This window comes from Protobothrops mucrosquamatus, unplaced genomic scaffold, assembly GCF_001527695.2.
Source record: "Protobothrops mucrosquamatus isolate PMUCROS unplaced genomic scaffold, P.Mucros_1.0 scaffold1613, whole genome shotgun sequence".
Taxonomy (NCBI): domain Eukaryota; kingdom Metazoa; phylum Chordata; class Lepidosauria; order Squamata; family Viperidae; genus Protobothrops; species Protobothrops mucrosquamatus.
Window position 1 is genome coordinate 5,788 of NW_015387775.1, and position 72,089 is coordinate 77,876.

The following is a 72,089-nucleotide window of genomic DNA, read 5'->3' on the forward strand; positions in this document are numbered from 1 at the left end:
AAGTGCCCCCCAAGGCACAGCTGAGCAAGACACCTGCCTGCCCACCCGGCGGCGCTCTTCCTCCTGTCCAAAGTTTTCATTGTTGTGAGCATTTCTGTTGAGGATTGGCAGCAGGGGTGGGGTGGGGGGTGTTTGGTTTTTATTCCTCCCATCTGCTGGGTGGTTGCAGAAGGTTTTGGTCACTTCACATGACCCTGGGACACTGTGACCGTCATAAATATGAATCAGTTGCCAAGCATCTGAATGTAAATCACAAGACCCTGGAGATGCTGCAACATTCCAGCTGATTGGTGCTTCTTCTGGGCTTAGCAGAAGTGCCAGGATCAGCGCAGAGCTCCAGCTGGAGCCTGGCGCTGATCCTGGTGCTTCCACTGAGCCCTGACAGCCCCGAAGAAACGCTGATCCTGGTGCTTCTGCTGAGCCCTGACAGCCCTGCAGCTCCAGCCATCTCTCGCTCAGGCTTGTGTGGAGCTGCCACCGGTTCAGCTCATTCCCCTCCCCCGCTACCACTTTTCTAGGATGGTCGCGTACCACCTGCCAGGTGCAATGTACCACAGGTGGTACCCATACCACTGGTTGAAAAGCCCTGCCCTAGAAAGCTATTATCTTGTTTCAGAAGATAGAAATTATTTGATAATGTTCTTTACAGTTTTGCTTGATTTTCAGAGACTGAGAACAGAAAACAGACTGTCAAAACAGCGAATTGAAACACTAGAAAAAGTAAGTGTCCAAGAAACTGAAGCTTGAATTATGCCAGTTCTAAAATTTTTGTTAATAACAGACTAGCTGCATGAAGATTAATAATGTGGTATTATTCCAGTTCTTTGTATTGATGGACTTTCATCATAAGATTTGATTGTTTAAAGTTTATATATAGTTGTCATTTTGTTTGAAAACATAAATGTGGGTATCATGGAATTTCAGTGGGACAAGGGAATTAAAAGTATATTTATAATGGACAATAATCGAAAGTTGGCATCTTAAATTCTTTAAGAAAAGAATTCTTTGCATTTGTGTAATAGGTCTTCCAACATTTTAGATACCTTGTTTTTTAAAGCCTTCTCCTCTGAACACAGATGCAGGGTAAAAAAAACTGGAGATGAATGACTCAAAATTTGAAAGAGGTGATGCAAAGAACTAATATTCAATTTCATTTTTTTGAAATTCTGGATTTCTCTATGAAAATACACCCTTGAACTCAAAACTGAGGTGTTCAGGAAAGGAGTAAGAGAAGATTGAGCATTGTTGCAATTATGGAGCCACACATTTATGGAAGAGAAAAATGATGGAACATCCAGCTTTATAGTTTTTTTATCTTACTGAAGAACAGCTGGGTCAATAATAGCTAGCTAGCTAGCTAGCTAGCTAAACAAATAAATAAATAATAAAAGATTTCTTCTAGCTTCATTTCCAACACATTGTATTAAAACACTCAAGCTTTTGTGAACTACTGTTCACTTCATCAAATTCATTAAGAATGAATACAAATATGATAATGACTCAAAAGAAGGACAAAGTAATATCAGAACATCTCAATCTCCCTAATGATTTATTGCAGATCTCAAACTGACAATTTTGGAAAAAAAATGGGACTTTAACAGCACTACTGGTGGAGAGTGAGCCTGAAATCTTTGATGCGAGCACTTTCAGCAGCCTGATGAATCCCCATCCTCCACCTGAATTTCAATCCTGTATTAGTCAAGCCAGTCTGCCTACCTGGTAAAGTGAGCTGCAGATCCCAGAAAGCTTATGCCTTGTAAAAAAAATCTCAGAAGGAAATATTAGTCAGATTCTTTACTGGAAAGAGAAATGAGACAGGGAGGGAAAAGGGAAAGGCAAAACGTGGGCTGAGGAGGTGGTTTAGGGAATCCATGAAATAGATGGGTTAACTGGAGACAGTTTTAGTCTATGAATAAATAATTCATCAATATATAGGCAGGTCTTCTTTAAGGGAAAAACGGTTCTTGTGTAGCCTTTCACATTTCTGGCCTGTTGTGTTTCTCCTAAGAGCAGTGGTTCTCAACCTTTTTAATGCCGCGACCCCCAACCAGTCGTAAGTCGAGGACTAAACCAGTCGTAAGTCGAGGACTAAACCGGTCGTAAGTCAAGGACTAAACTGGTCGTTAAGTTGAGGACTACCCAACCGGTCGTAAGTCGAGGTCTTTCCCTGCCCGGGAGCGCCGCGCATGCGTGGTTCCGCCCCCTGCGCCAGCCGAGGCGTAGCTGGCAAGCGGCAGAGATGGAGCAGGCTGACCACCAGCTGGCCCAGCTCAAGGGAGGTAAGGCACCCGCCGGAAAAGGTGAAAAAAATGGCGGACAGCCTTGCTTGGCGACCCCCGTGAAATGGTCGATCGACCCCAAATGGGGTCGCGACCCATAGGTTGAGAACCGCTGCCTAAGAGGTTTGCTGGTAAGGAAAAATGATGGTCTGTGAGCTCAGTCTTACTTTCCCCCTCTCTTAATCGTAAAATGAACTTAGGCAGGCCAATGAAGACTCAATATTTAAAGCTTGAAGGGATAACTATATTGACAAATATGAAATAAAACAGGTGCCCATGTCTTTGCAGCAATGCTTCTCAACCTCGGCAATTTTAAGACGTGTGGATCTTAACTAACAGAATCATGCTAGCTGGGGAATTCTGGAAGTTGAAATCAACACATGTTAAAAATTGCTGAGGTTGAGAAACACTGGCCTAGAAATAGGGACACTCCCATGACACTGCATCTCTGGCTTTAAAGTATTCCTCTTTAATTTACAAACAGTTCCTTGATACACTGTCAGCCTTTGCAACACACTCTTCCACTGACAGTTTTATTAAAAAGCTATGCTAATGGAGAGCTATTATCTTTGTTCTTACAGGTCTCAAATTGCCTGAATAAGCTTACCGTTTGAACACGCTCGGGATTTTCTGTGGCAATGAAAAAGAATGTTGATTTATTATTAACAACCCTGTAGGCAAATCTCACATTTTTCATTCATAACCCTTCTGTTGCACAATCTGGACTCTGCAAGACAGGTTTACTAGAAAAACCAGACTCATGCAAGGTTGTTTTAAAAACCAAGATACCCTGTTGGAGATGTTGGGGAAGACTATAATATGCAAAGGCTACTCATTCAAAAAGCAAGATAGCAGCCAGTGTTGACAAGTGAGAAAGGGAAACAATTATTAGAGTTCTTTATGTGTTCTTCAAGGCTCTCACCCAGGGAAGAATGAATGGGAAAGATGCTTTCGTTAACATGGCCTATTGCTTTTGCAACAGCTCATTCAAGTTAATACAAGTTCCTTTTTTGACATTTGAAGAAACCACTAAATGATAAGCACTTCCATCGAACTGTATAAAAGAACTTTTCTATTATCCCACTAAGGATATTTCACACTTTTTATGTTACCTGGTTTATATTTTTAAGGGCAATTTTTTTTTCACTGTCTTTCCTAAACATTATATTTAGGAATTGCAACTGGTTCTTTGAGCTACTTATGAGCCACCAACAAAATTATGGGATATATATTTTGCTGCTTTATGAACATATATCTAAACTATGTGCATTATCTCTCAGTTTAATACAAGGGTAGGCAACCTTGGCTCTTTTATGACTCGTGGACTTCAATTCCCAGAATTTATGAGCCAGCCACACTGAGGGGAAAGGAAGAGGTTTCCAAGCTGAGCCATGCTGGCTCAGGAATTCTGGGAGTTGAAGTCCACGAGTCATAAAAGAGTCAAGGTTGCCTACTCCTGGTTTAGTACTATCCTTAATCTATTATTTACACTCTGTTCCATTGATCTTGCAACTAAAAGATTATATTGATCAATTTGGGGGTCCAGTTTGTTCCACCTGATATCGTCCTCTCCCATAATCATGACTTTATTGACATTAGCAATGTATCATAACAACTCAGACTTGGCATCAGTTGAAGCAGCAAGTCTTGCATAACTTGTTTAAGCAATTGGTGACACCATCGACCAGATGAATGAGACAGAGTGCCCAGAAATTTCATTTGTCTTGGAAATTACGTATGTGATGAGAAATTACAGAATAGGTCCTCACATAAGAACTTTCTACATTGGTGTATTTTTCGTAACACAACATTTAGTGTACTGTTGGGAAATTACAAGATGCTTGCCGAGGTTAAGCAGTTGTTGTACTAAAATATGAATAACATGCCTGATATTGTTAAAGATAACCTGGAAAATTTTATTCACGAGAAATTTAATCCTTCATAATTGACAGTGTGGCACCATTCTTTAAACCCAATTTAAATGTTAACACTCTCTCCCCAATCCTATACTAAGCAACAATAAAGGCAAGTATAATCTTTTTTCCAATTATCATTTTATTTAAGAGGATGTTGTAATTCATAGTTTATTATGAACAGTCTCCACACAGTCTGCTGCTTTCTATAGTTAGTATTCTTGAGTAGCTAGGCAAAGATCCAAACTATCACCAGCCTGCTATCTCACTGATGCAAAATATGTTTTGTTAGAAACAGCATTCTCACATTTCAAAATCACTATTCTGTCAGATAACTGAATTCCTTTTAAACCAAACGTGAGAATCCATGTATTGTAGTTATATTGTTTCTACTTGATTTAGAATAACCTTCCTAATCTGATGTCTTCCAGATATATTGACTATGACCAATATCAAGCTTTTATTATGTACATATTGTTCTAGTCTTGGTATAAATGCCCAGTTTGGTTTAAAGATGAGTGGCTATAAAAATGTTTTATATAAAATAAATCATCCCAATTGAACCATTGCCTATACTGGTTAGGGCATAATGAGAACTGTAATCAAACGTATCTGGAGGCACCAATTTTGGAAAATGGTCATTATAGAATGCAATGGGCAGTCATGTCTCATTCTGTAAGATGGGAATATTCCCTGGCAAAATATTTCTGGCAGGGATGTGTCTACGATGTAAGCAAACAAATATAAATTTATAAAACGCAATTGTTCTTTAAATATAAAGCACAACTATTTTCTCAAAAGCCATTTTACAACTTATTTTATTGGTAAAACAGATCACATGTGAACTTCTGAAAATAATGAACATTACAAAAGGTGTATTAAAACATACCCAGACCTAAAAAACCTCCATTTTCTTCTGTAGAAAAAAGAGCATGCAATGTCCTGAATTATATACACAGTATATTTTTATATTAGTCTATTATACATGATAAATCTGTTTTGGAGACATTGCTATACCTGTGGTTCTGTAATTTACAACACTTAAAAAGAAACATATAGATACAATCTATTCTTAAATTTAATGAAATAAAATTTTCATGTGCTTATGCACACTTGTACAAATGTTATTGTACTTGTGCTTTCTTCCATTTAATCACATGCTGAAGGTTGAAATATTATGCATATACACTGTATATATACAGAAGCTGCTACTGCATATTAGAAATGATTTTCTAATTAACACAGGGATGCTCATAGTTGTTATTGTAAGCATTAGCTGACAGTAATGATCATGGAAAAACTGACCATCAGAGAACTAGAAATGTGTAGTTTTGAAATAGGCACTTCTTACTTCTTTTGAATAATAAAACTGGGATTTTAATTTCTATGTGGCTTTAGGACAATTATCCCTGCAGTACTTTTTCAGGAATGCAGACACTTGTATTGATTGTAAATAGTCAAGGAAAAATCAATTTTAAAAAAAACAACATTCCAGAGTGACATTTAAAGATACCTCACCCATTGAATGTAAAGAATGATTGAAATATTAGAAACTGACTTTACACTGAAAAGAATAAGGGATAACCCTCTCTTTTTTTTAATCTCTTCATATCATCTTTCCAGTGAGCCAACACCCATAATGTTGAAGTATGGGGAAAGAACATCATGTCTTCACTAAAGGCTTACTCAGTGCTCCTTTACACGGAAGTATGAGATCGAACCCAGAACCTTATGACTCTTACTCCCTTGTCTGCTCATTTTATTAGACTGAATTGCCACATCAAGAAGTAGCTTCTGCTAAGATGGAAGTCAGACTTATATGTGAAGTTTAAGCAGATACTCATGCTATGGTCATCATTAGCCTGTCCCATATGTATTAGAAAGCAAACACCTATCTCTGGCTGAGCAGTGTGATAATAGTGTTGCTCCCGTTTTGTTTAGCCAACTGCAATGGGGTCTGAAATGCAAAGTTCTGCATATTGATACAGGCACCATGGTTTAACAGAACTTCAGCTGTTTGTGTGTGTCCACCTTTTGCAGCAAGATGCAGAGCCACCAACCCTTCCTCATCTGAATCATTTATATTTTCTAGGTTTGCAAGGACCTCTACCACCTCGTCATGTCCATTTTCAGCAGCAAGATGCAGTGCTGTCCTGTTTAAAGGACCCCTTGCCAGGATATTGGCACCTTCTTCGATCAACAGCTTGGTTGTGGATAAATGGCCATTACGGGCTGCTAGGTGAAGGGCAGTACAGCCTTCTGCTGTTGTTGCTTCTATATTTGCTCCACGGTTAAGAAGCAGCCTGGAAGTGCTAGTGTGGCCAGTTTCAGCAGCTACATGAAGGGCAGTGTGAAAAAACACATTTCTTATATTGACATCTGACTGGAGTTCTACTAGTATTCGAGCAACTCTGTAATGTCCTCTCTGGGCTGCCAAATGAAGAGGGGTCCTTCCATCTACAGTCTGTGCATTCACATGGACTCCAGGCTGCTTGGCCAGAAGCTTCACAATGGGTAAGTGGCCTTGCCATGCAGCGTAATGTAAAGGCACCCAATGATCTTTTCCTCTGACATCAACATAAACCCCTTTTCTCAGAAAGATGCGCACTATAGTCTCTTGACCATGCTGGCAAGCAACATGGATTGGTGCTCTTCCTTCAAAGTCCACTTCATTCAGCAAGGCATTCTTTTCAAGCAACATTCTTGTGATCAGTTCATCCCCATTTTGGCCGGCAAAATGAAGAGCTGTCCACTGGTCCTCATCTTTGGCATTCACATTAATTTTCTTTGTAAGAAGCAGCTCAACAATGCTTTTGTTCTTCTTCTCTACCGCAATATGGAGGGGTGTAGAATTTTTCCTATTCGTCAGATTGGGATTGGCATTGTTCAGTAGTAGCCACTTAACACATTCTTCCTGGCCTGATTCAATAGCCAAATGGAGAAGGCCACCGTTCCCATCCAAAATGAGGTCTACATCTTGAGGCTGAAGAATTTTCATCAGTTTACCAGTGTCTCCAGATGTGATTGCCTCAGTCAGTTTTCTTTTCTGGATATCTGTGGTACCAATGTCTGGAGAAGCAAAAAACAAATTGTTCTATTTCAGTCTGATTTTCACAGAAACACAAAGGGGCCAAGAGTTCCATTAGATAAAATAGGATAGTTTCCCTCCTGATACTTGGGAAATTCTGAACTCTTCCACACACTTTTTTGACCTCTGGGAAAATTTTCCATGTTTTTATCTCACTATTCATACTTTGGTATCTGACTATTAGTATTTATTATTCATTCATTGATCTTTTGGCTTGTTGACTTACATATACTCAAATTAGTTTGCACATGGAAAAAGGCACATGCTCATCCACAGAACTAAAGTTAGTTTAGCTTTTTGACACATTCTTAAATATTTAAGTATAAGTAATATTCTAATATTCAATATTTTTCATTCAGTTGTATCCAATTCTCAGCAACTACTGGGACAAGTCACAACAGTTTTCTTGGCAAGGTTTTTCAGAAGAGGTTTGCCCTTGCTTTCTTCCTAGGGCTTAGAGAAAGTGACTAACCCAAAGTCACCCAGCTGGCTTTGTGCCTAAAGTGGAACTAGAATTCACCATCTCTAGCCTGATGTCTTAACCACTACACCAAAATGGCTCTCAATATTTAATATAGGTAGACATTTAATCAGAGTTATGTGTTCTCCAGTGTTTGGTGCTTCAACTGTCCTTTTATAGACTTAGCTGTAAATTCCATATATTACATTGATCTTGAACATTGCTGTCAAAAACTAAAAAAGGAACCACACGTTGGTATTCCCATATATACAAGTTCAAATATCTCATATATATAAATTAAGTAATTCAGGTAGCAAATTTTAGTAAATACCTCTATTTTCTTAAAAGTATGGAAAGCTAATTCAGAGATGTTTGACTTAAATCAGTATAGCTTCTCCTTGCATAAAAACAGTTTCCCTATAATCCTTTGGCAATTGCAAATGGAATGACATCCAGACAGCCTATTTAGCTAATTAATTGCCACGATCATAGTCCATAACATGCCTGGAAATGCATTTAGGAATTCATACGCAACATGTCATGCAATTCATACAGCTAACTCTCATGCAAAAAAGAAAAGACCAGAGAGTGCTTTGCGCTGCTTCGATCACATCAGTTACCATCTCTTTCTGAACTATTTTGCCCCTACCCCAAACATATACATTTGACTACACCTTGCCCAACAAAACTTACCACTTCCAGAATTCTCTCTCTCAAACGACAGTGACAGGGAACCTCGTGAAGAAAAGGCGGAATCTACAGAGGACACTCCTGACAGTCTCTTGTCACTGGTGGCAAGCCTAGATTCAGAGGCACTGCGACTGAGTTCCTCGGGCTGTTCTGTGTGTGAAATTCCTGAGTCCAGTTGGGACAATAATTCAGAGAGGCTGTAATCCTTAACTGACGCAGGATCAGGTTCTTGTTTTAGCTGGGAAATACTAGACATCTCCTGGAAAATAGGGGGGGTGAGGAAAAGAAACATTTCAAATTAAAATATGAGCTGAGTGAAAGATAAGAGAACATATTAAAATTCACCCAATTTTCCATATATTGCTGTAATGAATACCTTAGGATAGATCTGTGAAGCCTTTGCATCCTCGACTGACATTTCCTTATTCTCATACTCTGGTTTTTCACAGAGCTCTTCTGTTTCAGAAGTAATTTCTAAAAAAAAAAAAAGATACAATTTATTTTCTTCACACTTGCTATAGACCTCCCTTTTCACTAAAGGGATATTTTACAGATAATTCAGATAATGCTTAGTTGTTTTGCCTTGCCTAGTAGCTTGGTTAACTCCTCCAATAAACTAAACTAAACACAAAAGAGTAGCCATTTTCACCAGCTCAATATACACCTTTCCACCATTTTTTTAAAAAATTCCTCTTAACACACAACCATGAAGAACTTCTGCACTATCAATAGAATACAATGTGATCCCAATTGATTCAACTGAAGCAAAATACTGAATGCCAGTTCCACATTTTAAAAAGGTATGTACAGCCATATTTTAATCTGTTCCACAAACTGGGGAACAGGGAAGATTGGTAACTGCAGAAGGGTCAAAGTTGATTTCAACTTTAAACATTTTTAAAAAGAGCTGCCAATGCTTCTGTGGCTCTTGTTCCCGCTCCCCCCCGCCCCCCAAAAAAAGATATTTGCAAGATAACTGCAATGGTAGCTTTCTGTCGTCCCAAGACTAACAACAGAATGAGACTGTTGCCCTGAGCAGCAGATGCTGCATGTTATGGAGGAGGCAATTCAGCAGCTCCCTACTTCTCCTTTTAATTGGAAATTAAGTACGTGAACTGGAGGGTGAGAATCTCACCTGAGGTTTGGTTGCCTATGCAATGGAATCTGAATGCTTTTTAAACATCCAGAACGAATTTGAACCACTGAAGCCAGAATCAAAAATGAGGCTTCTGATATGTTTGCTTTGTGTTGAATATATTGTAGCAAAGCTAATTCAGATTAGAAAGTTCCACCCTAAGCAGCAATTTGGGGAGTTAACTAGATTGGTATACATTTGGGGAGTTAACTAGATTGGTATACATCTGATGCCTAAATCAACTGTTCATGTTTAGACAAGTTCTCCTGTAATCCTCTTCCTGTAATAGGATGTTCCCTGACTATTGCCAGCACAATAATGCATTGTGTATATTTTGTATTCATCATTTTTAACAAGATTTTGGTGGGGCTCCACTGGGGATTAATGCAGGCTTTTACCCTGAAATGACTCATTATTTTACCAAGGAATTTGATTAGAAGCAAAGTTCACCTTTAAACGTTGGCCTCTTGCTAGGGTCATCTTGCCAGCATTTTTGCATCAGTTTGATCAAGTTATTATAGGCACGAGGTCTGGATTTGGAAACAGGTGGCAGTTCTGGGCGATGACCATTAACCACTTTTACCATAATGTGCAGAATGTTATTTTCTTCTACAGATGGAAAGCAGAAAATACATATCAGGTAGATGCTTCCTTCTTAGTGCCAGACAGACATTTTTCCACCACTAAGATTCTTTTTCTTAACATCTAATCCTTCAATATCTAGTAACATGCTATACATGTGACACTATCTATACATGGACTGTTCTGGATAGTTTTCTTACTCTATTTGAACAGGATGAAACAAAAAGATGAACGGTATACATCACTATATTAAAGGAATCAGTGTTGGAGGTGGAGCATGGAAAATACACCCAATGCATTTCCTTTCAATAGCTGTAAATCATAATCCTCAAAGTAGTAACATCTAGAGCTAATACTGGTGACAGAAGTCACTCATTTGACTTTTTTACATGCTATCCCACATTATAAGCAACTCCATATAATTCAACTACTATTTCTTTAGAGACTTCATCCCATATACCTCCATGACTAACATGAATGGCAAATGCAATATTCTTTTTTGGAATTTCTCACATCTGATAGCTCCCCAGATAGCTTTTAAGAGAGAAATGATAGCAGGAAAGCCATCCTCATATGATACGGACAATATTTTAGTAGTTGGGATGGACGAATGCAATCAGTTATTATGGCTGGATATTTTGAAGGGTAACCATATATCAATAAACACATTTTGTCCAGGGAGGAATTCTGTTTGACATAGTCATTTACAGTATGATTCACAAGAAGATATTGCTTGCTTACCTGAAAAAGGCTTCTTCTGTGTCAGAACTCCCCAGATAACAATGGAAAAGCTGCAAAAGACATAATTAATACCTTTATAAAAACCATTAATGCATATAGTATGTTGTGTTTACAGCTACGTCTTGCAATGCTAATTACATCTGATTATCAGATCCGAAATGGCAACACTTGTCAAGATTTCAAGAACATTAAAAATTCTCTTGCAATAGTCTGTATGGTAGTCTTTCAGGTTCAAAGAAGACATGCTGATGTGCAGTTCACTTGTGGAAACAGACAATCCCAGTCTGCAAGTGCAGAGTCTATTACAATGGAGACACTGGAAATTCACTGCTGCAGTAACTGTGGGTCTTATTCTGTGATTCCAGTCACAGTTTTTTATCAGTTTTCAGTAGCACCTGTCTTCAAAGCTGGTGAAGGCTTCATAGCACAGGGCTTGCCACAGATTCAATTATCCCCCAGTCTATCCAGCACAGTTATATTTAAGGCAGCTAGGCTGGGGCTAGCAACTACCAATGAGAAATAGATACAACAAGGAAAGAAAAGAAGAAAAACAGAATAGACACTTACCTATATATATCATGCTTTGTATCAAAGTATCTATTCTTCTCTTTAATTCGTTCTGGTGGCAGATATGCAATAGTGCCACAAAGTCCATCCATGCTGAGATCATGAGAATGAGAAAGCCCATTGCACTTGGCCAATCCAAAGTCTGAAATCTGATAAAAATGAGAGGTTCAATTTTTTTCCAAATATTTCATCTTCCTATTTTGCAGTCCTAGACTACTGTATAAAACTGGAAAGCAAAAATGTGAACCTAACCAACCAAGCAACCAACTAAAGTAGATGACTAATAGCAGAAATAGCCTATTCAAATAATTATCAAACCAATGCTTTCAAAAGAATAAAATTTTGGTTACTTCCTAGTGTGTTCACTTCTTTAATTCTTCTGATAATCATAGGAAATGTTGTAATTCTCATCTTATTACAAGGAAACGTCCTATGAATATATCCCAATATACAAGCATACAGCCCTAACACTAACACAACATGTGTAGAAAGCTGAACTTGTAGAGATACACATGTATTCAAGTCTAAAAACACAGTATGCCCAGTTGTTTATCATCAATGCATTTTTGCCTTCCACATAAGACAAAAAGGCAGAGATACTAATCTCCCATTAAAAATGAAAATATCCCTCCCTCAAGTGAAGAACACTAAAACTTCTGGACTGCTGCTATTCTTAAGTAAAGGAACCCCAAACAGAAATTTCAAGTGAGCTATAATTTCTCAAACAGGGACAAAGGTTGTGTGTGCATTTTATTATGTAAGGTTACATGAATTAATGAGCTCATCAACGCAAGCATGCACGTTTCTGATTTCAAAGTACAATGGTTTTGTGAAAGGCACCTATCATTGCCTTCTGCATTTCATTTTCCACACTTCCAGTTTGTTCCATGTGTATATTGTACATATCTGTTATTCAATGTAGCTTTTCAAGTAGCTGACAAATTAGATTTTAATCCAAAGAGACCATTATACAATTTGTCCTTGTGATGCTAAAAATGCTCTCCCCCCCCTTTATCACAACAAGCACATCTTGTCCAGTACAAGTCCAGCCAAAATTATTTTTTTAAACCCTACAGTTTTTTTGAAAGGAAAAATCAAATGCTGAGATTATTTGGTCTTGAATGCTTTACTCTAGTTTGATTCCCAAGTGCACTCTTCCTCTAAAATTAATGCTGCTTTTCCCTCCAAGCAACAAGCATTTCAAAAATACATGACAGATTTTAACTGGCTGAGTGAATGGTTTGATGAAGAAAAGATCAACTCAGGATGATAAGTTTTGCCTAAATGGCAACGAATATGTTGGTCCAGAAAATAAACAAAAAAGTTTTATTGTAAGGAAAAAAGAAGTTCCCACCCCTCTATAGCCAGCCCAGTGTCAAGGAATTATTTGGTAAAATATGAACAATACTTCTCCAAATTTGTATTTGATTTATTCCCAATACAGAGGATTTTTAAAGGGTGAAAAAGAAACAATTTAGCAGTCTCAAAATAACTGCTGTGAATTGTCCATGCTTCTGTAGCCATTGTGCAGAAGTATTGCCCTTTACATTCTCTATATTCTAAGAATTTGATTACTAAAGCACTCTAAGAATATAATGCCAGCAAATCAATTAATGGTATCTTGTACAATACTATACAGAAGCTTTCCACTTCCTGAGTATATAAAGAAATAAACCCCTTCTTATAAGAATCAACTATAAAGTTAAATATTTAGGATAAAATAATATGCAATAGAAGCCATACCGGGAAAACATGTCCATTCAGAAACCCTGTCAAATTAAATTCAACTGATTTCATATATAGTACAGGTAGTCTTCGACTTAACAGCAGTTCATTTTGTGATCATTCAAAGTTATAATGGCACCGATAAAAGTGACACAATCATTTTTCACACTTATGACCTTTACAGCATCCCCATGGTCACATGATCTAAATTTGTGATGCTTGGTCACTGACTCAAATTTATGATGGATGCAGTGTACCAGGGTCATATGATCACCTTTTGTGCCCTTCTGACAAGCAAACTCAATGGGGAAGCCAGATTCACTTAGCAACCGTTTTACTAACTTAACAAGTGCAGTGATTCACTTAACAACTGTGGCAAGAAAGGTCATAAAATGGAGCAAAATTCACTTCACAATTGTTTCACTTAACAACACAATTTTGGGCTTAATTGTGGTTGTAGGTCAAGTACTACCTGTATATGTATGGACTGCAATCTGAAGGAGATAAAGAGTGAGAGAATTAAAAAACAGAATGTTTTGACAATTACTGATTAAAGACTATTTATTTTGACTTGTAATTTATCATCCCAAAGTTCAGATAGACAATATTATGTATACACTATTGCAAACCACCTACACATGGATTTTTAAAAGTTAGCCAGATGGTGAAGTGCCAATATTAGCTAATGATTAAGTGCTGTTTACAGAGTAAATGGGTTGGGGAACTAAAACACATTTAATTATAAATTGACAACAAGGAAGTAGCAAAAGTGGTGGGAGCAGAAAGGAGGAAAGGAAGAAAGAAAGATATATTCTAACTTCACTGTTTTTGTAAAGAGTTTAGATTATTAAAAAAAACTATGAGAAAAAAAATAGGAAAAAAATCAGGGATATTTAAATTACATTGTGCTTCTGGTTGGGGAAAGAAAAAAAAATGATTTAAAATTATTTTCTTTTTTTCCTGCTTTTGCTAGTCAAGTAGCAAAAAAAAAATCACTTCATCAAAAACACCGTGAAATTTCATTCCTATCAGAACAGAATGCATACCAACCAGTTATAATGATTCATATATTTTGTGAGGCCTGTTGACAAAGTCATTAAGAATCACTGAGCATTTCTGAGTCCACAGTATGAATCTCTATTTTAAAGCACAAGCTTGTAACGTAGGATCTTAAATCACACCCCAAGCTATAGTTGGGTATCCTTATATATCTAGATTCATTGACAAATGAAGCACATGCAGTATTTAGTGTTTTGTAAAATGCTCCCTCACATTAACAAAAAGAGCAATGTTCTAAGACAGAGGTGGGAAACGATGGCTCTTTTATGACTTGTGTACTTCAACTCCCAGAATTCCTGAGTTGAAGTCCACAAGTCATAAAAGGACCATAGTTCCCCATCTCTGTTCTAAGAGCTCTGCAGTTTTAAAATTGGGTGCCTTAAAAAAAAAATTTTAACAGCATATGTAATGTTTGCTCATATATTCCCTGTTAAAATCAAGGGGAATCTCTCTCACACACATACACAGGCAATTTTTAATTAGGCTACAATTGGATAGGGCCAAAAGCAATGATTCAATATTTTGCATTCAACATGAAATATGAGATTTCCAAATTTTACTCAATAGCACAATTCTTTCAAAATGATAGCCTGCTTGAGACCAAAAGATTAATGGAAGAAATATGATGATGCAACTTAGATCATCTACTAGGTACATTATTCATAAACAATGGAAGAAAACCATTGTAAAAAAATCACATAAAACTATATCAGAACAAGAGCATCTGTGTCACCACTAAGCCTTCTGAAAATAACTTTTAAGATTCTTTCTTAATTTATTTAGCTAAGTTATCATAAAAAAGCCTGAGTCAGCTTTCTACAAATGTTACTGAACTACAAATCCCAGCTTCTCTCATTATCTCTGTCACTCAGATAGAGATGATGGAAAATGGACTTCAACCATGCATTAACTGTTCCTTCCCAAGTCAGCCCTTTCTCTCAGTGTGTTGGGGATACCTATCCAATCATAGGAAGTAGTCCGGTAAAAGCAGCACTACACCTCTTATGACATACATATAGCAAATATGACTGTGAACAATTATGGAGACTGTGCCTATCCACGTATTGGATTGCTACAAGAAAAAGAAATCTGAATATCTATTTAGAACCCAAATTCCAGAGCCTGCCTTCAAAAATCATTTCAAAGTAATCTATCTAACGTACTTTAGCAATTCAACTCTTGTGCCTAGAATTCAAGTCGTTCATAACAATGGTAGGAGATAAACTGACTGAAGAAAGATATTGATTGTGATGGATGCAGCAGACTTACAAACTTACTTAAAGAGGAAGTTGTTAACAATTCTAGACATCATCAGCTAGATTGCTGTTGGGAAATACCAGCTACATCTTAATGTTCCTTTATATAGGATTATAATGCAGGAAGTATTGTTTGGCAGATAATAAACTTTGATTAAAAATTAAGCCCTGTTGCTATGACCTCTGTTTATTTAGTTGTCAGATGTAACTATGTAAATGAGAGATAGGGCATAGACTTGGATCCATCTGCTTCCTTTTCTCTTTCAACTTTATTACATTCTTGTAAATGCATACTTCTGATTTTTTACTTGCATTTGTATTCCATTTTGAAATTAGAGTTTTCAGAAGCCCAGGCAGGGCCAGACAAAATGCACACGTGATGAATATAATTTAATAATATAATTTATGAATATAATATAATAATATAATGTATGAATATGCTAAGATCTAGAGGCTATGGGGGTCTGGATGGGGAACAATAGGCATCGACGAAAGTCTTGAGTTGCTGTGGGTGCGGGACTCTTTTCTACGTAGGGCTTTAGCTTTTTTTGGTCCTGGATGGGGTTGCAGTGCCCCACCTGGACCTAGTCCACAATCTGGGGATCCTCCTGGACTCACAACTCCATGTTGTGGGTCAATTGCATCCTTTCTTGGACCGGGAAACCTTTCTCTTAGTCACTCATGCCCTGGTCATCTTCTACATGGATTATTGCAAGATGTTCTACATGGCTACTCTTGAAAAGTTTCCAGAAGCTGCAGCTGGTGCAGATTTGGTGAAATGCGCAGTTATGGGCACCACTAGGACTGCACATGTAATACCTCTGCTGGGTGAACTACTTTGAGTGCTGGTTTGCTTCCAAGTCCAATTTAAGGTGTTGGTTATGACATTTAAAGCCCTTCATGGCATGGGGCCAGATTACTTGAGGAACCATCTCAATGTCCTATGAAACATCTGGCCCTTGAAGGTAAGGTTGGCTCCCACTTTTTTGGTCTTCCAGAAGAACACTAAGAGCTGCCTTAGTGTCAAACTAGCATGGGGATTCAATAGTGGTACACAGTCCTGGGAATGGATGATTTGACAACGCTCTCTCGATTTTTTTTAAATTTGTACATTTTGTAAGGATTTTTATCATCTTTTACTTGTCAGCTGCTCAGAGTCACATACAGTGAGATTTATACTGTATAAATTTGATCAATAAATACAATAAATACATTTTTTAAAAAGGAGTGGTAAGTGAATATACATTTTCTTTGGGATAAATGCTTTCACGAGCAAGGTAAATGACATTCTCTTTTTTCATTCTGATTTCTTTCAATTAATTTGTAAGATAACTGTAGGTGTTCTTAGCCTATTCATCACTTTCTTTAAGTTTGCTACTAAGCTTACAAACAAGTCTTGCATGACAGTTGCAAATTTATGTTAAGTGAATCTTTTCTCTCATCCTGAACCAATTGGTAAAAAATCCCATTGTGAAAGACTTTGACTTACCTTAACATGATAGTGAGCATCAAGCAGGATGTTGGCTGGCTTAAGATCCAGATGAAGTAAAGGTGGGGACATGCAATGAAGGAAGTTCATGCCCACAGCTGTTTCATGGATGATTCGAAAACGTAGTTCCCAGGGAAGTGGTTCAGAGGCCAAGAGCTTCTCCAAAGATCCTGTTTCCATGTATTCCATGACCAACCCTACAGGCTCTTTACAAATGCCATAAACTGGAAGAATGTAACGAAATTTTGCCATTTCCATTTTCTTTGCTTCCTCCAATAGTTCCATACGCTCCCTAGACAGAAAATGTGAAATACATGATTTAGCTTACCAGTGGGGTACTTGACTTTTAGTAGCTTTGATATTCTGAATAAAACATTTTTTTTATTTAATGAAATTTCATTTGCAAAAACTCAGGCGTATTCATTCATGATATTATTTAAAGAGCAGAATATCAAGTTTGGTTGGTAATCCAAATCTAGCTGCATAAATCCATAAATCCATTCACCAATAATACATTCTGCTGAAACATTTGGTCTGTATCTGTGTTTACATTTGGAAGAACTTCTTCCAACTTGAAAAAGAGCAGAAGAAATGTAAGCAAAACGAAGCCTCTCTCAAAGAAGTTCAATATCAATGATTAATTATAGATAATTAAATCAAAATTTGGAGACTACACTTTGGCTGTAAAATAAGTGATCACTTAAAATTAGGTGTACCAAATCTGAGGCTCAAAATCAAGTCCACCATTAAATAGTGGTTGTCTACATTTCTGCAGTGTCCAGATCTGCTAGCTCTATTCAGATATGGCTGAACTGTCTCTTAATTTTCCACACTCTGGATTTCAAGGACTTTTATGTTTTTATCTGACTTTTATTTCAAGGAGCACACAAAGGCAGAAATGGATATCCCATTTTATTCTTACTGCAACCCTATGGAATAATTTATCATGATAAAAGAGCAATATTCAATAAGGTTAGTAAGTAATTTATTGTAGAGATTGGCTAGGAAAATCTCAGCTTCAACCAATTAGAAGCAAAATGCTTGCAATGGTTTCCATATGTCATAATTTGTAAATTATTTCAGAACCTCATGAGGGCAAAGAAAAAAGTAACAGTGAATATAAGTCAATCTGTATTATAATTAATTGTGGAGAGTGAAGTAGAATTCATGTTGTTCACAATCCTTTCTAATCTCATTATCTGTATTTTACCTTCCAGGAATTAATAATCAGCAATTTGCAAAATAAGAAATAGGAATGAAGGGCTTTACAGTGAAAACAATCCAATCATGGTTTCCTAACACGTAACTCTGGAGCGCTGGGTAACACAATTAGCAATCAGCTGCTTACTGTAAGTTACTGTATTTAATTTATGAAAGTAAGAACATAAAATAGACTTGTATGAATGACTGATACAAAAAGATAACATTTCTTTTGAGCAAATTCAACTCCTGATGACTTCATAGACACATCCATGTAGTATTCTTGGGAAGAATACAGAAGTGGTTTCCCATTGCTTTTTCCAGCAGATTTTTTTGATTTCCCAATCTAGCCTGCAGCACTTACAACAGTATAGTTCCTGGTATACAAAACAAAATCAAGCAGAGAATTTGTAACTTTCTTTTTCTGGCACTAATACTAAAAAAATAGTCTTCTCTAATAAAGGGAAGCCAACTCAAAGAGATGAACTTATGAGAAATGTAAAAGCAAATTAATTTCACTTCACCCAGGCAGTATTATTCTCTTTATCAACACAAAGATTCAAGGCAATTTCCTTTGATAAACTACTTCATACTGTCTGGAAGCTTTTGGTGAGAGACTGCTTTGCTTCAATCTTTGTTGAAGTGAAGCATTCCTTTCAAGGTTTGTACTACCCTGGTATACAATAGCAGAAAAACATCCTCACTTCATCTAGCTGAAAGCCTTTAGTTATAGGCACCTGAGCAAGCCAAATAATAAATAAGAAAACAAGGGATAGGATCTTAAAAATAAATATGCAGACTTTTGTATGCAGGGGTCATAATAACCAGTTCTAATAATTCTGGTGGAATTACAGTATACCATGTAAAATAGGGCCATTCAAGAGACAATACTACATCATTCTTGCTATATACAGAATTTGTAGACAAAAAAAATCAATTGGATGGAAAGAATTTCATGGGAAATAAATGAAATCAGCATTAGTCATTCAAATTATGGTACACAGTAATTAACTAACAAGTTCATGTTTCAAAGTAAAATATCTAGTAGAGTGCTGCAGGTTTTTAGTGTTGATTAGTTATATCCTCCTTGATGACTTGATAAACAAGCTTTCTTAAAACTTAGATCCCCATTTTTTTAAAAAAATAAAATTCTCCCACCCTAGTTCTTTAACTGAAGTGTAAGAACAGATGGTGGGTTCTTTTTTTAGTTTTTACAGTGACTGCTTTTTTGCCCCAAGGCAAGTATCCTTTGAGAGAGATACCTTCAAAGAGAAATATTACAGTGCGTTGACATGATGAGAAAGAAGGACGTGTCTCTAAATAAACAGAGGGACAGTCCTTCTGGCACTAATACTTTTAAAAAACTACATTGCTAATTTTCTTTTAATGGAAAATTTGAAATTTCTGATGACAATACTGTGCTGTCTATCGAAGAATCCCTCCCCTGACCTGTATGCACTTGACAGCTTTCTTCCAACATAGGATTCTCAGGACTCAATGCTTTTTCCCATGTAAACCACTGAGGAAGATCATCCATCAGTTCAAAGTAAAGTATAATCAGAATGCTGATACAGATAGTCCTCGGGTTATGACCACAACTGAGCCCAAAATTTATGTTGCTAAGTGAAACATTTGTTAAGGGAGTTTTGCCCCTTTTTACAACCTTTCTTGCCACAATTGTTAAGTGAATCACTGAAATTGTTAAGTTAGTAACCCAGTTGTTAAGTGAAACTGGCTTTCCCGTTGACTTTGCTTGTCAGAAGGTCGCAAAAGTTGAACACATAACTCAGGACCCTGCAATCGTCATAAATATGAACCAGTTGGCAAGTCTCTGAATTTTGATCACGTGACCATGTGGATGCTGAATCAGTCGTAAGTGTGAAAAATGGTCGTAAGTCACTTTTTTCAATGCTATTGTAACTCTGAATGGTCACAATGAACTGTTGCAAGTCAAGGACTACCTGTACTCAGTTACATATTGCCACCCTGGGCTGGGCTGAAGATGCTATAGAACAGCGGTTCTCAACCTATGGGTCGCGACCCCATTTGGGGTCGATCGACCATTTCACGGGGGTCGCCAAGCAAGGCTGCCCGCCATTTTTTTTGTCTGCCATTTTTCCCCCTTTTCCGGCGGGTGCCTTACCTCCCTTGGGCTGGGCCAGCTGGTGGTCGGCCTGCTCCGTCTCTGCCGCTTGCCAGCTACGCCTCGGCCGGCGCAGGGGGCGGAACCACGCATGCGTGGCGCTCCAGGGCAGGGAAAGCCCTCGACTTACGATCAGTTGGGTAGTCCTCGACTTACGACCGGTTTAGTCCTCGACTTACGACCGGTTTAGTTCTTGACTTACGACCGGTTTAGTCCTCGACTTACGACCGGTTTAGTCCTTGACTTACGACCAGTTGGGGGTCGCGGCATTAAAAAGGTTGAGAACCACTGCTATAGAAGTCCTGAAGTGATATCTGGAGGCTGTGAAGACTGGATGAAGTGAAGTGAAACAAGCCCAGAGTAAATCCTACAAGTCTGGAGATATTTCCATTCATAAGCAACAGGGCAATGCAATGATGCAATGACATCATTCCTGTTAGTTGCTCACAGTGGGCTCTTGCTGCCCCTGAAGGAATTGGTCAGTACTTCAGCATCCTCTCATATTCTTGGCTCCTACTATGGTAAAACATCAGGTAGAAACTGTGGTCAAAGGAGGTATCATGTACCGTTGGCTGGTGCACTAGTTACAACTCTACTGGGACCAATGTTTGACCAATATTTGAGTGGCTGTCACAGAGAAGGTCAACCTTTTCTCCAAACCACCTAAGGGCAGGACAAGGAGCAATGAGTGGAAGATTATTAAAGAGAGATCTAACCTAGAATTAAGGAGAAATACCCTGACTGTGAGAAAAATCCAATGGAGCAGCTTGCCTCCAGAAGTTGTGGGTACTCCATCACTGGAGGTTTTCAAGAAGAGACTGGACAGCTGTTTGTCCAAAATGGTATAGAGCTCCTGCTTGAGCAGATAATTGGACTAGAAGATCTCTAAGGTCTCCTTTCCAACCCTATTATTCTATGTTCTATGTTCTTAACTCACATTTCATCACCATTCAGTTGAGCAACTGTACAGCTTATGCAAACGATGACAGCCAGCTTAGTGGCAGAAGTACTCTGCCAGCATAATTTATTTTTATTTTATTTATTAAATTTGTTTGCTGCCCATCTCGCTGTGAGTTGACTCTGAGTGGTTAACAACACTAAAGGCAATAAACCGTGTGTGTGTGTGTATGTGTTTAATCTCTGAACAAGCTATTAAAAAAATATTAAATGATACTCTGAATTAAATATCTATTTAATTAACCCTGAATTTAGATATCTATTTAAACAATTTCCATTGAAAGAGGCCAATTTATCCATGAACACTTCATTTTTATAATACAAAAGTCTATTTAAAGTGGAAACATTATTACCATTTTTTAATATTTGTCTATTTGGCAGGAATGGACAGTGGCCAAATTTCAAACAAAATCTTTCTACTCTGTGCTTTAATTTCTCTTCTATGCTCTAATAATAAACACAAATTCCTCTGTACAATTATTTTACGACACTACTTAATCCAGGTTATCATTTGTTCAATTAGTGAAACATTATAAAAAGTAAAAAAAACACTATAAAAATAGCAGATTCTATATATATATAAAACCACTTTCTGCTCTCTTAAAAAAGGAATAAAGTCAGAATTATAAATGTGGATATGATGGCTTCTTGTGGGGGAGGAAAAGAAAGACTGTTTTCTGATTTAGAAACTTTTATTTTAAACTTGATTTTCCATTATGAGGCTATTAAAATAAATGATCTATGACAGATAATGCAAAATCCTCCATCAATGTCAGTTATTAATTTAGTCAAGCCCAGAAGATACTGTAATACCATACTGTATTCCAGCAGATTCCAGGAAGTAATTAAGGATTCGTGTTGACTAGTCTAAGCATTTATGATGGAGCAATTGTACTGTACATTAACGCCTCTCAGATCACTAATAATCTAATGTTATTATGAAATAATTCAGATCTCACCCAGACAGTGGGCAATGCATGAAAGAGCCCCATGCTATCCTCTTCTTGCCTTTCAGCTACAAAATAAAGGGCTGATCTGTAATTTAAACTTTAGTACATTATAATAATCACCAGCACAAAATTCCTCTCAGCTTGTTATCAGATTTCACAGAGACGGATTTCTAATATAATGTTGTAGTTCAGTGATATGGCCATAGGCTTTCTGTAATAGTCCTTAACATGCTGAATGTCTCTCATGAACACCAAAATGTAGGTTAGCAAGCCATCAGTTCAATTTCTTTTCAAAGAGATTACTGTTTTGCAATCTTTTATTTCAAGAACATTCACTGTCTACTTGCTGGAATGTCATGTTGCAAGGTGATAATTGGTAAGCAGGTAGGTCTGATTCACAAATAGCACTGAATTACAATATGATCAAGTTTGGTTTAGTATGAAATGCAAATCCACCCTAAAAAAAAGGAAATACATTTTTTTTACAAATCACGATTCGGAAACATGGGTTGCTATTCATTAAACACCGCTTTGCCTGAATCCTGCATCTATTTTATTTAATCCTGGTTTATTTTTATGTTTTGCCCAGTTTGTTTCTGGGTACTGGCGGAAAAAAAATGGTAAAAACCAGTACTGATTGAATAAACTATAATTACTTTCCTCATTTGAAAAACTCTAGTCTGTTATTGGTTTATTCAATAAACCATGGCAAAAACAAATCATGGCTTTTGGAGGAGACTTTATACATATTTTATACACAGACAAGCTCTGAGAGTATTCAGCCAGATATTTCTCTACTTTTCATGTAGCCAAAAGGAGTTTTAAAACTTATGCTTCAAATTTAAATATAGCTTACTGTGATGTTGAACTTGAATAATCATTTATCTTAATTGGGTAAAATAAGCCACTTTTAAAGCATATTTTATTAAGCTGATTTACTCCTATTAATCACAACCAATCATTTTTAAGATTCTGGTGCCATTTTTCACAATGTTAAAAGTGCTTTTTAAATTAAAAAGATAAATATTAAAGATGTAGAAAAATTAGATTCAGGTTTCTTATGAGAATGCATGATGCTGTGAGAGTTGGCTAAACTATGAAAACCACACACTGCAATCACAGATGCATTATCAACCTAGATAGTAGCATTTCATTTATTTAAGATTAGAAGCAAGCATGAGTTTTGTTCTTCAAAATATGCATAACATCAGACAAATAAAATTGCTAAGTGGAAAATTGCCATAGCTTCACAGAATCTCACTGTGCAAAATCAAACTTTGGTGTGAAGAGAGGACAAGGGCTATTTTGGATTTCATGGTTGCTTGATCACTATGATCACCACAGGTACCAAGCATCTGCAAGAGCCAGTTTCTTCAGAGTTTGACATTGGAGAGAGATAATGTTTGGATTAAATGCACTGGAGGTATTTTTGAATAGGTCCCATTGCTCTAGAATTCTAATATCTGGCTTCTCTTGGTAAATTGACATGCCATACTTAAATGCCACTACCTGTTTTCAGCTGCAGAAGTTCAAACACCAAAAAGATATATCTTAAAAAATATGGACATTACCAGAACTGAGATTCAGAAGCTAGCTATGCACTACCTTGTCAGAAAAACTTTAATCTTCAAAATAGTTATTTGAAAGTTAGCTTTTAATAAAGACAAATCAAACTGCCTAAAAGAATCTGCTGTTTATCCATGTTATCCTAGAGAGAGAAAATTACCTTTTTTAGATCATGGTTCACCCCTATTTAGCATCTGTTCAATTAGGAATTGTCTAATTATTCCTTGCATTCTTCCTCTACTATTAAAAACAAACACCCCCCTAATAAATAATGGCCCCATAGTTATTTTCATTTCATAGATTACTCAGATGAAAGCCAAAGTACTGTAAAATATTTTCCAAATATTTGGAGTTAGGATTACTCAGGCCCACATACAATACTGCATTCATGATCTGATTAAAACTATAATGTGTTTATTTTCTGGTATATGTAGTGAGTGAAAGGAGACTGTGAACACATTGATTTCTTTTAGGGCAGTAATCCACAGCTGAAATAGTGCTTTCTTGCTATCTTCTGACTGCAACTGTTGCTTGAAACAAGATGCAAAGAGGGGTTCATAGTTTACTTGTGATTCCCTGGTTGATCTGAAGTTTATTTTTATGTCCCATCCAACTCTCTAACCAATGCCACGATGCCAGAAAAAACCAAAACCAATAAAAAAAACAGGAGAGAAAAACTAGGGATTGGACAATTAGCCATGAATTTATATTGCCTGGGATTCCAGCGTGTTCAACAAGCCAGAGCACAACATACTGTGTGTTGTAAAATTTCTTTCTGAGAAAGAAGAGGTTTAAATTCTTTGAATAAAAATATCTGAATGTGAATAAACTTTCTCTGATAATTGAAGTAAACAGTTAGCATGAGTCTGAAGGTGACAGTTAAACAAACTTACAAATGTATATGTCAGTTTCTCCAATTCATGATAAATGTCTTGGAGATATAGTTATATTCTTTTTTGTTAAACAGTCTCATTTATGTTTTAAACCACATTACCACAGTAGGGGAAAACTGGCACTTTTATTTACACCACACAAAATCTAAGTATTCACTAAATCATGAGACTGCTTAAACACTTTTGCATTTAAGGAAAACCTGAAAAAGGTTTGTGCTTGTGGTTTGTACTCTTTTCTTGATTATGACTCAAAGCAAAGAGATCAAAAGGAAGAAAAATAAGACCATATATAGCACCCTCTAAGCTATCTGGTGAAATTGCTCTGGAGAAATGAATGTATTTTTTAAAAAATAAAAACACACAACGAACAAAAAACTGGGATGCGGTCTGGTGTAATGTACTTCTCCAAAATCATACCAATCTATTTTATTTAAATATGCAAGTCACTCATATTTGCTAAATAATACTATATCGGGAGAAACACAAATAGCAAGATTAGCCTATGGAATATAGTCATAGTCATCACAGAGATAAAGACTCTGTAAAAGCTTTATTTTCTGTTACCTGAAAACAGTCACTCTCTATTCCTCTCCCTGGATCTAATTTTTTGTATTGCACTGTGAGCTGCATTAATTTTTTTCACATTTCACTGCATATTGAACATATGCCAACAGATGAAAAATACATGCACTTTGAATTTCTTTATTAAGTATAATACAGTATTTATCTTAGCTATTATAAAGGATTTGGACATCACCATGTGAAGGGTGCTAGAGCAGTCTATTTACTGGCACTTTAAGAAATAGCAACATCTTCTGGATAAAGCAGAATAATATTGTGGTTAATATTTGGGCAAGGAACAAGGGTTATCGTGAGCGCAAGACAAGGCAAAATGGGCGGAGTTCTATGGCACACAAGGTTGAGACTGAGCTTTCCCATTTTTCTATGTTGGGATAAGCACATTTTTATTACCTTTATTGCAGTAAATGCAAAAAAAAGATTCAATTAAGACAGAGAACACATGTTCAAAGTTCACAGGATACAAAATGTCATTGTATGTGAAGCATTATGTTAATTATCCTCACTAGCTTGGATAACAGTCAAGTCAAAGTCAACCAATAGTTTTTATTGTTGATTCAATTACAGGTAGTACTCATCTTACAACCACAATTGAGCCCACAATTTCTGTTGCTAAGTGAGACATTTGTTAAGTGAATTTTGCCCCATTTTGTGACCTTTCTTGCCCTAGTTAAGTGAATCACTGCAGTTGTTAAGCTACTAATTCAGTTGTTAAGTGAATCTGATTTCCCCATTGACTTTCCTCATAAGAAAGTCGCAAAAGGTGATCACATGACCCTAGAATACTGCAACCGTCATAAATACAAATCAGTTGCCAGGCGTCTGAATTTTGATCACATGACCAAAAGGCTGCTGCAATGGTAATAAGCGTGAAAAAGTCACTTTTTTCAGTGCCACTGTGATTTTGAACGGTCACTAAACGAACTGTTGTAAATTGTGGGCTACCTGTATAACAGTTATAACAACACAGCAGATACCCAAATCTTTCTGTTAAAAGATTACTATCGTGAAGGTTTCACTGGCTGTTAGCTCAGCTACAATTTAGTTTATCCCCATTAAAAAGTAAATTCTTCTCTGAATAGGAGTCAACTACTGTTAACCCCATGGCCATACTCATGTTGTTTTTGTGAGAACAAAATGGAATTGATTGGCTATTGCTTCTTCTGAAGTGCTTTTTCAGCTTCATAATCTAATCTACAGTTTCCTGGAGTTTCTGGCTTTCTCCAAGGGCGTACTGGGTGGATGCAACTGAAGCCCCTACCCTATCCCTTTTTACTGCACTGGATTCATATTTTAAAAAAAGATTAGGTTTTGGATTGTGCCACTGCACACCCCACTTTGACCTATCCTTGAGGAATGCCCTGTAGTCTTCCATCTAGCACTAATCTGAACTGACCCTACTTCTCTATCCAACGATTGTCACCAGTTGCTGCAACCTGTAGTGGTTTTATAAGGTTTAAAACACTCCTCTGCTCAGAAGCAAGAGGCATGGTGCTTTAAGAAACAGAAAATCAGTAATACCTTATTCCAAGCACTATACAGTACGAAAGTATAAAGATAAGGAAAGAGCATGGAAAGATGAAATGAAGGGCCATGAATAAAATGCAAAATACTTTTGCTTTATTTGAGGGGGGATACAAACTGAACCATAAAGATTCAATGGGAAGGGAGATATGTGAATAAATGGTACCACAAAACTGATCTGAATAAAAGGTTCTAGTGCATACAGTACTAAAGGTAAAGGTGAAGGTTTCCCTGTCCAGTGGTGTCCAATACTAAAGGAGATTGTATGAATTCAACAAGACATTCTTGAGCAGCTCAGGAGAATAAAACAGGAGTTAGGAATTGGGAATTAAATACCATCTTCTCTTTCCTTGTTGAAAATGTTAATGTTTTTCCTTAGATTTTATTTTCTCACTGCCCACCACAATTCCACTGGGTAATAAAAAGTCTGGAAGTATACAACTGGGAGGGAGAATAGTCACAATAATTACCTCCTAAGGTGCTTTGCTGTATTACTCACTTCTGGAAAATGTGTGCTTATCCAGCAAATAGCCCAAAGTGCAGCCTTGTTCCCTGGGTTGATGCCTAAAAATTCCAATTCACATACTACACAATGTAAGCCAAGTATTTTGGAATTAAGCAGACAACTTTTGAGAGAAATACAAATATTGTGACCCAAGACAATTCTTACAACTCAGCCTAAAATACTAAGCCGAAGAACAGATGCCAGAGACAAATACAGTAGTCTGAGTTACCAATATTAAGAACTCTTAAAAATACTAATTACAGTAATATGATTCTCCTACCCTACCTGGTATTTCTGTCGCCTCCAGATAAATTGCAAACTACTAATTACCTTCAGCAATTTCAGTGAAAGATGGAAGAAATATACTTTGAATCATGTTGAGTTTTTCAGATTCTAAAGAACATACTAAGATAAAATTTGGTTCATAGCAAGCATTTTCTTAAGAAGCCATTCATAAATTAATGATATGGCTGGTTAGGAATGATGGGACTTGATTTTGGAGGTCAGGAAATAGGGAAAGGTTGGTGTTTTACTCTCAATGTTTACTGATCATAAAAAAAATCTCTAGCATGTAGATGTGAACTCTCAGTTGCAAAAGATTGTCAACACATACAGGAACTCTTATAAGAGTTATATTTTACACATTCTCCGCATTTTTTAACAGTAAACTTAGCAGAAAGAAACAAATACAGGCTTTCCCAGAGATAGCAGTAGAATCTATAGATATTTGAATTAAAATACCATCCATGAAAAATCAATTCACAATATGTGGAACTTCCAATACTGTATATATGTTGTTGTTTTTAAAAAAAGACTCTCTTGGATTGGAATATTAGCCATGCAAATTAATGCATTAATTAATTAGTGCAGTAATGATTTGGGATTTTTTCTTCCTAACATTTCCCCACAAGTACAGGGACTGCTTTTTTAATGATTATTCTACCTCAATTCTAACAGTCTTATGTTTCATAACATATAAGGTCTATGCAATAAATATTTCTCCAATATATCTACAGTGTTGAAGCCTTACTACAGGCCTCGAGTAACACAAGTTTTTTTTTAATTACAACAGATCAAAGATGAACTTGCTTATATATTATTTTTTATTTGAATTTCAAAACAAGGTCATTTCCTGCTTCTGGGCTGCATATTTTGACCTCTACAACTGCAGCAGGCACTGTTTGATTAGTAGCACAAACCAACACATAATTGATCATGTGTTGGGAATGGATCCCAGCCAGGAAGATATGCTATTTAACCAAGCAACTGGTGATTTGTAGCTGTCTGGAATGGTTAGTGCTCATAATCAACACCATCAGGCCCACCCAGTATTTGATAAGCAATGGGCAATACTATTAGAATTGCCCTTATTTTTTTTCTGCATTAGGTATTGCACAGGTCATTAGTTGCAAGCAACAGGTTTAACAACAATATTTAGTCACCATTTATGAATGAGGTAGATATTCATCATGGCTAAGGCCCAGACACATACATCATGGTAGGGCTGCATAAAGCTGTTTTGCATAGTTGCCTCAACTCCAATTGCTGGAACAATCCATTCTGAAATGGGGATTGATGTGGAAAAGTGGGATGCCACAGTGCCTCCAGTTGAATGTGGTAAGAAGGATTGCTTAACTTTCCCCATCTACTTCATTGGAAATATTTTCTGGCCCTGGGCAAAAGACCACTGAGGATTAACAGAGCAGCCAATCTGATGTGACATGGCAGCTCTGATGCAGTGCTCAGAAGCAAAACGCTGCTTGGCTTCCTAGAAGCACATTGATGAAGCACATCGATGAAGCTCTGATCAAAGCAAAGCTTCCTTTTGAGTCTTCAGACACGGCATCATTATAATTTTTAATATGCGTTCATTTAGGGGCACGGGTGTCAAACGTGCTGTGTTATGTGACGTGTCGTGACTTTTTTTGCATTGCCGGAGCTGGGGTGGGTGCAGCCTCCGCACAATGCAACCAGCCCACGAGCCGGCAGTTTGACACCCCTGATTTAGGGTATCTCAACGCCTATATTTCTAGTTATAGTTATTCATTTGCAGTAGATCTTGCCTCATTTTGGGAACAGGGAAAAGAATTTTCTAATCCTTCATTTACTGATTTATTCATTACTGAATCAGACTGTTTCATTCCAATCCAAATGGAGCTTAATCTCTGCAACAAGATAATTTTAGAAAGAAAAATACCCATTGTACCTCTTAGAAGTACAAATACTATTACAGAAACAATCACATTCCAAAAAGCTAGTTACCCCAAATTCCTTATTTTTACTTAATGCTTAAATACCCAGATCTGTCTAGACAAAACTATACAAGAAAAGCATATCCTAACTATCTTCATGGAGTGAGCTGATTTTCACGCCATCCTGCAATCTTTACCATCTGAATAATAATAATAATAATAATAATAATAATAATAATAACAACAACAACAACAACAACAACAGTAATAGTAATAGTAATAGTAAAGTTGGAAGGGACTTTGGAGGTCATCTAGTCCAACCCCCTGCTCCGGCAGGAAACCCTATACTATTTTGGACAAATGGCTGTCCAGTCTCTTCTTAAAAACTTCCAGTGTTGGAGCATTCACCGCTTCTGGAGGCAGGTTGTTCCACTGGTTAATTGTTCTAACTGTCAGGAAGTTTCTCCTTAGTTCTAGGTTGCTTCTCTCCTTGATTAGTTTCCACCCATATATTCTTTGAATATGTACAAGAAAAGGCAGAAGATGTTTGTCTTGAAATAGAGCATAGTATAGATCTAGGTACTCTACCTGTTTCCACACATGCACATTCTTCATTTAAAGAAAATGTTCCCCCTTACTTCATGTAATATGTCAAGGGCTTTTGCTTTATATTTATTTAACAACATTTTTATGTCATTAAAAAGACTCTGGGTGATGCACAAGATTAAAAACCTCATAAGACTGATAATAAATTATCAACAATATTACACTCAATTGCGTTACCGTTTTTCTCTACAACTGTTTTCAGGATATTGTTTTAGTTTTTGAACTTCTACCAAAACAGTAGCAACCAATTGTTTTCCTACAAACCAAATTTATAAAAATGGTGAAACATCATGTCACCTCAGAGTAATTTATGTGACCAATTGTTATAGTTATAATTCCCACCATTTTGCAAGTTATTGGATTGGATAAAAGCTGCTTAGAATATTATAGAATACTGTATAGAATATTATACCCAACATACTGCAAGAAACAATATGTAACAGGAGACAAGTGCATGCAGGTAATCCTCGACTTACCAGAGTTCATTTAGTAACCGTTTGAAGTTACAACGGTACTGAAAAAAGTGACTTATGGCCAGTTTTCACACTAATGACCGTTGCAGCATCCCCATGATCACGTGATCACATTTTGTAACCTTCTGACAAGCAAAGTCAACGGGGGAAACCAGATTCACTTAACAACCATGTTACTAACTTAACGACAGCAGTGATTCACTTAACTGTGGCAAGAAAGGTCATAAAATGGGACAAAATTCACTTAATAACTGTCTTACTTAGCAAAAGAAATTTTGGGCTTAATTATGGTCATAAGCTGAGGACTATCAGTACTGGATGTATCTGCTATTATCAGTCTTGTTATTTATTTAGTCTTGCAACTAAATTTCCCAAAATGTGTGGAGGCATTTAAACTGTTTTAGGAAATGATCTCTATATATAAAATGAATAATTTTTGCATACTCTGTTGCATTAAATATATAGTTTAAGTTTAGAAGCTATCTTAGAATCAAATTACAGTTTCACTTAGCATGTGTAGCATGACACAATTTGGATTACGTGGCTCAGCCACAAGAACCAGCAAACAGCCTAAAATAGGCAAAAAGGTGAATGAAGGGCCTCCCAAAATAGGCATTAATCAAATTCTACGAGGACAATTTAAAACTAGATTTGAGAACATACACATTTCTGAAATTTAGCTCCATGTGTTATCACCTGATATTTTCACAGATATAAGCAAATAGCAGTTATTTTAAATCACATACCTTGCAGACAAATTGATTGTACAAGAGCTTTTAACATTTCCTATGTGGATAAATGATATTACATTAAATCCCATTAAGTCTGCAAACTAAAATACCTAAGAAATATACATCTAAGATCAGTATACCTAAAGCAATCTATACGTATATTATTCACCACCTACAGGCCGCAGAGGATATGGAATATATTTGTAAAGTTTATTAAAGGTATGGTAATAGATACATCAAATGCAAAATTATATGTAAATTATATGCAAAATTATATGTAAAATTATATGTAAATTGTCACCACTTTGTTCAGTAGGCTTGGACCCAGAAAGCAGGCATGAAGATATCAATCAAGTTAAACTTTTTATGGCTACAAAGATGCCCTAAGACAGGGGTAGGCAACCTTGGCTCTTTTATGATTGGTGAACTTCAACTCCCAGAATTCCTGAGTCAGCTATGCCTACTATGCTATGCTGACTCAGGAATTCTGGGAGTTGAAGTCCACGAATCATAAAAGAGCCAAGGTTGCCTACCCCTGCCCTAAAAGAATGAGCTGGCCCAGGAGGGAGAATCTCAAATTATAAAGCAAAGTACAAACAGATCCATAAAACAAAAGCCAAAATAGAACATAAAACCCGAGTTGGATCAATCAAATGATTATCTAGCTAAGCATTCTGTTCTCATGTGGCCAACCAGATGCCAAGAGAAAGCCCATAGGCAGCAAATAAGCGCAGTGGCACTTCTGTTTATGTTCACCAGCAATTGCTTCCTATAACATGTGAGATCAAGCAAAGGTTATAGAGACGTTTGCTGGTGATGCTTTAGGGCAGTGCTTCTGGCTAGGGAATTCTGGGAGTTGAAGTCATACATCTTAAAATTGTCAAGTTTGAGAAACAGTTTTAGGGGATTCTTGCACTGAGTGGGCTGTAGTTTTTAATGGTTCTAATCTATTTTTTTTATATATAGCTATCCTGCCTAGAAGCCTCTAATAGTTTTAAATATATATGTTTTTAAGACAAGTATATCCAAACTGATATCATTACTTTTGGGGGTAATGGATCTGTTACTACACAGCCAAATGATCTCCTCTTATCTGTCCTGAATCTTCCCACAATACTTCACAGGGTGACTGATTTCCACTTAATGAGAAAGGCGGTTTTATTCCACGCATAGTTGTTATACATTGTAATTACGTCAGATTCCCAAAATGACTAGGAACACAGGGAGATCTGACCATATTTACATTTATTAAGGTGATTTTTAATTATAGTCTGTGGTTAAAAATACATTGATTTGGGCTCAAAAAGAAAACTATGTAATAGATTGCTTTAAAAAAGGCCTATTCAGAAAACTACAATTACTATATAGTAGCTACGGTAGTTTTCATATATGTTAAATCATAATGGGTGGTTTCACCTATCATGCCAGGTCAACAAGATAAAACAAGTAAATCATGTGGCCTCTTAGGTGTTTAATATTAAGACCTGTTTTGACATTAACAGTAATGTCTACTATGTCTAAGGTCCTTTGGCTGAGCACACACTTTTCTAGCACCAGCTCTGTGATCCTTTTAACCAAAACACATGATCTAACACTCACTGCAATCTAGGGAACAAGTGACACCTTGTGAAGGATAAAAACACTCAATGCTTCTTTGTAAAAATATTTTTATGAGTACTGGTTGGCAACCTCCAAAGGGCAGAACAGAAAATTTGCAGATAATGGAACATAATCCAAGACACTTTGCTAGCCCAAGATGGCACTGACTGAGTTCACAGATCACACTATACCAGTGTAATGGTCATTGTAAAGTCACTATGGTTGAGAAACTCTGCGCTTATACCATGCAGTACCTTGTTTAGCTACAGTTAACAATAATTGACTAGGTTCACATATTATGCTAAGCTATGAATCATAGCTTTCAAATCACACTAGCTGGGTTCAGGTAAGTTAGGCCAAACACAAGCAAACCACGACAAGGACACAATTCAGGGTTTGTCACCCTATTCTCAGAAATTCAAGAACTGCTTTTAGTAAAGCCAGTGAACGCAACCCCACCATCTTACCCAGCTTTATATCAGAAAACCAGGCAGACCTCTCCCTTTTCCTCTTTGCACGCCACCACCCTCTCTCTTTTTGCGGAATAACCACGCAATTCTGAAGCGCGCGCACCCCTCCCCGCGGACGGAAGAGCAGGGCAAGAAGAGCGCAGGCAGCGACTCGCCGATCGCTTCCAGCGTCGCAGGCAGTTCGGAACTCGCTCTGCTTGTACAGCCTCTTTTTATCGGGGTGCTTTAAAAAAAGAAGCCATTAGCGCAACTCTTAGAGGCAAATTCGCCTCAGTGTATAAACGCGTCCTTTGTAATCCTATGTAAAACCGTGTAATGAAAATAATCGTTTTGCACACTGGGAGCAACATCCAGAGGCAGAAAAACTGCACCGAGTAATGTGGGAGTTGCAAAAAAGGAACTGTGGGAAGCTACCATGGGCGCTTTGATACAACCAAACGGTTAAAGAACATGAAGTGGAATTATGGAACTTTTAAATCAAACTGGGATGCAGGTGTCTTCCTGCGCGTCTCGCGTTCCGATCCTTTCCCTGCCTTTCTTCGCGGTTGCTTTGCAAGCCAACATTAATCTTTGCAGCGCACCACGAGAACACGCGCCCCACAAGCCTTTTCACCAGTCTGCCTAGATCAGTGTTTCTCAACCTTGGCAATTTTAAGAGGCATGGACTTCAACTCCCAGAATCTCCTAGTCACCCATGCTGGCTGGGGAATTCTGGGAGTTGAAGTCCCTGCATCTTAAAGTTGCCAAGGTTGAGAAACACTGGCCTAGATGCTCAACGAAGCTTCCTAACAGCGCCAACAAATCGCTATTTTAACTGGTGAGGAACCCTCTAGTGTCTAAAGCTAAGGTGTAACAAGCCCGCAGATTAGCAGAGAAAATCCTTGCGTTAAGACTAATTGCAAGCAGGTTTCAAAACATATATTCCGAATTATGCAAGTAAAGATTAAACAAGAAAAAAAAAAAACACCACAAGAGCTACAGGAATTCCCTACCTAACTAGTCCCAAACTGTTGCAGTGATGTTATTGTAAACGTCTGCTGCTTCCGAAGCGGATTAATTTTTAGAAACATTACAGAATTGCCGGGTTATAAAACTCGACGACAGATATCGACAAGCATTTTGCAATGGGCTAGCCGTTTGACATCTATGGCATTGCACCAGAGTTCAGCGATCCGTTTTTTTTTTCTAGGCGGCGATCGTGTCGCTGTCCTGTTAAAACACTGCAGCGGGTACATTTCTAAGCCCTCCCGTCCCCCCCCCCCCAACTGAACACCAAATCATATCAACCGTGTCCTAACCGCCTACGGTCTCAGCTCGCTTGCAGTGTTGTCACTTTTATCGTCACCGGCAAGTTTGTCCTTTGGGAGCGGGGGGGGGGGGTCTCGGTTCACGCTTCCCTGCAGCGCAGGCTTGGGCTTGGGCGCGCCGGAGCAACTCGGCTCTTCTCCTTGGGACGCAAAGCGGGCACTTACTTCTCATCCACATGCAGGCTGGGCGAACACTTGATGGCGAGGCAGGTTTTCCAGTGGACGTGGCGGGCTTTGTAAACCTGCCCGAAGCCCCCGGAGCCGATCTTCTGCCAGCTCACGAACTCGCTGGAGTCGAAGGTTTTCAGCAGCCCCATGGCCCACGAGGAGCGACCCTCCGTTTCCATGGGGCCCTCGGAGCGCTCCCCAGCGTGGCAGCGTGGGCTCTCTCCCCAGGCACCGAACCCACTGCCCGCCTCGCTTCTCGCCACTGTCTCTTTTCCCCAGGTGACTCAAGGTGTACTCACGCACCCAGCTCTGACGTCACTTCCGGGGTTCGCTGCTCGCCGCTTCGTCGGCAGCGTAAGCTGAGGAGTCCCGGGAGCTAAACTGGCTGTTGTAACAAGGCAGCTGTTGCACAATCGCCTGCTGGAATAAAAGACGGTTTTTCCACTGAAACGCGGGGGCGCCGGGATAGGATTACTTTATGAATGCTTTAGAGAAAATGGCTTTATCTTCTTTTTATCAAAAGAAAAAAAAAGAAAGTGGGGGGGAGGAACTGAGTGAACGGACAAACTTTTTCGATTAAATATTCGTTTCCAGTGTAAAAACGACCGCTTTTTAAAAAAATTCCAGCGTTCTTCAAAAAGATCTGAAATTGTATTGAGTCTCCTGCTTGAATAAGAGGTTGGACTAGAAGACCCCTCCCACAACTTGAATAGGGGCTTGGACTAGAAGACCCTCAACTTGAATAGGGGGTTGAACTAGAACAGGGCTTTTCAACCTTTTCATCCATTGTACCACTTTTAGGCTAGGGCAATATCCGAGTACCATCAGTTGCCTAGCAAGGTGTCAACAACTTGATCACCAAAAAAAAAAAGGAAAAAAGTGATAAAGTACAGGTAGTCCTCGACTTACAACAGTTCGCTTAGTGACTGTTCGAAGTTACAATGGCACTGAAAAAAGTACTCCCCAAGGCACAGCTAAGCAAGACACCTGCCTGCCCACCTGGTGGCGCTCTTCCTCCTGTCCGAAGTTTTCATTGTTGTGAGGATTTCTGTTGAGGATTGGCAGCAGGGGTGGGGTGGGGGGGTGTTTGGTTTTTATTCCCCCCATCTGCTGGGTGGTTGCAGAAGGTTTTGGTCACTTCACATGACCCTGGGACACTGTGACCGTCATAAATATGAATCAGTTGCCAAGCATCTGAATGTAAATCACAAGACCCTGGATAGGCTGCAACATTCCAGTTGATCGGCGCTTCTTCTGGGCTCAGCAGAAGTGCCAGGATCAGCGCCAAGCTCCAGCTGGAGCCTAGCGCTGATCCTGGGGTTTCCACTGAGCCCTGACAGCACCGAAGAAGCGCTGATCCTGGTGCTTCCGCTGAGCCCTGACAGCCCTGCAGCTCCAGCCATCTCTCGCTCAGGCTTGTGTGGTACTGCCACCGGTTCAGCTCATTCCCCTCCCCTGCTACCACTTTTCTAGGATGGTCGCGTACCACCTGCCAGGTGTCAATGTACCACAGGTGGTACCCGTACCACTGGTTGAAAAGCCCTGAATTAGAAGACCCCCAACTGTTATTCTCTTGTTTGTGTGTTTTGACTAGCATTAATTATACTGATAACAATAATATTATAATAGTATTAATGGGCCCATAGTAGTGGGTCATGTGGCTAGGACACTGAGTCAAAAGTCCAATGAGAGATTGACAGCTTGGCAGTTCAAAACCGGACAGCGAGTCCCATCAATTTGCCCTAGCTTCTGCCCATCTAGCAGGTCAAAAGCATGCAAATGCAAGTAGATAAATAGGTACCACTTCAGAGGGAAAATAACAGGGACATCAAAAGAGCAGCTTGGGGAATGGTGATGTCACAAGCTAATCCTTTCTTAACTTGCCACCCCACTGTACCCATGTTTTTCCCCACTTGGTCCTTTCCCTCCCTCCTCTCAGTATATGCCCCTACTGATATCCACACATACTGTCACAAAGAAAGCCACCTAAATGTAGGTTTTTACTCAATGATACCCCGATTGATATATTTTGATCTGTATCAGAATAAAAAGGCCCATTTTGTTTCATTTCCAAATTAAAAGATCGGAAACATGCAGATTGGGAACAGACCATTCAAACTCATTTAGGCATGGGACTTTTAATGCCCAGAACGTTGTGCATACCCTTGTGTCTATCTTATATTCATGCATTGGATTTCTCTTTTATCAGTGAAGAATTTGCATTTATTTCTATTAAATTTCATCCTGTTTTGTTCCATTTCTCCATCAAGATCATCCTGAAATTTATTTCTGTCTTCTGTTTTATTTAACAATAATTCATGGCAGAATGAATTAGCTGAATTCATACAGCACACTAATCTTTAAACCATGATTTATAAAACCATAACGACTCAATTCACATCACATAAGGAATTTAACTGATAAATGTTCACTGGAGAAAAATTAACTTTCTAGATATTTTGTAAAAAATTGCACTATTTAAAATATTTCAAAAAGAAGTATTCAGTGAAGAGAAATGGAAAATAATTAAATCATTTATACAAATAACATTTGGTTTATCTCTCTATATTTATCGTCAGAAGCCACTCGTACTGTCTTTATATTATACACTGATTCATGTATTGCTTTTCTTCTTTAAACTTATTTCAGTCTTCTGGTTGAGGTCTAATGGTGGGCTAGACATCCCCAAAGAGCAGGGGCAGCATTGTGGTAGTCAGACAGTGAATTCTGGTTGGGGGAATGTCTCTAAACAAGGAGAGACTGAGGGATTGCCCACCTGTACTCCAGCCAGCTAAGGAGAATGTAGGAATTGTGTTTTTTGTCATCAGCTTGTGAGCTGAGAGTCAAAGGATTTCAATCATGCTCATTACTGCAAAGCAGCTTGTAATGGACATAAGATTTGCAAAACTCTCACTTTGTTAATCACTATCTGAAATAATCAATTTAAAGTTTAAGAGATATTCCAATCAGCAGGATAAGGGAAAAATCACTTGGTGAGTCAACCTTGGGGGGGTGGGGAGTGAAAGGAAACGGTTTTAAAGAATTTTAAACTACTAGCAAATGGCTTAACAAGGATTTGATGTAAGAAAGTATAAATGGATAACGGGAGAGTAATTTTCAAAAATTATTTTTGGGTGAAAATGCTTTTGAAAATATTATCACTAAAAAGGTAAATAGACCTGATTTTTGTGGGAGTGCTATTTAATATTAAAAGATTGCAGACAATTGAGGAATTTTATAAAGCAAGAAGATAAAAGAAATAGGAAAGAGGCCATATGAGTTTCACTACGCAGTGTCAAATGAGACTAAAATATTGACATAGAAAGGCCAAATGGGGGGAAAAAACAGAAGAGAGGGATTCTATCTTTTACTTTTTCCCTTGCAGTTGAGGCATTGTTCGCTTTTGGATAATAATATTAGAATGGCAAAGGCAGGAGGAGAGGATCATTAGAGCAACCTACAGAAATTATTCCAGAAATTGTTTGAAGAATTGGACAAGAAGGTATCTGAATCAATTAATGCTAATTCAGCAATTTTTGAAGAGAGAATGGAATAAAGAATTGGAAAGAGGAAACAGAAAATGAAAGAAATTAAAAATCTGTAGGACAATTGACTGGAGATGTTAAATTAATGATAAAGTGGACATTTTGGAAAACAAAAAAGTTATAAGCAGACAGATGAAAAAAAGATTTGGCACTATTTAGTACTGTTAGAATTGAGAAAGCAGCAGAAGTAACTTACATCTTTATTTTTATTCATGTTATTTCCACTTCATTAAGTTGAAGATGATATTCATTGATAATGTTTCTGTCATATAACTACAATTACATCTGTATGTAGTTTGATAGTGAGAAATCTGAGATTCTGATCATTCAAGTAAACTTCCATCTTCCAGAATGCATCTTTGTTTATTACAGAACCAACAAGATACTACTTTGGTTAGGTAATTATCCACTGGTGTAGCTGCTATGCCAGCATTTGCCAGGGTATTAGTGAAAAGCAGAAGGGTAGTACTTGGTTAGGATGAGATCAATACAGTGGAGTAACATGCTTATTTATATCCTATATTGCCATAAATGCATCTCTCTTCCTGCAATTTCAACCAGCCCCAAAGATGGCACTTCCCTTTCTTTTAGGTCAGAAAGAAGGGAAAATGTTTGAATGATAAAGATGTTATTCCTATTACCACAGAAGGAAGTGTAAAACACCTAAGACCACAGGACATCAATGCAAAAAAGTATACAAGAAAGGAGCTATCATGAAGATTATGGCTGAGCAATGTGGACCCTTGCTTGATGTTTGACTACAAAACCCTATTCAAAAATATCCTGATGAAAGGTCACAGGATTAGAAGATGGGATATGAGGAGTATTGAGAATGTTTCTGGTTGCTTTATCCCATATCCCATATCCCTGCTCAATGCCTGTAACTTGGAGTTAGTCTAAGAGGCGTGGAGTAATGCAGAGTGATTGATGAGTAAATTATATGGCCTTTACTTTATCAAAATATTAAACTGCTAAACTGTCCACAGGTTATTTCTTTCCTTCTACTTTTAAAGAGACCAAAGATATGTTTTCAATGAACCTTGCAATGTCAGGCAATAGAGGAAATACCTGAGTTTATTCTTAATTTTGTTTTTTAATTAACTGGTATATGACTTCTTTGTAAGAAACAAAATTTCATAATAAACCAATGGTGTTTGCAAATGGTATCGAACAACAGTATAAGAAAGTATAGACAGAAATTTTAGAATATTTGCTTTGTTTGGGCTCATACTCATATACAATATCTTATTGTCTGTAGAAACATGTATACCGTACATTTATAATCTGTCAAAGCTAAATTCACTGTGTTATTAATGCCAAGCTGTGTGTTCTTTTGTTTTAACTACAGGTATGCCTGATCCAGGAAGTAAGAAAGCTTAGTTCTCTAACTCACAACTGTCTTTAAGGTGAACTGCTATGTGTTTCAACATGTTTATGATGATTACAAGCCCTCTTAAAACTGTAGAACAGGAAAGAGGAGACAAATGGCTTTTGTACTTAAAACAAAAGCAAAGGAAGACCAGCTGTTCCCTGAAGGCTACTGGTTCTTATGGGGCTTTGATAATTACAAGATGCTAAGAATATGAAGATAGAAAATTGAGGAGAGAGGGGGCTCTTCAAACCCAGCCACATTGCTGAATGCTAGCTTTCAGAATACAAGCTGTAGGGAAGGATTATTTGGGATCAGGTTTAGAGATGGAAAAATACAGTACCCATAAAATCAGGTCAGCATTTGCTTGTTGTTTGAAGACCAAACTAGTTTTAATGCTCAACTCAAGCTAGAAGCATTGTTGGTTTCTTTATTTTTTATAAAAAAGGAACACTAGGCCTCCTAGGTCAGTACCAACAAGAGCAGGGACCCACAACTTTTTCCAAGTGAAGGGCCACACTTGGTCTTGGAAAATTCTATAGGTATCAATCCAAAAAAGCAGTGAGTGAGGCCCAGAATTAAATCTAAATTTGATTTTATTTCATTTACCTTTAAAAATGGAAGTCTATAGCTTATATTATTACTTTGTTGTTAAGTATTGAACTTCCGCATTCTCACATATGAAAAAATTATACCATGCTAATAGCCATGTCTAAGATTTTTAGCAATTGAATGTAGTGTTAAATTGGTAACCTCTAAACCAGAGCTAAGATTGAAAATAGTTTTCATCACATTTGTGAGTAAAGGTAGAAAAACAAAATATCCAGAACCGAGCTTGACTACTGATGACTTTAAAGATACACTGCACTTATGCAGTTTTCTTGGTAACAATACTGAATTGGTTTGCGGTTACTTTCGTCTGAATTTATTTTACTCCCAATCTAGCCTAAAGTCCTGAAAGATAGAGTCTACATCGAAGTATCAACCAGACACTGGATTGCTTAGTTTTGGGGGGAATAGCCCAGCTAATCTATGAGCTGCCTATTAGATAGGCTGTGGGTTATGAGAAAAGTTTGCATCTCATCTCACTATGTGCAACTTAAAGAATCCTTTAAGTTGGACTTGATTCCTTGTGACAGTCCTGCTGAAAAATTGACATCCCCCATTCATACGATTAGTCACATCATCAGCCAGATGGTATAACTGGATTTGGCATTTTTATTCACCTATCAAGTTCTTCCCAAGGACCTGAGAGAGGCAGACATTGTTTGATGATGTTAAAAGTACCATTGTAGGATGTAAGCTGTTCCAGGTAAAGCTGCCTTTTGCAATTGACTGATGGCGATTTTGTCAATGCCAATAGTATTCATGGTGTTATGTTATATTCATATATATTATGTTTTATATATATTATGTTATAGTCATTTGTTAGGTTCATAGTCTTGATAGCCTGGGTTTGAGACCTGAGCGCCGTGCAACGGGATGAGTTCTCATTACTTGATCTAATTCCTGCCCACCTAGTAGTTTGAAAACATGCAAATGTGAGTAGATAAATGGTACCATTTCTGTGGGAAAGTAACAGCGTTCCATGCACCTTTGGCATATGGCCATGCTAGACACATGACCACGGAAAATGTCTTTGGACAGTGCTGGCTCCCTCGGCCAAGAAATGGAGATGAGCACTGCTCCCTAGAGTTGGACATGACTAGATATGGAAACCTTCACCTTTAATAGTGTTGTAGTGGTGTTCCAATTATTTTGGGATTGTACCCAAGGCGCCCATTATTATTGGTACTATCTTTGCTCTATTTTGCCACAGTCGTGTGATTTTCTCCATTTCTCCATTTCTTTCTCTTCTCTTCTATTTTTTCCAGCCCACTAACCAGACTTTTTTGACTTTCTTATCAATAATTGTTAAATCTGAGGTGTTATGTGACAAGTCCTAATCCTAACCCTAACCCTAGGTTTCTTCATTTTCTATTACTTTGTCTATTTTATGGTCCCACCAGTTCCAGCTTGCAGGCAAATGGTATTTGTTGCAAATATTCCAATTTACCATGGTTGCTACTTTGCTACTTTATTGTGCCATTGTTTGTAGTTAGTTTGTGTGATCTACTTGCAGCAGCTAAGTAGGTGATCCATTATTTCTTTAGCTTCTTTGCAGAGATGGCATTTGCTNGTCTTCACTGTCCTTCAGATATTCTTCCAGTGCCCCTCCTTGTTTTCCCTTCAGCTATCTGGTGCACTTGCAACATTCATGCCCACCTATGTTCCTTGTTAAGGAAATTAGCTGGACATTAAAATAATAACAATAACAGTTGTTATTATTTTAATGTCATGACTTCCAATGGAAATTTACCTTCATTTCTTACCTTTATTTCTTGTTTGGACATTGCAGTTGACTAGGGATAATATAGTTTGCAGTCTCACACTTTTGAAAGCATCAGGTTGGGAAAAGCTGTGACAGATGAAAACATTCTGTGTTTCTGTTCCTAAGAATCTGTCCACAAAAGTTAATCATAACTTAATGTGAAAATGAAATTACTACCCTATCAAAATGATCTTCATTAACAATATTTTAGCATTTCCTACCCAAATACTACTTGTGTTAAGGTGTCTCCTGAATTAGTAATTTTAAATATTAAGTCTCTTATTATGATTAGGAAAAATTTGCAACACATGTCTTTTGTTACAAAATTGTTCAGTATAGGGAGAAAATAATGCTACATTATGTTTTTTGTTTATATAAACGAACCACTGCAGTGGGATCAATATCTCTCAATAGTATCTCAATTTCTTTGAGACATAGGAATCAAATTTAAGAATTATATCTCAGATAAACTTTGGAAGAACTCCCATTATGATTGCTACCAGCAAATATCAGGAAAATTATTTAAAATAATGATACGCATTTATCTATATCTGATTCATTATACCCCATTAAAGTTAATAAAATTACCAGGAAAGGCCCGTGTATATCAGAAAACTTAGTAAAGGTACAAGATATGCTTACTGTTATTGTTTAATGAAATAACTCAACTGAAAATATAACTGCAATTCACAATTGTTGCTACAAGGTTGGCTTTAGCACAATATTGTGAAAATTCAGAAGCTCCATCATTAGATCTCTAGTACACAGCATTATGAAAGTGTTCTAATAGAAAAAATAATATATATAAATGATGGTAGGTATTGGGATATAATAGAAAAGTTACCTTTGATTCTATTAGATAAAAGGGAATCCTTTTTTCAAAACTAAATAAGCCCAATACTAAAACTAAATGTGTTTTGCAATATCTTCTCATTTAGAGAAACTTGGAGGATAATATAAGCCACGCTAATATGGTTTTTCAGATATTTAAATCTGGATATCACTTCAGAAAGCAGGCTCTGAAGCAGAGCAGGCACACTATTAGGGTCCTATGAAATGACTCTGCTTAATTGATGGGACCTGAAGCAACTTACTCTGCCAGATCTTGCCAGATCCACAGAAACAACCAGACAGAGGCGATCCCTTGAATAATTATGGTTATGTCATGAAGAGCATGTTTTCCTGTACCATCTGGATACCGGAAACTGTATGCTTCTGTTCTTCTATTCCTATTTCCAGTGGCAGAGAGTAGTATTGGATGACTCTTCCCCTGCACTCCAGCAGCTATACTGAAGGATTCCTCAAAACTTTTTTTTTTATCTCCAGTCCTGTCCATTATCCATATGAAGACACTGGAGTCAATCATTAGGGGTTTGAGGGCTTAGCATCATCAGCATGATGCAAAACTAGACTCAGCTTTATTTCTACATAACTTCTGTATCAGGGAAAGGCTGTGCATGTCTAAACACAACAATGGTATGGATAAATCCTGACAAGCAGAGGCTTTGTTGGGAGTATGATTTCTGGGTACAGGAACTGGTTAGGTTATCTGTTATAAATGGAATGTATTTTCACTGTTCCTGGATTCACTGCTGTAATAGGAATCTCAGTAACTTTGACCACCTATTGTGGCTAGATACCTCCTCTTATATCCTTTAATACCTGACAAAGCCCAGTTATTTCACTTTCATGTCTTCCCCTGTGAGAATGTTTTGTTTTTTTTATCAAAAATGTTAATATGTTATTCTTATGGTATCCTAACAATGATATTATAAGCTGCTTGAAAATGTGCTCATATAGGAAGGAATAAAGAAAAAAAATTAAAATTAAACGAGAAAATAAATTATATCTCCTGTTGTTAGATAAGCTAATAATATCAGCATAGCTATTGTGTCAGACCTACAGGCAAACATTTCTGAAACCTTTTTATATAACTTTGCTTACTTATGTTAGCCAACTACTAATACTCACAGTTCTTGGTGGAAAGTCTTAAACTAAGAAGGTTAAATAATTCAATTTACTACGGTAGCTCACATTTCAATATCCCATTGCCCCTTTCTCTTTGTTAGATTAATATCTTGCCTTTCTTTTGGGAACTCAAGATAGCATGAATAGAACTCTGTTGTTCAGTTTTCCCACAGTAACAACTTCATGAGGTTGATTATCCTTCCAGTATTTTCTGAATATTATCATTTTTTTTTGTGTCAATTTAAAGATCTGTGTGATAACCTACTGATCTCAACAATTCTGCAAATGCCTTTTTTCACTTGTAATATGTAAATCTCTCTTCTGTGGTATGAAAGCTTGGGATTCACAGAAATTGTAATAATTGACCTAAAAACCTTATGTTTGTATTTCAGACTATTGAAAAACAAACTGTATCACTTTGAAGTTCTGACCCTTTGATAACCAAATCTTAATTGTTCAAATCAAAGTGTTGCTTTAGTAGAAATTGACAATTAAAGCATAAATAAGTGACAGCAAATCAGTGTTGAAAATCATCCCATCTTATCTCATTAATCCTTTTTACTTCAAGAATCTATTTTCAAAAGAACAGATAAGGAACAAAGGAAAGAGATAATAAATGGCCTTGGACAAGATTCCACCTTTCAGCTGGCATTTGAATATTGATCTCTGAAGGTCTAAATGTCTAAAATGCTAGTCCTTTAACTTTCTAGAGCAAACAAGAAGTAAGCATAAGGTAAGTTTTTCTCACTATCTCCCAGCAAAGAAAACAATACATTTCTGCTTTAGGCCCTATTAACAAAGGGCTTGGTTAGTTAAATATCTCAAGTACTGCTGGAAAGATGAAATATATTACCTGTTTCCTAGTGAACAGTACCTACATTCTTGAAAATGATTGGCAATACAGTTTTAAAATTCATGTGTACAGAATAATACTGCTTAAATCCATAGTATTTGAACAAGCACCACTTCCTATGTTATTGTTCCAGAAGTATGAAATTTTCACTGGGCGTCTGGCTTTCCTTACATGCTAAGATGTTGCATGGAATTATTTAGGAGCAGGCCTCATAAGTATGGAACAACTTTACCTAGTTTCAGTTCAGTTACCTGAATTACCTACTCCAGCGGTTCTCAACCTATGGGTCGCGACCCCATTTGGGGTCGATTGACCATTTCACGGGGGTCGCCAAGCAAGGCTGTCTGCCATTTTTTTCCCCCTTTTCCGGTGGATGCCTTACCTCCCTTGAGCTGGGCCAGCTGGTGGTCGGCCTGCTCCGTCTCTGCCGCTTGCCAGCTACGCCTCGGCCGGCGCAGGGAGTGGAACCACACATGCGCGGCGCTCCCGGGCAGGGAAAGTCCTCGACTTACAACCGGTTGGGTAGTCCTCGACTTATGACCGGTTTAGTCCTCGACTTACAACCAGTTTAGTCCTCGATCTACGACCGGTTTAGTCCTCGACTTACGACCGGTTGGGGTCGCGGCATTAAAAAGGTTGAGAACCACTGACCTACTCAGTTCCTGAATACCTCAATTACCTTCTTTTTTTCTCCTCAGTTTTGGTCACCACAATACAAAAAAGATGCTGTGGCCCTAGGAAGAGTGCAGAGAAGAGCAACAAAGATGATAAGTGGTCTAGAGGCTACATCTTACAATGAATGGCTAGGGGAACTAAGTATGTTTAGCCTAACAAAGAGAAGGCTTAGGGAGACATGAAAGCAGTCTTGAATACTTGAAGGGCTGAAAAGAAGAGGGTGTCAATTTATTTTCCATAGCAGCAAGGCAGGACAAAAGCAATGGGTGGAAGCTCATCAGAGGGATATCCAGCATGGAAATAAGGAGGAATTTCCTCACAGAACAGTTAAGGGAACAGTTTGCCTCCCTGAATTGTGGGTGCTCCATCGCTGGCATAATCTGGGAGTTGAAGTCCAGACATAGTAAAGTTGCCAAGATTGAGAAAGACTGCTTTAACATATCAAAACAATGTTAAAAAGTATCTTTAATAGGAATATCTGAGTTATTACCATTCAGTATTCTTTCTTGTTTGTTTTTCTTTCCTGCCACTCCCTCTGTTTTGTAATTTCTTCCTCTCCAATCCAAACTCTTTGTTGTTCAAGGAGGGGAAAATAGAAAAAACAACAACTCACAAGCAATCTGTAGGCAACCTTTCCTGAGCCTGACCTTTTACTTCCCCCCTCCATCTTGCATTCGCAGAGAGATTCGCTGATGCCTAAAAGGTCAATATGTAGTGAATTCATTTCATTTGTCAGTACATTTCCCCCCATATTCATAGTTCTTATGTTCAGTGTTCCCACTACAATTCTATTTTTGCAGCTTCCAAATTTCTTTTCTTGCATGGCAATATCATCAATTAGATATTCCAAAGGCTTTAATCAAACTTTTGTTATTTTCTACCAGGGCCTTATATTACCAAAATAGTTTGCTAATTTACCAGCAAAGTATAACTGAAGTGTGGGATATAAAGCAAAGCAGACTTTTTGAATCACTATCACAATGTTAAATGATGTCTCCTTTCCTTTGAATTACGGGGTAAGCTGCATGCCTGCATTCTGTTTTCCCCTGCAGTTCTTCATTCTTTTGTTATATGTTAAAACAATTGTGTTACACATATTCCTCAGGATATATGGGTTCCCAACTGGTTTGGGCCTCTGGGCACTTCGAGGGCTTGCTGCAAATGGTCTCACAACTGGCACAATCAGTCATATTAACAGCACACTGAATAGAAATCAAACTAATAATGCTAAAAATATAGAAACTTGCCTGTGTATCTAAATATAAGGTAAAACTAATGTCACTCTGTATTTTCATCCACAAAATACAATAATGTGCCCATTTCACAGCATATATGCACAGATGGGCACACACATCTGTTACTGGTTAACTATAGTTCTATCAAAGCCTCTCTTCATAGAAATCCATCTACAACATTTTGTTCTTAACAATCCAGAGTAAAGTGTGCCAGCCTCCTAACTGACTTTTTAGCTTTATTTTATAATAGAGGAGGGATCGAAACAGGGTGGATAAGTTATTTAAAACTCAGCTGGGAATTATTTTCTTACTTTGCTGAGCCTCTCAATTAGCAGTGATAATAGTTTCTAAATGTTAGGCTTGAAGTAACCTCCTCCACACAACCAGCCTCATCAGTCTACACTCACGCCTTTCATCTTCTCATGCCACATAAATTGAGTACATAGCATGCAACCACCTACATCAGTAGTTATACAGTAAGTTCATGAGACTTAAAAAAAATAACCTCCCCTTTTTAAAAACGTAGATAGGAAAAATCCCAGTGTTTCTTTTTCTAAAGCTTAATTGCAGTTTGTAAGTCATATACTCAGGAAGATTCCTTGGATGCTTAAATGAGAATTCAGAGTGGAAGGTCAGGTCAGACGTTGCTCCACTATTTGCATTAAAGTTTTAAAATTGCATTTATTTATCTACAGTGCTTTTATATTGTCCACATCACCAAATTTTGGGCAGCAATGTATACATGAAAATCCACTTCCAATGGTGGCTTCTCACTGTGTGTACTATCTTTGTGTACTATCTGGAAGTTCCACAATATTCATGTTGAACAGTATGAATACATAAGTGGGTTTGCTCCTGCAACATGAGTGGTAGAAAAATATTATAAAATAATTCTCAGTTATTGACTAGAAAAAAAGAGAAACCTAGGAAAACATGTTTTAAACAGAATAATATGGGGGGGGGGAATCAACCATATTGTTCAGAATCCTTCTTTCTTGCCCTTTTGTCTAAGAACAATTAATATAAACCTTTAAAATAATATCACCATCAATTGCTAATCAGATATAAATGTATAATACTTTTCAATAGTTTGTTTATGATAACCAAGTGCATACTAGAAAAATATATTATTCTCCATATCTTAATAGATTCCAACAGCTAGGATATAGCCAAGAAGAACAGATACACATGAAAAAATAAATCTAAAATCATTTTAATAGTTTCAATGAAGCATGAGACAAGAATAGGACAAGTTCTGATCATGACATTTAATGTCCTATTATCCAAAATGTTTGTCGCTCAACAAGGTAGCCGTAACCAACCTTTATTAAACATTTTCTGGAATATTCAATATACGCAACACATTTTACAGTCTTAGCCTTACTTTAAAATCACATTCTTGTGATGTTTTATGCATATGCTCAAAGATTCTGAAAACGACCTGCATCTGAATGACTTTACATAAGTAAAAAAAGGGGTCTTTTAAGATCAAAGGAATCTTTGCATGCCTTGAATGACTTAAAATCATTAAATATTTGACTTATTGCCCACTATTTAAAAAAGTTTTGGGGTTATTTAAAGGTGAAAGGTATGTTAGAAATAAGCTTCCAAATAGTTCATGTAATCTTCTTTATCCATGGCCAAAGACAGGCAGCGCACAACTGAATTGCACAGATCTCTTGTAAGGTTAGAAATGTGTATCTGATTTCTTTGTAGTCAAAAGCAATAGCAATTACTCTTAACACAATCTTCATTATTCCCATTTTCTGCTCCTATTTTTTTATTTGTTGTGGATTTCATTTGACATCATGTGTATTAGCCCAGACTCAGAAATAAGTGCTGTATTTTGTATAAACTGTGCAAAGAGAGATAGCAAGGAAACCAAGAGCGATGGGGCTAGATCCAGTGGAAATATTTTCAAGATCTCCCCTAACCCAGACAGGTATTGTTTTAGTTTCTAGCATACTATATTTGGCACATGTATACAAAGCCTAATGCTAATGGTAAAACAGTTTGGAGAGCTGAATGATATGCAACCAGTCAAAGATTGATTAAATCAGTATTTCCCAATACTCTGTGGACTTCCACTCCCAGAATTTCCTACTCAGCTACTTAAAGTTGCCATGGTAGGGCAACAGTGATTAAATACTTTCAGCTCAAATGTAGATACTATTTGGGTCATCAGAGTCTACCCCATATTCAAAACATGAATCAAATTAAAGCAGCCTAGCCACTCATTGTCTAGGTGCTGTTTGACAGCATCCAACAAAGAGGAACCCACCAACTCTCCAGTTAATTGGTTTCAATCCTTTATAAAAAGCATCTTAACCACAATCCCAATATACACTTACTTGGGATTATGACCCATCAAACTATGTTGGATTGTTTGTGAGTACACATGCATACAGTGGCATAAGTTACAAAAAATATCAAATTACATCAAAATTATCTCCATATTTAATTATGTATGTCATTCAGATCTGATTTACTGGTAAGACTTTCTAAAGCAGGGGTCTCCAACCTTGGCAACTTTAAGACCTGTGGACTTCAACTCCCAGAGTATTTTCCCAGCAATCCTTGAGAAAAATCTCAGATGTAACCTGAAACAGCCTTAGTGCTCAATGAAGCCTAATTTGAATGTCTACAACCTCCTCCCACATTCCATCTGAAGAGTGTAACTAAATATGGATTCCGCCACCACACCTTTCTCTCTCTCTCTCTCTCTGTTTATTCTTTTGATGTAAAAATTACGGGAACCTGAAAGCCTACACCCTAATATGCAACTGTAACTGGCCTGATAAAAGTACATGGTCTATTTGTCTAATGGCTATTAGGGATGTGCAGCATGCTGCATTCAAGGGAAAAGTACATAGGATGCACATTGCATCACCTGTTAGTAACTATTTAAAGCAGCTGCATCTTTTCCTGGAATCTTTTCCTGCTGCAGTTGTTTTAAGCAGCGGCCAACATGTGCTATGTGAATAGTTGCATGCATTCATTTTCTTTCCTTTTGAAGTGCTGCATAAACTTAAAAGTTACTCATGCAAGTTACATCTGCTAAATTCACTCTTCCCCTTATTAAATGTTTGTGCTCTTTTATATCCAAGACAAGACCGAAACATGAGGGAAGAGGAAGAGAAAAAAAACAAAACGATGTCTGGGCTTGCTTAAAGCATTTGACATTAGCAAGCAATTTAGTTTGTATTTTACAAGCTGAAATGCTTGATTTTTATCAAAAGATTTGGGTCAGAAGTTTTTCCTGTTTGCAATGAAATATCTCTAAGATTCCTTCATGGAATTTAAGTTTCTAGGTTAGTTTAAGTGGTTATTACTTCACATTTTATTTTTATTTTTCATAAAATAACCACAGAGATATTACAGAAAACAGTACAGTGAAAATTACTTACCTCTTTGGATTTTGTTTACAGTTTATGGTTGAGGCACACCTTCCCCAGATTTAAGCTCAATTATTACTCAAGAGGAATCAGACTCCATGACATCATATGTTATCCAAGCACTGATAGCTGTGTTTACCAGCCCATCAAGATTAGCAGTGCAGATGATTGCAGTATGTTTCCATGGAAATGCTCAAATACCCTATAGAAATTACTGAGTTGTTCAGTAGACAATAGGTATTCTTTCACCAAATTACTGGCTCACAATGCTGTGTTTTAAATCGCTGCCACTCTGAGCAGTACCTGTGGCAATCTTTTCACATATTTTTCAGCTGCTGAAAAGCTTCATTTTTCCTTGGATCTGCTTTTGCAAGAGCCAAATGTTCACAATACTTGGAGGGCCTGGAGAAAGAGGTGCCATGATTCTGGAGCTGTTCTAAACCCCAGTTATAAAAGCAGGTGTACACAAAAGTAGGTGTAAAAGTAGAATTGCTCCTAGGGGACTAGGAGCCACTGTGCTGGGGAATTCTGGGAATTCTGAGTCCACAAGCCTTCAAGTTGCCAAATTTGGAGACCCCTGGATTAAGGCAAACTCTCAAATTAAACTCAGTTGCTACTGACTTCATGGGTATGGTCATATTGTTTGTTTGGCAACAATACAGAAGGGTTTTTTTTATTGTCCTCTTCTGGCACAGTTTTTTGCTTTTTTTTTGGCCTACTGTTCTGGGATGATTGTCCTTCCATGTACTAAAATATAAAAAAAATATTCGAATGATGATAATGATAAATAAGCTGATGAACAAGATACAAATACCAAATCCACTTATTGTGGATGAATTAACAATAACATAGACAATCTATAAACAGAACATTTAAAGCAAACAAATCTGGAAGTTTGTATCATAGACAAAATGACTTAAGAATAGTTGATCAGATTGTTTCAAAGTCCTTCCCCTTTTGAACCTTTTGTTGAAAAAAGACTAATTCATAATATTGACAAATATTATGTGGCAGCAACTCACTGCTGTAAAATGGATATACTGTACGTATGTTTATCTTTCTAATATTTCTAATATTTCATACTTCTTTCAGCTGTTTCCTTCACTATCCATACTTGAAGGATCCATCATGCTTGCTGCCTTGATAGCTACTGAGAAAAAGAAAACATATTTCTCTGTGATAATCAGCGCTCTCTCTAAAGTCATGTTGACATTCCTGTTGCTCTGGATTCTGCCAGAGTGCCAAGGTTTTGGCAGCTATGCAAGGACACCAGGTGCTGGCTTTGACCCTGGTTGATATTCTCACAAAAGGATTGACTGACTCAGCTGGCATGTTTACAGTGCCAACAATACAATAGCACAGAAGAACATAGCTTTATACTGAGTCAGATCTTTGGTCCCTCCAGCTCTCTGAATTTGGGGGTGGGGAGGGAAACAAAAATTTCAAATCCTCCCAAGAGATGATGGATTGAATATGCAGGTATTTCCATACAGTTCATTGTGCCACTATCTTAAGAGGAAAAAAAAATCTATTCCTTTGTTTCTGCAATAGTCTGGCATAAATGTAGGACCAAATAAAGAGTTGGAAGGGACCTTAGAGGTCTTTTAGTCCAACCTCCTTCTCAAGCAGGAGATCCTGACCTATACCATTTCAGATAAATGGTTGTTCAAATTCTTCTTAAAAACCTCCAGTGTTGGAGAACCCACAACTTCTAAAGGCAAGCCATTTCACTGATAAATTTTGCTTTCAAGAAATTTCTCCTTCTAGGTTATTTCTCTCCTTGGTTAGTTTCCATCCATTGCTTCTTGTTCTGCCTTCAGGTGTTTTAGAGAATAGGCTAATGCCCCTCTTCTTTGTAGCAGCCTCTCCAATACTGAAACACTGCTACACGTGACCTGTAGATCCTTCTTTTCATTAAACTAGGCATAGTCAATTCCTGCAACCATTATTTATATATTTAAGATTCCAGTTCCATAATCATCATTGTAAAGCAGTACTAACACCGTGTGATCTTGAATCTACCCCTCTGTTAATGCAGCCTCGGATTGCATTCGCTGTTCTGACAGCTGCAGCACACTGCTGGCTCATATTTAGGTGGTTGTCTACTCGGACTCCACGATCTTCTCACAGTTACTGTTAGATTACCACCTATTCTACACATGTGTTTGGTTTTTCTTGCCTAAGTGTAAAGCCTTACTTTTCTCATCTTCAAATTTCATCTTGTTAGATAGGGCCCAGTATTAAAGTCTGCCAAGATACTTCTGTATCTTGAAGCTATTTTCTGGAATGATGACTATTCCCACCAGCTAGGTGTTGTCTGCAAATCTGATGAGTTCCCCTTCTATCCCATCAAATTGTTTATGAAGATATTGAAAAGTATTGGGCCTAAGATAGTCTTGAAGTACCCTAATGCATATTTCCCTCTGTGTAGATGCAGTTCCATTAAGGATTACATGTTGGGTGCGGTTGAATAGATTTCTTCTAATACTTTTTTCTCATATATTTAAGGTAGCCAGGGGCAGACTTCAGGCTTTTAGAATACGGGATCTATTTTGCCTGCTGTTAGAGCTGTGAAATCCAGGAGGTGGAATCTGCTGGAAAAGGAAGATTTTAGACATTTGTTTTGACTGCCAGAATTCAATAATGCTTGGAATAATTCTTCCATGCAAAAATTTACTCCAGGTTATCCCTAAATGTATTTTCAATAGTACAATTTACAAGATATTTTGTTGTTGCTATTATGGCACAAGTGATACTCTGAAATCTTTGTGGTTTACTCAAAAAATTATCAACAAGCTGTTATTTCCGCTATCCTCACTAGGAGCCTGCTGTTCAAGATACAATGCTTTCACATTATTTTCTAATGCTTATTGATAATGTTCATGGGACACTTGTACAACCTGAGTATTTTCACCCATACACTTTCATATTCCTCACAAAACAGTCTGAGTCTGGGCTATTATATTCTTCACTTCTGCTGATCAACAGCTTCAGAGAAAGTGCTGTGATCCAAGCAGTGCTTATCCCCCAGCCAAGAAGTGCCAAGAAAATCATCCAGTTGGGGTACCACATCCGAGCTACCAGTGATCGTAGAATAAAAAAACCCCTCCTTCCATTCAACATGCTAACAACATACAGAAATAAAGGTGTATCATTAGGTGTATCTGCATTTGTTTCTTTTTTTAAAAAGAAACTGTAGTAATGGGACGATGTGGGAGGACAGGTTAATTAAGAAAAAAATATAAATCTGCTTACTGCTGTTCCTCTGTGTATTTAAAAGCATAAATGCAATTTTGTAGTTCAAAAGCTGTGACAACTGACCATATTTATATGGTCAACTCTGGACAATCGAACCTCAGGAAGAGAATAATAAATTTCTGTGTAGACAGTGGCAGGGTGAGGGTGGGAGAGAATAAATATTGTCTGGAGCCCAGGAGCTGGGTTACAATAATTCGCAGCAGGGGAAAAATGGATTCTCCACGTTTGTAGAACAATGATTCAGCGGAAATATCAGCTTTGCTCTGGTTTCAAATAACCTGGATCAGGATCATAAATAAATCAGATCAGCTCCCAAAAGCATACAATGGGTTGTGCTCAATCTGGAGTCAGTTCCAAATTGGGCACCAAACTTGGTATGGAGGTGCCAATAACTGAAAGTGTTTTTCCTTGTGCTAAAATAAGAAGTTAGCTGTTCAACGCACGTTAGAATCGAACCTGTACTGTCTATCAGTTGCTCAGAAATATTTCCTTTCTTACCAGTCAGTTAGAACAGTTTATGATATACCATGAGCCAATTCATTATGCTTTGCTTTGCTTCTGGAAAATTTCTGTCTCTCAACCCATTTTCTCACTCAAATAACCACAAAGGGTAGTTATGCCTGCAGGAAATTTTTAAGCATGTTGAGATCTGTGTGCACAGCATGGGAAAATAGCAGAAGAGGGAGGAGAAGGAGAAAAGATTAGATATATTTGCCTCCAGGAACAAGTTTCCCATTCTTTCTTCTGGTTCTGCAGGTAGTTTTAACTTGCTTTCATACACATGGATCCAAGCTTATCATTGCTCATTGGGCTTGATTCCATCTACTTCATGCAAACAAATCTTTCTTTTATGTTTGCTGGGCTACAACTAAAATTAGCAGATTTTGACTTTGTATGCAACAAAACTGTTTCATAAATGATTCATATTTTCTTGCATGCTGCTGTTTTATTAGCAATTGGCCCTTAAAGCACCAACTGACTGATATTATTCTAACCTTTGTCTAGATATAGTCTGTGTATATATGCTGAAATGACAACATTTATGTGTTGAGAAATTGCCTAGGATCTGACAGGTATACCAATCATTTTTGCTACAATGTGCTTGGAAATATGTGGGCAATATCTGGAAAGCCAGCTGAGATGCCTGCCCTCTTTATGACTAACGGCTCAATCTTCTGCAGTTCTATTTTAATTCAGACTCCCTGAATTCAATGAACTTTACTCTCAAGTGAGTCTAATCACGAGATCATAATCCAAATTATGCAAATTAAAGCCTCATGTTGGAGTGGAGGAAAAATAGTGTGCAACACGGAGATTTCTGGATATGCTAAACTATACCTCAAGAATCCCTTACAATTGAACTATCTGAGTGGGGCTTATTGGAACTGAAGCTCCTATGTATCTGTATCCTATGTATCCTATTCCTGCTTTGGGCTATATTGCTTCATAATGAGGAACTGGTTTGTACGACAGAAGGCTCTTATAAATATATACCATATTTTCTTGACAGAAAGAATGTTTTTCCTGAAATAGGATAGGGTGTTATTTTACATTTGCTGATAAGACTAGAAGAAGTGATTGAAAACAAAGGAATTGACAACAGGTACCTAAGGCTGTAAAATATTCCACCTTTTGAAGTTTAGCTATTTTTGAGAGGCACACTTTGCTGGTGTTTTTAATATTTTGTAACATTTAAACAAGCTTTTCTCTTTTTTCCTTTTTCTAGGTACTTTTTTTCCCCTTTGCCTTATCACTGATATTCTTCTCCCTTTCATTCTTTTCCTTCCTAATGCTGCCAACCTTCCCAATATATTTCTCCTATTTCCTTTTTGCGGTTTCTGCTGAAAGAATGTATATATTAATGAATACTTTTTCCAAAGGGATCTCCATAAAAATAGCAATAGCACTTAGACTTACATACCGCTTCATAGTGTTTTACAGCACTCTCTAAGACAGTGGTTCTCAACCTGTGGGTCGGGACCCCATTTGGGGTCGATCGACCATTTCATGGGGGTCGCCAAGCAAGGCTATCCGCCATTTTTTTTGTCCGCCATTTTTTGTCCGCCATTTTTTTCCCCTTTTCTGGCGGGTGCCTTACCTCCCTTGGGCTGGGCCAGCTGGTGGTCGGCCTGCTCTGTCTCTGCCGCTTGCCAGCTATGTCTCGGCCGGCGCAGGGGGCGGAACCACGCATGCGCGGCGCTCCCGGGCAAGGAAAGTCCTCGACTTACGACCGGTTGGGTAGTCCTCGACTTACGACCGGTTGGGTAGTCCCCGATTTACGACCGGTTTAGTCCTCGACTTACGACCGGTTTAGTCCTCGACTTACAACCAGTTTAGTCCTTGACTTACGACCGGTTGGGGTCACGGCATTAAAAAGGTTGAGAACCACTGCTCTAAGAGGTTTACAATGTCAGCAATTGCCCCCCAAAATCTGGGCCCTCATTTTACTGATCTCAGAAGGATGGAAGGCTGAATAAACTCTGAACCTATCAGGATCAAACTCCTGGCAGTGGGGAGAGCTAGTCTGCAATACTGCATTCTAACCACTGCGCCGCCATGGCATAATTCAAAATAATTCACGGGCATTAGAGAATCATAAGGAGCCATAACTGATTCTTATTTTTTATAATCCAAGCACTTAATTAATATACTAGGTTAGAAAATATTTTTTGTTAATAGCAAAATCCATTTGTTATCAGAAAAGAAAATCATTGGTTTAAGAAAATCATTGGTCAACTTATGGAGAATAGTTCAAATGTATGTCTGTCTAGAAAAAAGTGCTGTTCACAAATGCAAAGGAAAGGTTTATTTAATTTTTTCCCCGTCAACCACTGGGCTACTCTCCTTTATTTAATGAGCATACACAGACAATATAGACTGAACTTGGATTTAACAACGTCAAGCAGATACAGCATGTAAGGGTTCAGAAATGTTCCCTTTAGTTTGAGTGGATAATGTGAATTTTCTTCCATGTTTTGTTTAGGACAAATATTTTTCTTTAGCATTTGTTCAGTCTACCTCTTTGTGGTCAATATCACCTGCAATGGATATTACACTCTAATTTGTACCTGGGTAGTAAACTGCTATGCATTTTTGTTTCCAGAAGCAGGACTCTCCTATCAGTTGATACAAATGATACAAGTGGATATATGATGTCAGTTTGGAAAGGGTCCCTCAATTTGCAAATATCTGCCAGGAACACAGAATGAACTGCAAAGGGTATTATGGAAAAACGACCATTCACCCACCTGGACCCAAATATTTATGACATGATAGAACAGACAAATTGGTGAATTGATGACCAACTGGCAAATCAATTTCAATGGGAAGAACTGCTTTCCATCTATTAGATAAGCATTATACTTAATTAGCAAGCAGTTTTGTAAATATATTACCTCATTACGGATTTAGATCAGAACAAGCTGGATTCAGGTTTTAATTTTACTAGGTAAGAGACCATACTTTAACATTAGACTATCTAATTCCAGGTAACGCCCCATGTTGTCTTATGTGTAGAGTGGTTTCTCCATCACTATAATGGAAATGATACATGAAACGAAGCACATATCACATCACAGACTATCCCCACCCTACTTCCACCCACTTTGTTCCATTAGATACAATGGATTGGTCTACGGAAGCAAAAGCAAAACTTTAAAAAAAAATTTTTTTTTTGCTCAGTTAGGCTCTTGCACCCCACCGTCAGGCAGGCATATCCTAGCTTTACATTAAATTGTTCTTCCTCTGCTGCTTTAAAAACAGTCTCAACTCTCCTGAAACCTACCTCGTACCTACTGTATTTCCTGCAGCTGATTAACAGTACCCATAATTTGCTAAAGTAGCAATGAGTGTGAAGAGTGTGAAATTCTCAAGGGCTTGGCATTTCCAGTTGCTGGGTTAAGATCAGCATACATCTCACACCGTAAGCCTTTTATTCCCCATATGTTTGGTTTCCAGCAATTGATTTAGGTTTGGTGTCCCATGGGCTTCTGCAAACCCATTCAGAGGTTGGTTGTCTTCTTTCAAGTAGAAGTTAGTAGCTGTACATTTGCTGCTGCTGTTCAGGTTGAACCTGTTGTTGCCCGGTCTGTGGTTGGGATGGCTGGGCCTGAGTCTGCAAGACATCAGTTTGAGGCACTGCCCTCCATGTTAAGGGATGCTGTTCTGCTATTTGGCTCCCTAATGGGGCAATGGAGTTCACCAGAGTTGTTAGGTTTATAAAATGAGCTACTGATGGAGGGTTGGTTGCCTCAGGCTGTGACTGTATCTGGATATCATTTTGGCGGTTGCCATGCAACATGGCAGAACCAGTAACTGTATCGAATGTCACTGTGAGAATAGAATTGTCTAGCTGCAATTGGCGTTCAGGCGTGGCAAGGTGACCTACAGCCACAGGTTGTAGATTTGTAAATTGGGTTCCAGCAGTCGTAGTGATCGGAGTAACACTAATATTGGTCAAACCAACAGAACTAGAAGGAGCTGACACATTCGGGTCTCCAAGGGCCACCACCACCTGAAAATAAAGGGATGAAAATTAGCACTGTTAGGGCTGAAATTATCAATGTGATTATTAGAATTGGAAATATAAGTCATACATATGATAGAACGGAACAATTTAATCCAATGCTCAAGCAAAAAATTGGACAAATGTGATTATCACTACATTAAGGGCTAAAAGCATTGCTGAGTACTCAATATGCTTCATGCTAATAAGATGTTTTTGGTCCAGGAATGGCCTCCAGACAATGACAATGACAAAGTGTTTAGTAAGTTGTGTGAACTTACCTAATTGTGGTTCTATCTATCTATCTATCTATCTATCTATCTATCTATCTATCTATCTATCTATCTATCTATCTATCTATCTACCTACCTACCTACCTACCTACCTACCTACCTACCTACCTACCTATCCATCCATCCATCCATTCATCCATCTACACACATATATATATATATAATTTGTCTGTAAAGAACAATGAAAATTGCTCACAGCAAGACTCTAGCTCTCCTCCCCAAACATCATGATGGAAGTAATGCCTCATACTATGGTTAAGCATCATTAACTTTTTCAGTGCAGACACAATGGAAACAGAGAAATAAGCCCCTTATTCCACTGGGATGGAATAAGATTTCAAACAAGTCTGGACAAAAAAAATCATTCTGTTTTGATTCAATTTGTTACATCAGGGGTCCCCAACCCCCGGTACAGTACCGGGCCGCAGCATGCCAGCAACTGGTTCACACAAACAAGGAAAGCCTCATCCACAGGATACAGGCAGCACACAAAACCACGTCCTCTCCGGTCCATGGGAAATCCTCTCTCCAGCAGACTGCAAGCTTTTTTTTCTTCCCAAAAGATGTATTATTTGCTCTGACTGGAGTGAATTTATTCACTGTGGGGGCTTATACATCACACAATCCTAATTTTTAATAATTTCCCCTTCCTTTCTTTTACTTGCAACAAGCACATTTTACAAATCCATTCATAAATTCTTAAACATCATTGTGCAAATGCCATGCATTAAAATATTTGAAGTCTCGTATTTTTTAGTTGCAAGTGGGACTCACCTGCTGAAGGCTTTGCACTGCTGAATTAGTTTCATCCCCTACATTTCCTGTAAATTCCACTTCTTTTTCTGTATATTCAGTGAAGGCAGAATCTTCTGGAAGTTGTGTTTCCTCTTCTTCGTCAGGTTTGTGCTTCTGTTTATGACCTCGTTTATGAGCCTTTGTATGCTTCCCTTCTTGTAATTCACTTTGTTCCAGAGCTAGATCTGGCTATAGGAAGACATTTTAATGAAATTCAATATCACCTTTCTCATTCACAGTACTTTATTTCAATAACTGAACTTTATAATAAGCTCTAATTTGAAATGGGAAGATTAGAAAATTGTAAGTAACCTCGATTCTACTTGTTTAGGATCCAACCAAGACATTGCCCATACTAAAATAGCACAAAAGCTACTAAAATTGTATTCTGGGCTAACTACCCCTGCTATAAATTATCATAGTGTTCAGCTATCTTACCTATGTTTGAGATTGAATAGAAATAGCTATTAAACATAATTGCAGAACTTTAATAGAAAGAGAGCCAATATAATAGCTAAAGAGATTGATTAGGATCCAGGATCAAGTCCATCCTGAATCACAGTCACAGAGCCTCACTGGGTGACTTTGGGCTGGTCAGTTTCTCCAGCCCAACCTACCTTCCAGGGTGGTGGTGGTTGTGGGGAAAATTTGGAGGGAGTGTTATGACTCCTGAAGGGAAGGCGGGATATAAATCTAAGAAATAAATAAAAATATCACAAATGACACCTCTTGCATTTCCTACCCTTCTGCCCCCATTGTTTAGATTTTTTGGTTTAAATTGGCATTTGTTGTAGCTGCTAACCAAGGGAAATATTTAATGCATATGATAAAACATACTCTAATCCATGAAATAACAGAACGCTGTTGATTTTTAAAGTGTAAGAGATTTGTGGTTTTCCTATGACTGAACTCCGTATGTATCTCATCAAAGAAGTGTCTAAGACGTCTCTCATCTAAAACTGGAAACGTATGAGTGTTTACATCTCTAGGAATTCCAGATTCATTATCCTTAATTTAAACACATATGATAGTTCATATACTGCATCAATATAGAGGAATTCTTATTCAACAAATGGTAAAATGTATGACACCAAATGTATGCCTAGTATAAAAGCAATAAATTTTGTTTTTGCTACTGAATTTGCAAAATCTCTTATCTATAGGATAAAAATCTGTATTCTGAAAAGATTTCCTGATTAAGCTCCTGAGAACCCCCAAGCATGCATGCTTGGATAATTCTTTTTGCAAGCTACGGGCTTTCTTTTATTTATACAATACGAAAACATGAGATTGAATACAGCATCTTATCTGACTACATGTGAACTTTACCTGCACAATTCCTATAGATGAAGCATCAACAGTTGTGGTCTCTGACAGCTGCTCCAAGTCATCAATCCTAACTGAAAGAACCTGAAAATAAAACATAACCAAAGCAACATTATTTTGCAGTTATGTAGAAAGAATAGTCACTCAGTAGGAAAGAATGCTGTGAAGACACAGGAAAGATAGAAAAAAAAAGACCAAGTCTGTTCTTCAACTGAAACCAATTGCCATGATTTCTTTGTTCTAACATTAATGGCCATTCCATTATTCTGTAGCAAAAAGAGAGAGGGAAGCATCTTTCCACTGATTAATACAGCGACTTTTTGAGGTCCTTTCCTCTCATAATTGTTTTCATCCAAGCTGGCTATAGAACTACAAGCAGATGCAAAATGTTGTATCTTTTGGTCCTGGGGCTTATGGATGAAGGCTGTGTAAATGCAAAATAAAAAAACTGTTCTAAGTTGGTTCTTTTCATATGTATGCCTTAAATATTTTGAACATCCACTGAAGTATGTCGTTCTTTCTCTTCTTTTTAAAAAGTGACCCAACACAAAATTTAAAATATAAGAATATTTAGACAGTCTCAAATAGTATATCAGGAAAAGATAACTTTCTTTTTTAAGTTAACTTGCTAATGTTAGGAATTAGTACTTTCTATTTCTCCCAAATTAAAAACCATAATCCATGTGGTCTTTAACACTGCACTTTGTATTAATCTTATCAAGAGAAGCATCTTAATAAGCACCACAGGAAAATAAGAGAGTTATTGCCAACTGTGGCAACTTTACGACTTGTGGACTTGTGGTCTTCCTGCTGGCTGAGGAATTCTGGGAGTTGAAGTCTACAAGTCGTAAAGTTGCCAAGGTTGAAGAGCTCTTGAGTTCTTGGATTGCTATTAGTGCTCAGAACAAGAATCTATATTTCTTATCTGCTTCAGAGGAAGTCAACAAAAATTCTTACTTATTAATCTGCTACTATACTCACCTCTGGGTGTTTTCTTCTCATGTGACGACTCATTGAAGCTCTGGTAGATACTTTTGTCCCACAGAGTTGACAATTCTGAGCTTCTACTTTGTCATGAGTCAGCTGGATATGCTTTTGAAGCATGTAATCTGTGACATACTTTTTATCACACACTGAGCATGTCCACTGCTTCCCCACTAGTAGTAAAACAAAACGTTTTGTATTAATATGTAATCACACCTTAATAATAAATTTCTGAGGACTTCAATAAATACTGAATTTCTGAGGACTTCTTAAAGAGTTGATGGTAAAAAAATGGAACAGGGAACCTCTGGGCCCCATAAACTATTCTGAATTATAAATTATAAATCCTAGCAGCTTCAGCTTAGAATGGCGCTGATTAGTGATGTTGGGAATATTAATTTAATACCATCTGGAAGACGGTGGGTTCTCCATTCTTGGAGTAGAACAGCTTCCTCAACTTGGTATTTGCCTGATATTTGGGGACTAAACTTGCAGGAATCCTAGACAGAATAATCAATAGCAAAGCTGAATATTGCAGTACAATACTTTTCAGAAGCATCAGTTCAGGGAAGAAGGAATGTAGGCAGCATAAAAAATACATTACAATAATGCATGAAGCAGGCATTTATTAACTGATTAATATGGAATCAAAAAAGGCAGAACAATGTAAGAGATGAGGAAGGCTTATTTTTATTTTAGGATTAATATTCTAGCATTTACCTGTGTGAATTAGTTTATGGGTTTCCATTGTGTTCCTCTCACTAAAGGTCTTTCCGCAGAGCTCACACATGAAATCTTTGATCCCTGCTAATTAGAAACCATAATAAGTACCAAAACAATGGTTTCTTATAGAGCTGTATATCAAATATTAAATTGTATGTAACAATGATATGCCTTTCCTTAGTACTAAAAGAATTCAATAGGAAGAAGAGTTCTGGGACACAGTGCTGGCAAAAAAAATTGTTCGGGACCCGGGATAAACTGCTCTCAATACCATACTAATGACAGCCTGCTTTTGCTCTTTCATTAGTTTCATGAGGAACAAGTCTCAGGATTGAAGTGGCAATGCTGAATTTAGCATGATTAAACACAATAAACCCAAACTTCAACTTTGTAGTTTCTGCAAATAAGCAGTTTGTCTTTTGGCCTGGATCTCCAAAGAAAGGATGGACAATGTTTTGTTGGCAGGGGAGCCAATCTGGGGACTGGGGAGGATTCTCTTACATGTTTCAAACATCCAAATATCCTTCAGCCTTTTATCCTCAGTTCTTCCATCTATGTTAGCAATCCTTTTTATTTCTTTCAATCTGTTCTCTGGAGTTTAGCAAATATGCTAGAATGTATTGTTTTAAACTGATCTTTATTATTGTTTTACCAGAAAGGTAAAATATGTCAGGTAAAATTATATTTGGTTAAAGAATGCTAACCATAATCTTTACGCCATGTTTGTGTGTGTGTGTGTGTGTGTGTGTGTTTATAGCCATGTAGAAAATACAACAGCTTAAACTCTTTGGGCATTTCCTAGGAATAACCAGGGCTTTTTTTCTCATAGAACACCCAGAACGGAGTTCCGGCACCTTTTTTGGGATGGAACCTTGTAGGGTAGGCAAGGCGGGTTGTATGACATGTGTGTTAGTTCCGGCACCTTTTTTTTTTTTTTTTTTTTAGAAAAAAAGCACTGGGAATAACTGTCTGTGTATACAATTGTACTGTTTACTCCTGAAGTATAATTGCCATAAAAATGAACTGACATCATTTTAATTTAAAGCCCAACAACTTCCAGGCAATTTGACTCACTCTCTGCAGGGTCCATCAAGCTCCTATCAATGGGGCTCACCTGTGTGCCGTTTATAATGTTTAAGCATGTTGACTTTCTGTGCAAATTTCCGATGGCACTCCATACATTCATACTCCTTTATTCCTTTATGAAGCTTCATGTGATGTCGCAATGCATGCTTTGTTTTCATGCCTGCAAGGAATAAACTCCATGCTAAAACATGGCAGGCAAGCCATTTTAAGCGTATTTGGTTATATTTTATTTATTGTTACATTTATATCTTGCCTTCCTCGAAAAGCTCAGGGCAGCCTACATAGCACCCTCTCCTCCTGTTTTTTCCCAGTACAATCCTGGGAAGTAGGTTAGATTAAGAATATGTGACTGTCTTGAATTAATCTACTGAGACTCTACAGTTGAGGATGGGTTTGACCCTAGGCTCCCCTGGTCTAACATCTTAATCCCTATACCAGTGATGGCGAACCTTTTATACACCTCCTGCCCAAAAACCGCTCCGCCCCTGTCCCGCCCACTCTGCTCTGCCCCCTGCCCTGCCTACTCCGCCCCACCTCCTGCCTTACCCACTCTGCCCCATCTAGCCCCTGCCCCCCCACAGAGCCACCTACCACCTCCATGGTCCGCCGCGGCAGATCGCCCAGGCGGCCCTGCAGCACCATGGCGGCCACGCAGATGATGCTGCGGGGTGTGGGGGCGGGGTCTTGTACCTGCTGCCCAGCTGCCATGTCCTTGGCTGCACTGCTCCGCACAGGCCACGACCAGGGGCGACTCTCCCCTGGGGGGGCGCTGGTGAGGAGGGGGCCGTGGGGGGAAGCGGGGCTGGGGCGTGCCCACAGAGAGAGCTCTGAGTGCCGCCTCTGGCACGCGTGCCATAGGTTCGCCACCACTGCCCTATACCATACTGGCTCTCTTCATTCAAAAACATGCAAGAGAAACAGCAGTTAGACTTATCTCTATCCTTCGGCCACCTGGTTTTAAATCTATTTCCTCTTCTAAATGGGATGGGACTGCTGGGCCCATCTTCTGAAGACCAGAAAGGTACTCCACAATATATGTAATTGCCGTTCTCATTCATTGGAGATGGAGCTGACAGGAAAGAGACCTACAGAGCAGTATTCACGGGATACATGTAAATTATAGCACTCTGTGATCCAATGTAGCCAACATCTGTGTCTGAAGACACAAACTAATCTATTTTATAATGTTTTACAAAAGTGTGTTTAACCCAGAGTCACTCTATAACAGTAGTCTGCCAATAAGGCTCCTGATGCAATTGCCCTTCTACAGAAAATGCTATGAAACAGGGGATGTGGCATTTTGCTGGCTGTCATAATACATTTTCTAACCTATCTGTAAATTGTTGAATGAGAACTTCAACTCTCCTGAGTTCCTGTTTGTAGAGATATGCATATATCCCTCTGAGCATCCCTAAACTTTTCCAGTGTCAAAAGATTAAATCAGGACTTTCAGAGAACTGATTTCTAGGAAAGAATGTTTGGGATGTCCCCCTTAGGGACTTCTGTTGTTAATGCCACAAATTTCTTGCCTTTTGTAGCACCATTCAAAGGTGTACCAAATGACTGGTTACTCAAGATGGTCTTGACTGCTGAAACTGTAAGATCCATATAAACCCATTATACAATATGTAAGTATGACAAATGCTTTTATGTCTCTTCAACATATGACTCCAAGTGGCTTACAGTATAGCATAACACACAATACACATAATACAGTACAAACAGATTTTTTTAAAAAAAATCCCAGTTGTCAGATTTGCTAAGAAAAATAGGAGGAGTAAATATTACTGTATTGGCGTGAATTCAAAATAAGTATAATTATGCTGCCTCAAGCAATTTAATTTATGTGGCACCATGGTGAGCACTGAAAAAAGTGAGAACTGAGCCAGAGTCATCCTTTTGCCCAGAGTGACAAAATCATAACAATCCCCTCTTGCCGGGCTAAGAAGAGCTCACTGTCATGGCCAAGGTGAGAGGGACATTGCTGTTTTGTTGAAGTTTCATGAAAACCAGATGGACAACCCATTCTGTGACAGATGCTGCTGATTTAGCCAATCTGGAGATGTGATAAGTAATGCCTTTTGTATATTTCACTGAAATGGACACCGAAGGCCCTTCAACCGGATTCGTCCTAACTATTCATCCTAACAATCTGCCTCCAGAAGCTGTGAATGCTCCAACACTGGAAGTTTTTAAGAAGAGACTGGACAGCCATTTGTCTGAAATGGCATAGGGTTTCCTGCCTGAGCAGGGGGTTGGACTAGATGACTTCCAAGGTCCCTTCCAACTTTATTATTATTATTATTTCAATGATTCTAGTTGTAATTTTGCCATTTTACACCAGTTGGCGGTACCTTTTCACCTGGCCAAAGTCCAATTTTAGGATTAGTGGTACTGCTCTTCAGTCTAGTTGGATGACAAGCAATGCTGACTCATAATGGGGCTATGTTCCATGCCCAGTCCTGTTTTGTAAGTGAGCTGCCCACCCTGTTAAGACTGGCATTTATGGCCATCTTCTATTCTTCAACTGTTCTCCTGAGTGGCATTCTTGTGCCAGACTGACTGGGACTAACCATCAGCATAGGATTTAAATTACTTTATTTGGCATCATTACACACAAGTGGGTTCTGCTAAGGATCTGATCCTGAAACCGGAGAGGGAGCCATCTGCAGTCTGCAGTAGAGACAGGTCAATGGGAACATATCCAAAACTATAATAATTATGGCCTGAAAATTTGCCAGCTTCATAAGGGACAATCTTCTGAATACTACGATTCCCTTCCTATTTTGAGAGTTTGTTCCTGGAACAGGAATAGCTTCCTTTCTTGTATGTCTATAATGACATTAATTGTTATGATTAATAGCTGGCATATACCTAATGTCAGCTTTCTAAAGTGGCCATCTAACTCTGCCTAATGTTAAGACCAAATCTGTGGCTGAGATTCCATTAAGAGAAGACCAAAACCAAGAATGCATTAACATCAGCAGCCATAATATCTTACTCCATTTCAGAAGCAATAAGACACCACCTATCCCAACAGAAATGAAACGGGATATCACACTATAAGATCACATTTTCATATAAAATTAAATGCTCAATTTTGGCATTTTGTGAGGAATGTAATTTAATTTAAATAGTCATGGAAATTCATATTCTCATGCCTCACAGATAAGATACTATACCTTTACCACATTCTGCACATAGATATTCTCGGATGTTATCATGGACTCTCATGTGTTCTTTTAACATGTCCTTCCTTGCAAATGATTTGCCACATTGTTCACAGGCATGACTTTTCACCCCTTCACAAAAAACATATTTTTAATTTTTTTTTAATAATAAAAAGAAAGCAAACAAAAATATCCCCTTAAATTAAAACAAGGCAAAATCCTTCCTATTCTCAAAAAAAAAAAAAGATTGAAAAAAATTATGTGAAATAAGGCAGAGGCAAATACACGGAAATCTAAGTGTTCTTTATTAGCTATAGAACTGAACAGAAGAAAGAATTTTAAGGTGTGGCAGGATACAAGTGAAAGTAAAAGAATACTTGTTATGAGAAGGGGAGGAAGAGGGAGAGATTAAAAAATACAGTAGCAAAATGACTAAAGCAAATAATAAGATATTTTAAAATGTTGAATATACTATGTTGGAGGACAGAAAAGTGATCACAACAGGTTTCTATTCTGGATGGAATCCAGATGGTATATCCAACTAAAATAGGAGTCAATTCTTCTCAGTTGTCCAACTACAGCAGTTTTTTCTCTGGACTGTTGTAACACGCATACACACACACACACAATCCACCTTGCAAGGATGACTTGGACAAAACAAAAGCAACCAATGTGAACAAATGTTACCAATTTAAAACATAACATTCAGCAAAAGGTGAATTGCCTCTCTGTTATAATTTCCATGAGCTTTGTCTAATGTATAAGAATCCTTCTTAATCCATACCAGCAAAATGTAGGCATTTGGAAGAGTTTCAATTAGAAAATAAATTAATACTCATTGGCTTTTCTCAACTACAGGATTTATTTACAGAATTAAGATGAGCAAAATCTTTCTTACTCAGAAAAAAGAAATAGGATGAGTTTACCTGTATGAATAAGTTTATGTCGTTCTAAATTTCCTATGCTGTTAAAAATCCTTCCACAGATTTCACATGGATGAATATATCTAAAATGGGAAATAAGGATCAACTTGTAAGATTATTTTTTTAGGATAATCTGAATCCCTATAGTCTCAGAAATGAATTTTTATTTGAAAATAAATATTGGAAAGAGCTTATTATAACTATACCACGGCACTTGGATTTGTGCAAATATGTACATTTCAGTAAATTTCTCCATCTAGCTTAGCCTTCCTTAGCACAGTATTTATAGGAAGCTCAATTCCTATATTTTCCACCACATGACCTTTGGGAGTTGTAGTCCCACTATATCTAGCAAGATGTTGAAGTGAAAAGGGCTCACTTGGCACTCTGAAAAATATAGTTTCTCCTTAAAAGCGTCTGCTGTTGTTTCTCATTCTTTTCTCCTTCCCTGTACATAGAGATGTTTCCTGAGGCCATTTCTGAGACACACTCTAGTCACAATGTCTTAATACAATCAAATGAAGAAGCATTTTCAATTTTATTTTGCTGCTACTGTTATGACCATTTTTTAATGCCTTCTAGACAGTGTTGATTTTAAATTAGTCCCTGCAGTTTTCTTGGCAAGTTTTCAGAAGTGGTTTGCCATAGCCTGTTTTCTAGGGCTGAGAGAGAGTGACTGGCCCAAAGGCATCCCGTTGGCTTCCTGCTTAAGGATGGACCCACAATCTCCTGGTTTCTGGTCTGCTGCCTTAACCACTATACCAAACTGGCTCTCATGTTGATTATATTACCTTTTAAACAATATCCTCTTCTATAACAAGGAAACTGGTTGCTACCAGGGCAGCACATGTGCAAAATTCCTTTCCAAAGATAAATAAATAATTTTAAGTAAAAATAAAACCAGGCCAGTTTTACAGTCCATCATTCCCCTCACTTTACCTTGCTAAAGTTTCACTCTCAAGTTTGTGAAACTGCTTGCATGCAACATTTACCTAGGCATAACTGTTCAGAGTGCACTTAATTTAGCTCTATTAGATATTTTGTGGCTTACTTTTGCACATTGGGGTCTGGTAGGTTCTCCCGATGTATGACCATATGAGCATGGTAAGTTGCCTTCAAAGCAAAGCGTCTGTTGCAGATGCTACAACCATAACCTTTCTCTTTGTGAACTTCCATGATGTGTTTCAAGTACTCTTTACCTCGGCCAAATGTTAACTGAAAAATGAAACAGCAGTGAATGCACAACCCTGAAGGAGATGTGTATCATTACCGGCTATGGATATTAATTACCATGACAAAAAAACACTCTCATGTCTAACTTGTTTAGTTTGTTTTTTATGTTGTTGCAAAAATTCTCCCACAAAAATGCATATTAAAAATATATCAGAATTTATCAAGTGTGGAATATATTCATAAGTAGCCCTCACTTAATAAGCATTCATTTGGTGACCATTCAAAGTTATGATGGCCCTGGACAAACGGTAGTCACGACCAGTCCTCAAAGTTATAGGTCTGTCGCAGTGACAATACAATCATGTGATATTTTGTCTAACAACCACTTGCTTAGCGACAGAAATTCTGATCCCAATTAGGGACATTAAAGAGTGAATTGCTGTTGATTTGTGAATGCATTTTTAGTAACATAGTAGACATTTAGTTAAAACTATTCACAATCTACTTATGTTTGAGAAACAATTTAGAGTTCTACTGGAGAACTTATGATCTACACTAAGGGTGTTTACTGGCCAAATCTGTTGACCTGCCACCAGATATAAAGATTCCAATAATGTTTTAATTCAATAATGACAATGCATGCATAAAGATTTCCTGTTTACGGTACATCTTTTTATTTCAATAGTAGCAAAATGTATCCTTTTTGCATGCAAAGTCCTATCATTATTGAAAAGCAAAAGCTTGCATATGCAAGAAATTTATCTGTTCAATAAAATTTAGAGATCCCTCAGGATCAGGAAATATGTTGGAGTATTTTTTCACTATCTTCAACATTTTCATGGCACTTTCAATCAATCCCACACCAAAGTATTGAAAGGAGTAAAACTACCTGGCACCTTTTGCAGCTATACTTGTGGGGCTCAGAATCCACACTTCCATCCGAGTTGTCATCATTTTCTTCTGAAGAGATTCCAATTTTTCCAATAAATTCTTCTCTCTGGTGGTCATCCATTATTGCTATGTCCTGTATAGAGGATGGTTCAAATGAAATATCTTATTCAACCCAAAAGGAAGCTGATGCTACTGTAATTACACTCTGTAATGTTTTCATAAAACCTTTGAAAAAAAACAGCCTACATATGTTTTGTTTTGTTGCCTCATATATTTTTCTCCTGTTGTTAAGCTTCTCTCTGATGTTAAATGTATAGTTATCCTAGAGAAAGCAGATTATCTAGACCTGGATGACCTGTCTCAGGACCTGGATGGGATAATCCTTAGATTCCTTGTTGACTTTTGTACTGATTTGACCATTGAATATTTTTTGGACCATCTGCAAGGGTTGGGAGTTGAAGCTATTTTCTTGAGTGGGAGTTTCCAATCTGTGTTGGTGGAAGAGTAAACGTTCGCCCAGCAGTTCCTGACTTGTGGGATGCTACAGGATCAGTCTTATCTCCCCTGCTTTTCAACATAAATTGGATAGATACATAGATAAATAAATAAACATCTGTATCAAGCTGCTGGGACGTGCCAGGTAATCTTTTGGAGTGCGGTATCATCAATATGTTGATGATACTTAGCTGTACATCCTCACCCTGGGCCATGGGGGAGATCATGTTCTCTCTTTCCTGGTGCTTGGAGGCTGTCAGGGTCTGGATGGGAGAGAATAGACTGAAGTTGAACCCTGGCAAGTTAAAATTGTTGCTGATACATCAGCATCCTAGTCTCCAGCTGGACTAAGTAACGTGCTCTATTTGGTTTGAGATGGTTCAAACTGCAGTAGTCCACATGCTTTCGTATTAGGAACACAGAACACCAATTTTGCAGCTTCTACATTGGTTGCCCACTGAAGGTGCTGATTTTGACCTATAAAGCCCTTCCTGGTTTGGCGTCTTCAGGATGGCCTTCTCCAGCCCACTTCAACCCAACCAATTAGATCTAGCAGGGAAAATCTACTGCAAGTCTCACACTTTCAGTAGGATTGGAGGCTAAAGCAAAGAGACAGTTTTCCTGTTGCAGCTTTCCTTTGGAGGTCAGATTGCCTTCCTGTTGGTTGGTTTTTATAAGCTTCTAAAAACAATTTTTGGGAGGAACTTTCTCCCAATTTGCAATTTCATCTGTGGTTAAACAATTCAGGCAATGGTCCTTCAAGCATTCTCACTTTCAGTGTTTTCTCAGTTCTTCTGAGTAACTTCTTCCTACTCCTGCTGAGCTTCAGCCTGGCATAAAACTATCACACACACCTAAATATTGTACCTTAAAATGAACATGAATATGATCTCTCAGAACATCGACTCTGAAAAATTTACGGCCACAAATCTCACATGTATATTTCTTATCTCCATGGGTCAAAAGGTGCTTATTCATATTACTCCTGCACGAAAAAATCTGGAGATAAAAAAATATTGATAAAAATTACTCACATCTTCCCAAATTATTTCAATGATTTCATTTATAAATTGTTACCCAAAATTCAGCAGAATTGATTTAATAAAATCTATCTCCTTATTTATCTTAAATACAATACAATACAATACAATACAATACAATACAATACAATATAAATACCAATAAATAAAAACATACAGTAGTGCAGTGTTTCTCAACCTTGACAATTTTAAGGCATGTGGACTTCAACTCCCAGAATTCCACAGCCAGCAATGCTGGCTGTGGAATTCTGGGAGTTGAAGTCCACATGCCTTAAAATTGTCAAGGTTGAGAAACACTGCAAGTAGTGGGTTTTTGTCAAAACAACCTTATGATGTGACATTGGTATTATAAACACTACACCTACTAGCAATCAGGTCACTATACTTCAGGACCACCTGTAGTTTCTGGATAGTCTTTATAGGTGAGATAATGGAAGTTTGACTCCTTGGGTGTTCTGCTGTGAGGTACCACAAAGCTTGGTCCTTTCCCTGCAATTATTTAATATTACATGCAGGAACTGACAGCCAGGAGCAAAGAATGAACAGATGCTACTTTGGTGTTCGTCACCATCCTGGGCTAAGAGGAGGGGTAACTAATCCTTGATGCTCAGAAACTGTTGGGATCTGATGGAGAAACAGACCTAAGATTAATCCTAGGAAGATGGGAGTGGCTTTGGAAACAATGCTGAAGATAATCTAAATGTATACCTTAAATTTGGAAGAGGTAGAACTCCCTCAGATGGAGATAGTTTGCAATCAGGGAGTTCTTGGATTCATTAGCTCAGACTAAAATACTAGGTGGAGTCTAAGGCCAACAGGTTTTTGCATAACTATATCTGGTGTACCAGTTATGACCAATCCTGGATCTAAAGGTTTTGCTTATGGAAAGTTGTCACCTCATGCTTGGTTTTCTGCAACTTGCTTTATTAGTTAAAAGTTATTTCAGCAGGTGGCAGCCCAGGAATTAAAGTGAACTGAGGTTTGCCTATGTGACACCTCAACTATAGGAACAGCATGGTTGCCAATTGACTTCTGTGTGTACAATTCAATATTTTAGTTTTAACCTTTAAAAGCCTATACGGCTCAGCGCCTGGGTGATTCACAAACTACTTCTCTGAACAGAATCTGCCTGTCCAATAAGATGAAGTAGAGAAAACACTTTAAAGGTCT

At 37.8% G+C, this 72,089-nt stretch overlaps 2 protein-coding genes across 2 annotated transcripts in view; both read right to left on the reverse strand.

Moving 5' to 3' along the window:
* Positions 1-4,992: 4,992 nt before the first annotated feature.
* On the reverse strand, positions 4,993-35,105 carry RIPK4 (receptor interacting serine/threonine kinase 4). Its single transcript, XM_015822587.1, has 8 exons — positions 34,845-35,105; positions 16,985-17,276; positions 11,456-11,604; positions 10,889-10,938; positions 10,016-10,174; positions 8,807-8,904; positions 8,434-8,689; positions 4,993-7,261 (listed from the first exon to the last, which is right to left on the reverse strand). The coding sequence occupies exons 1-8, from the start codon at positions 35,024-35,026 to the stop codon at positions 6,084-6,086; spliced, it is 2,364 nt and encodes a 787-aa protein (XP_015678073.1). The 5' UTR covers positions 35,027-35,105; the 3' UTR covers positions 4,993-6,083.
* Positions 35,106-56,295: 21,190 nt separating this feature from the next.
* PRDM15 (PR/SET domain 15) overlaps positions 56,296-72,089 on the reverse strand; it is a 42,221-nt gene continuing 26,427 nt past the window's right edge. Inside the window, exons 14-24 of the mRNA XM_015822588.2 lie at positions 70,747-70,878; positions 69,383-69,517; positions 68,372-68,535; positions 67,324-67,403; positions 66,410-66,529; positions 63,256-63,387; positions 62,139-62,222; positions 61,416-61,591; positions 60,438-60,518; positions 59,088-59,297; positions 56,296-58,029 (exon numbers count right to left, since the gene is read on the reverse strand). Coding sequence (XP_015678074.1) covers positions 57,550-58,029; positions 59,088-59,297; positions 60,438-60,518; positions 61,416-61,591; positions 62,139-62,222; positions 63,256-63,387; positions 66,410-66,529; positions 67,324-67,403; positions 68,372-68,535; positions 69,383-69,517; positions 70,747-70,878 — 1,794 coding nt within the window. The 3' untranslated portion in view covers positions 56,296-57,549. The remainder of the gene's footprint in view (positions 58,030-59,087; positions 59,298-60,437; positions 60,519-61,415; positions 61,592-62,138; positions 62,223-63,255; positions 63,388-66,409; positions 66,530-67,323; positions 67,404-68,371; positions 68,536-69,382; positions 69,518-70,746; positions 70,879-72,089) is intronic.

Coding starts and splice junctions, on each gene's coding strand:
- RIPK4 (XM_015822587.1), bottom strand. CDS start 35,026: ATGGAAACGGAGGGTCGCTCCTCGTGGGCCATGGGGCTGCTGAAAACC. Junction 11,605..16,984: donor ATGCTCACTATCATGTTAAG/GTAAGTCAAAGT, acceptor CATTTTTATCAG/ATTTCAGACTTTGGATTGGC. Junction 8,905..10,015: donor CAAGAGGCCAACGTTTAAAG/GTGAACTTTGCT, acceptor TTTTTTTTTTAG/AAATTACTTCTGAAACAGAA.